The sequence below is a fragment of the Marmota flaviventris genome, chromosome 5 (genome assembly GCF_047511675.1).
Source record: "Marmota flaviventris isolate mMarFla1 chromosome 5, mMarFla1.hap1, whole genome shotgun sequence".
Lineage (NCBI taxonomy): Eukaryota > Metazoa > Chordata > Mammalia > Rodentia > Sciuridae > Marmota > Marmota flaviventris.
Window position 1 is genome coordinate 86,757,299 of NC_092502.1, and position 60,948 is coordinate 86,818,246.

Consider the following 60,948-nt stretch of genomic DNA (forward strand, 5'->3'; position numbering starts at 1 on the left):
CCATTTATCATTATTTAGCCTCTCTCTGAGTTCCAGTTTTCTCATCTATAAAGTGGGTGTTACACTGCTACTGTGGTTTGGATCTGGTTTATCCCCTCTAAAACTCATGTTAAGCAGGAGCCCAGGCTCAGCCCAGATCTGTCCACACCAGCCTGCCCAGGACTCAGGCTCAGAGTATGCCTGGGTCCACCCCTTTACCAGCAGTGCAGATACCTGCTGGAACCCAGCCTTCAGCTCAGGACCACCTCTTCTGACCAGCAGATTACCCCAGGAGCCCAGACCCAGCCCAAATTCACCCACACCAACTTATGTAGGGCCTAGATCTAGGGTAGGTCTGAGATCACCCCCCCCACACACACTGGGAGCCTAAGCCTAACCCACTTCCATCTTAGGACACTGCAGTCATTGGTATAGCCTTCCCCACACAGTAGCCCCTAACTTTTGACAGTAGAAAGGGCCTGGAAGCAGCTGCATCTCAAAGCAGGCATCCCAAGGAGAGAGTAAGGTTCACCCTTTCAGCCCCATCTTTGTAAGACATTTCTTCCATCTTGGGGCACCTTAACTATTATCTCGAGTTACTTCTGCTATTGCTGCCACCATCTTTAGATGCAGTAGCATACACTGAGGAACACCAGCAGGGTCTGGAAGCCTAACATCAAGGTGAGGTTCAGACAATCCATATGGGCACTACAAGAATATAGGGAAGAAACTGTAATATCTTATAGCTACACTGCAAGAAAGGAAGACACATAGACAAAATGAAAAAAACAAGGGAGAAAAGTGCCCCCAAACAAACCAGGACACTATAATAACAGAACCCATGGACAGCGAAGTTGATGAAATATCAGAGAAGGAATTCAGAAGGTTCATAATTAAAATGATCTGTGAATTAAAGAATGACCTAAATGAGCAAATACAGACAAAAATTGATCACTCCTACAAAGAGATGAGAGCAAATATGGGTATAAAAAGATTACTTCAGAGAGATAGAGACTCTGAAAAAAAAACAGTCAGAAATCCTTGAAATGAAGGATACAATAAATAAAATTAAAAACTCAATAGAAAGCATACCCAACAGACTAGATCACTTGGAAGAAAGAATGTCAGATAGTGAAGACAAAGTATACAATCTGGAAAATAAAGTTTATCACACAGTGAAGATAGTAAGAAACCAGGAATAGAACATCCAAAAATTATGGGACAGCATCAAAAGACCAAATATAAGGGTTATTGGGATACAAGAAGGCACAGAGGATACAAGGTTTGTTCAACATACAGAAAGCAATAAATGTAATTCATCATATCAATAGACTTAAAGATAAGAATCATATTATCATCTCAATTGACACAGAAAAAGCATTTGACAAAATACAGCACCCCTTCATGTTCAAAACACTAGAAAAATTAGGAATAACAGAAACATCTCAATATCATAAAGACTAACTATGATAAGCCCCAGGCCAACTTCATTCTAAATGGAAAAAAATTGAAAACATTCCCTCTAAAAACTGGAACAAGACAGAGATGCCCTCTTTCACCGCTTCAAACACTGGCCAGAACAATTAGATGAAAGAAATTAAAGGGATACACATAGGAAAAGAATAACTCAAAATGGCAGTATTTGCTGATGACATGATTCTCTACCTGGAAGACCCTAAAAGTTCCACCAGAAAACTTCTAGAACTAGTAAATGAATTCAGCAAAGTTGCAGGACATAAATCAACACCCATAAATCAAAGGCATTTCTGTATATCAGTGACAAATCCTCTGAAAGGGAAATGAGAAAAACTACCCCACTTACAATAGCCTCAAAAAAATAATAATAAATACTTGGGAATCAACTTAACGAAAGAGGTGAAAGATCTATACAATGAAACTACAGAACCCTAAAGAAAGAAATCAAAGATGACCTTAGAAGATGGAAAGATCTACCTTGCTCTTGGATAGGCAGAATTAATATCATCAAATTTTGACCATACTACCAAAAAAGCACTATACAGATTTAATGCAATTCCAATCAAAATCCCAATGACATTCCTCACAGAAATAAAAAAAAGCAGTCATGAAACTCATCTAGAAAAATAAGAGACCCAGAATAACTAAAGCAATCCTTAGCAGAAAAAGTGAAGCAGGTGGCATCACTATACCAGAACTTAAACTGTACTACAGAGCAATAGTAATAAAAACAGCATGGTATTGGCACCAAAACAGACTGGTAGACCAATGGTACAGAATAGAGGACACAGAGACTAACCTACAATATTACAATTATCTTATATTTGACAAAGGTGCCAAAAACATGCATTGGAGAAAAGATAGCCTCTTCAACAAATTGTGCTGGTAAAACTGGAAATCCATATGCAACAAAATGAAATTAAACCCCTATCTCTCTCCATACACAAAACTCAACTCAAAATGGATCAAGGACCTAGGAATAAAACTAGAGACCCTACATCTAATAGAAGAAAAAGTAGGCCCTAATGTCCATCACATGGGATTAGGCCCTAAATTCCTTAATAAGACTCCTTTGGCACAAGAATTAAAATCAATAATCAATAAATAGAATAGACTCAAACTAAGTTTCTTCTCAGCTAAAAAAAAAAAAAAAACAATCTGTGAGGTGAATAGAGAGCCTACATCTTGAGAGCAAATCTTTACCCCTTACACATCAGATAGATCACTAATATCTAGGGTACATTAAGAACTTAAAAATCTAAGCACCAAAAAACAAAAAAAACAAATAACCCAATCAATAAATGGGCCAAGGACCTGAACATATACTTCTCAGAAGATGATATACAATTAATCAAGAAATATATGAAAAAATGTTTATCATCGCTGGCAATTAAAGAAATGCAAATCAAAACTACTCTAAGAGTTTATCTCACTCCAGTCAGAATGGCAGCTATTATGAAAACAAACAACAATAAGTGTTGGTGAGGATGTGGGGTAAAAGGTACACTCATACACTGCTGGTAGGACTGCAAATTGGTGCAGCCAAAATGGAAAGCAGTATGAAGATTCCTTGGAAACCTTGAAATGGAACCACCATTTGACCCAGCTATCTCTCTCCTCGGACTATACCCAAAGGACTTAAAAACAGCATACTACAAGGACACAGCCACATCAATGTTTATAGCAACACAATTCATAATAGCTAAACTGTGGAACCAACCTAGATGCCCTTCAATAGATGAAAGGATAAAAAAGTGTGCATATATACACAATGGAATATTACTCAGCAATAAAAGAGGATAAAATCATGGCATTTGCAGGTAAATGGATGGAATTAGAGAAGATAATGCTAAGTGAAGTTAGCCAATCCCAAAAAACCAAATGCCAAATGTTTTCTCTGATATAAGGAGGTTGATTCATAGTCAGGTAGGGAAGGGGAGCATGGGAGGAATAGACAAACTCTAGATAGGGCAGAGGGGTGGGAAGGGAAGGGAGGAGTTAGAAATGAAGGTGGAATGTGATGGACATTATTATCCAAAGTACATATATGAAGACAGGAATTGGTGTGAATATACTTTGTATACAATCAGAGATGTAAAAAAATGTGCTCTATATGTGTAATAAGAATTGTAATGCATTCCACTGTCATATATAAAATAAAATAATAATTTAAATAAAAGAAATGAGTAGAGAAACTTCAGGCCAAGGTAAATAGTTAAGAATATTGAAACCAAGCAAGGACTTGCTGCATAGTTGCATAGAAGTGTCATAGACATTGCATAGAAGACAATACTGTGACATCAATTTTTGCAAAAGAAACAGTGATGGACAAGAAGACAAAAGGCAGCTCAAATTTGTCTCCCAGTTGGCCAGGAGTGAAGGGATTTCAGGATCCTGGGGCAAATGGAAATAGAAACTGATGGATTAATCCTGAAAGTGTTGATGGAACATCAAGTCCACACCAGTTTGCTGGTCCAGATGGAGATCATGGAAATAAACTTGTGTACACTTTGTAATCAGTCATTTGCAGTCTCTCTACTATTCTAATCCCTTTGCTACTGTTGATAGCATCCTAACTTTTAATATAGATCTGTGAGGGCCTGTTCTTATTAATCAGGTTCACTTTTCCCAGACTTTTTATTCTACCATGTTCTCAAAATCATTTTAGATCAGGTTCTAGGTTTCTAAGCCTATGGCCTGGAAACCAGATTGAACAATTTCCCTTTTAGTAAAAAGATAAGTTGCCATTTTATGGCCCAGTTTCAAAAGTGTGAATTGGACAATGAAGTCCTGAAACATTGCTAAAAAGAAACAAAATAATAAGAAAGTGATTGGGAAAAAAATAAAACTCTTGTTGAAGCTTGATTCCTGAAGGATGTGGAGTAACAACCCCAGGGAGAAAGAAAGCAAATAATGGACTCTGGGCTCTGGACTTTCATCCCAGTAACAATGGGTTTCAAACTTTTATAACTGTTCAGACTTTGAACCTGCACAACTAGTTTCCTGAGGATCCAACTTCATGCTCTGAGACTTTAATGATTAAGTCATACTAAACATTCTACTATGATTAACTCTCATTTAAAATCTATAAAAAAAATGCACCCCTCTTGTAATCAGTTGCCATTTTCTGCCCTGAAACCGTGCCATTCCACTGCAACTTAATAAAGAAAGCTTGCTGATCTATTGAGGTTTGTTCCCATTTTGGTTATTTTTGCTGGCAGTTCCCAATAAAAATAATGGTGTTGAGAGGTGATAGAACATTTGAAAGTTAATTAGGTCATAGAGCAAAGCCTCATGAATGAATTAATCCTGTCTTGCAGGGTAGAATGAGTTTGTACTCTTGCAGGACTGGATTACTTACTACAAGGCCAAGTTATGTTAAAGCAGGGCCTGTCTCTCTCATTTCTTATGTACATATTTCTCTCATATGCGCCCTTTCTCCTTCTACTTCTCCATCATGTTGAGATACAGGATGAGGCCCTTGCTAGAAGCCAAGTAGATGCCAACACCATGTTCTTGGACCTCAAAAATAATGAGCTAAATAGACCACTTTTCTTCACAAATACCCAGAATCTAGTATTTTGTTATAGCAATACAAAAATGAACTAAGAAACTTGCCAATCTCAATAAAGATAGTGAGAAGACTCAGAAAATAGGTAAGTATGTGATATAGCATTTGATTTAAAAAGGGTAGCTATTATCATTCCAAATAAACAATATTTTTAAAAATAACTAAACCATAAAAATCCATACCAGTGTTTGGGGTTTGTTTGTTTATTTGTTTGTTTGCTCACTAGGTCAAATTTCAAGATCTTTAAGAATTCTTAATTTGAATTCCTGAAAACAACAAAATAATAGCAGAAAGACAATCAGTAAAGAATTAACAGCTTAAATTCAAGACCCTTCTAATGCATGAACTACTGTATACCAGACATCTGCATGACAATCCTATGAAACTACAAAAATTCCTTAAAGATTTTATTGTTTGATGGCGCCAGACAATTAACAAAAAACATAAATGTGTAATATATGGTATGCCATCAATGAACAAGTGTTATCAAAAGATAGAGAATAGACTGTGAGGATTGAGCATACAGGGAGGTTGGGAGGGAGAGTATAATTTCAAATTGGGTAATCATAGTAAGTCTCATTAAGAAAAGGACTTTTAGGGCTGGGGATGTGGCTCAAGCGGTAGCGCGCTCACCTGGCATGCGTGCGGCCCGGGTTTGATCCTCAGCACCACATACAAAACAAGGATGTTGTATCCGCCGATAACTAAAAAATAAATATTAAAATTCTCTCTCTCTCTCCTTTCTCACTCTCTCTTTAAAAAAAAAAAAGAAAAGGACTTTTAGGAAAAGATTTGAAGGAACCAAGGCACTTGGCCATGTGGATATCACTCTAAAAACATGCATAATATTTTTTTTTATTTTGAGAATTAATTCTCTAATTATTTATACTGTTTTTAATCATGAAAAATTCTTTGCAATAACGGATGAAAAACGATGATCAAAAAAATTCAAGCCAGTTATGATGGTCTGTGCCTATAGTCCTAGCTACTCAGGAGGCTCAGATAAGGGGATCATTTGAGGCCAACCTGAATAACATAGCAAGTTCACATCATTTTTTTTAATTTTTATTTTTCCCCATATTTTAACTGGCACATTACAATTGTACATAATGGTGAGATATATTGTTACATATTCACACATGCACATGATATAATGATATCATTTGGCCCATATAATTCCCCGGTATTTCCCTTTGCTTTACTCTCTTCCCTTCCACTGGTATAAGTCCACATCTCTTTAAAAAATCAAATGAAAAACACTGTCAATTAATTAGTGACGCTCAATAAATATTTCAATACACTTTTAATAAATATCTTTTATGGGGCAAATTAAATTAGCATGCTTGAATTTCAGAGATTACCCTTCACCAACTTAAATGTCTTTTTTAAATAATTCATTGGTGGTGTGTCTAAAATCACTTAAGTATGTAACCCATGTTTTTTTAACATAACATACAAATATGATTCTCATTCTTGATAAACTAGCAGATTTGTGGCTCTTGTGGAGCAAGATAACCATATACTATGCATGTTTCTAAAGAATAAAAAGAAATTGGACATAGTGTCACATGCTTGTATTCCTAGGTACTCAGGAGGCTGAAGCAGGAGGATCAAAAGTTCAAGGCAAGCCTTGGCAACTTAGTGACATCCTGCCTCAAAATGAAAACCAAAAGAGGGCTGAGGATGTAGCTCAATGGTAAAGCATCCCTGGGTTCAATCCCCAGTACCAAGGGGGAAAATAAGAGTGAAAAAGAGCTGACAAATATTCTTGGGTATAATTAAACAGATTTTTAAGAACTCATATCTCTGTGTGTGTTCCAAAAAGAATTATACAACCAGATTAAGTAAATAATTTTAAAAATTCAAGACAACAGAAAAAAAACATACAAGATTAGAAATGTTCAACAGAAAAAATGAATTATATAACAGAGCAATGAACTCTCTACCACTTCTGAAAAATGTTCATGCTGAATTGTAAAATAAGTGTAAAAATATATTTTTAATATCCTCCCCAGCACATTTCAGTATTTCCCTGAACCAATTTTCTGTATATGTAATTTATTTTCCTATGTCAAACACCTGCATGTTATAAATATATTAGCACAAAAACCTATTTTGAGAATTTTATTAAATCAGAAGTATGTACCAGTGTGCTTCCATTCAATTGAAGAAGTTAATACAAGACTTGTTGGCTAGTTATGGTACAAAACGGAGCCAGGAAAAACATTCATTTATTTATATACTGCAGCACCTGAAAATGTCTCATTTACCCTGTGCCCAGAACCACAAAATTTATCAAATAAATTTCCAGACTCTCCCATCCAAGTAGAGCTTACATTTCCAAAGACACTGCAAAATTTAGGTTAACTTAAAAATAAAAAATTACCACTACATAATTGTATCTAAAGACACAAAGAAAACAAAATGAAGAAATAATATTTGAAAATTGATAAAAGGAACAATGTACAGAAGATATTATGAAATCAGTATTTTATGAAGTTACTTGAAAAATAATGATCCTAAGAACATCTTATGTGATATACTTATACCAAGGCTTCATATGATAGACCTGAAAAAGCAGGACATCAGTTAATGTTGTTTTAACAAACATATAGTACTTGAATTTTTTTTATTTTTAAATTATTTATTTATAGTACAATCAGCTTTTAATTTAGCATGGATAAACAATGGCATCCAAATGCTCATATCAAGTCTATCCCCATCTACATAGCCAGAACCAAGATAGAAAAATATATATATCATCACCATACTTCAGTGGTTTGCAACTTGTCTTCCCCAGAGAGCATTTGAAAATATCCAGAGAAAGTTTGGGTTCTCACAATTTGGGGTGGAATGGAGCGAGACTGTATAATATGTCATGTATAATATAACGTATAATGTGTATGTATAATATAACATGATTGGCCTGTATAATATGCCAAGATGACAAAGAGCAACCTCTTTTGACCATTAACCAATTGCTTTCATATTTCTGTCCTACTTCCCCAGGACCTCTACTTGACTGGAAATTAATATGTTCCAATTTTATATGTGTCTTTCTTGCTTTCTATTATTGCAATATGCATATATACACAAAACAGAATGAAATGGCCATCATTCAGCTTTAACAAGTATTAACTTGTGTCTTTTTAATTTTCTTCATCTGTGCTTCTGTCAATTTATTGGTTTTGCTGAATTCTACAAGCAAATTCCAAACAACATAGTATTTCACCAATTAATAGTTCAGTTTTACTTTATTTACCCCTGAAGAAAGACAATCAGGAAAAAAATGGGTAAAATCAGCCTGGGATATGGGCAGCAATAGAGATATATTAATTAGATGAAGTGAGGAGATAGAATGAGGGTGGGGGTGGTATACAAGATGAAGGGAGAATAGGGAAGGAAATAGTAGCATCTATACCACAGCATTGTAATTTCTAACCTGAAAGCTGAAGTAATAAAAACTGGTGTAGAAACAAAGCTTCCATGTAAAAGTCATAAGAATCTAGGAGGCAAAATCAAGGAAGTCAACATCATTGAAATGCAAAGCCACATTAAAAGATGGTCTCCTCCTTAGCATCCTACCTGTTCTCTGTTGAATGTGGTAGCCCTATTAGCACAAGTGTTTTCAAATAATACCAAGAAACTAGGGCTGCATGCCTTGTTACACATGTGCTATGACTATGTCAAAATAAAAATAGGAAGCTGAAACTCCACCTGTACTCATGGGAAAAACTTAAACCATTGGTTTAATTTTTAAAAATGTGCAATTCAAATATATAACCCAGAGGAAAGAACATATACCCTCACTTCTCTGTTATACAATCTTCAAATAGCTACATATTCTTTTCAAAATACAAATTTGATTGCATCATATCTTGCTGAAAACCCTTCAATGATTTCTACTTTAATCTGGAATAGAGTAAAAATGCTAATAAGCTGATCTGCCCCTTGTCTATCTGAGTATCTAGAAGATAACTTAGTCATAAGAATACAATTAACTTAGTCATAAGAATACAATAATGCTTCCACTTAATTTTGGTCAAACTTCTGAGTATCTGTAGCTTCTAATGGCATAGAATGCACTTCTTCAACACACTGGTTTTCTCTTCCTTTCCTAGATAAGAATTACTGTGCACTTTATGCTCCAAGTACATTATAAGCCCTTTACATAAACATTCTATTCAATCCCTTCAAAACGTTGTAGGATTGATCCAGCTATTGTTTACACAAGAGAAGCAAACACCTTGCCATGGAAGAGACAAATATGCTGTTTAGTAAAAGGATTTACTACAGGTACTTTAATTACAGCCTTCTGCAATTGAGATTAGCCAAAAATGTAAGAAAGTTGTTTTTAGATCACAAGCAAGCAGTAGTCTCAAATCATTGGGTAATATCCTTTTAATTAACTTAGTTATAAGAATATAATAATGCTTCCACTTAATCTTGGTCAAACTTCTGACAATCTATAGCCTTGAACTAAAAGCTGGTTAAAAATAAAAGGTCTGAAAGCCCTATAAACCCTATCATGAAATTATATGATATGTCAAGTAGAATTTCCAACAAACAGATGGGCCATGTCATCATGATTCTATGTGGACAAAAGAACCAGTGAGAAAGAAGGGCTGGTAGGCAACTTACAAAGATCAGAGCTTTTCTCTTTCTCCTTCTCCTCTCTTTTGTTTCTTTTTCTTTCTACTCCTACTCCTTCTCCTCCTTCTTTCTTCTCCTTCCTCTTCTCTTTTTCTCCTCCTCTTCTTCTTCTTCTCCTCTTCCTCTTTCTCGTTACTTCTATATAATCTGAAATCATTCAATTTGTGATGGAATGATAACCCAAATTTTGATACAGATTTGTTTTTGTTATTTCTAAATGCTATATAATCTCTATAAAAAATCAAAATTTTAATAAATATTTAAGCTCGTTCTTTAATTATATATTATCTCTATAATCTGAGTTAGGTGAGTGGTGTTGTACAATATATTGGTCAGCAATCTAAAAAATAGACAAAGAATCATTTATATGGGAAGTCGACACACTATAAATATGGGCATAAGTCTAATCTCTTAATGGAGACAGATATGAGGTTTGCATCTGTTTAAATGAGTAAGTGTAAAGTAAAACACTAAGCATGAGGAATTAGCAGTTTTATAAGTCTCAGGAAGTGAACAAATCTTGGAAATTATTATAGATTCATTTATTCAGAACAAAATTAATTGACTTTCTTTACTTCGTGCTGTTTCTATTTTTCTTTATTTTTAATAATTCTATTATATATATGTTTTTAATATTTACTGTTTTTCTAATTGTAAAAGTAATGAACATACACTTTGCAAACTTTTGAAAACATAGAAAGGGACAACAAAAAACCTTTAACCCCACAACTGAAAGATAATTACCCCTGTGACAATTGGTATATTTAGTTTTTCTTTCAAAAAACTAAAAACTTTATATTTTAGAAGGTCTTATGCACTTTTTGAATGTAGAAATTGCCTTTTTCAAGTGCTCAAATATTTTTCTAGAAAATGGCTTTTAAATAACTGTGTGTTTGAGTTGTTACCTAACTCAAAAGTTTTTAGAACACTGGTAGAATATAAAATATATATTAACACTATTACCCTAACATCAGTTTAACCTTATTTTTATCATTATAAAAAAGGCAAAATAATCTACATATAGATTAAAATAAATTGAAATAGTGTCTTGAATTTAAATATATGTTCAGATTTTTTATTGGATCAAAAGCTCTGTGACATCCAGATTGTTCAACCAAATAATATGATTTCTGCAATCATGAGAACAAAAGCATGTTGTTATAGGTTTTAAAGCATAATGGTTGGATTGATAAGGATTGTAGACTGCTACTTTCAAATAGGAAAAGCAAATAAATAGCCCACAAAGCAATTATCATTATTTTACATGAATTCTTTTGGAGAGAAGATCAAAATTCACCCAAAAGACATAAAATAATAAATAATGGAACAGAGAAATTATATTAAGTTTAAAATTTTTGGTTTTTGAAATAATTTTAGATTTGTAGGAGTGTTATATGAAGCTTCCCTTAATCTCTCAATCTTAACATTTTGTATAATGATAGTAGACTTATTTAAAATTAAGAAATTAAAAGTCGTACAACACTGTTAATCAAAGTTCAGATTAGATTTTACCAGTTTTTCCAGTAATGACTTTTTTTTGTCTCCAGGATCCAAATCAAGATAACATTTTACACTTGAACTGGACACTATCTCCTTAATCTTCTCCAGTCTCTGAGACTTCATGTTGCTTATGTGTTCTAAAATCTTGTTGAATTCATTTATTAATTTTGACAGTTTTTCTCTCTGTACATTCTTCAGAATTTTCTTTATACAATATCAAATGTCACCTGTGAATAAAGATAATTTTACTTCCTCCTTTCTAGTCTAGGTGCCTTATATTTCTTTTACTTGTTTAATTACTGGAGATTGCGGGGTTTTGTTGTTGTTGTTTTGTTTTGTTTTGTTTTGTTTTTTAAATATTTATATTAGTTGTTGATGAAATTTTTTATTTTATTTATTTATTTGCATGTGGTGCTGAGAATCAAAACCAGTGCCTCACACATGCTAAACAGGTACTCTACCACTGAGCCATAATCCCAGCCCCTCAAATGCTTTCAATCATGAAAAAGTATTGAACTTTTTCTACATCTTTTCAGATGATCATGTGATTTTTATCCTTTACTCTATTAGTATGCTCTAGTTTACCGATTTCTTTTATATTAAGCCAATTTTGCTTTTCTAGGATAAACCCCAGTTGATTATAGTATATAATCCTTTTCATATATCACTGAGTTCAGTTTGCTAATACGCTGATGAGATATTTTAGTTTTATGTTCATAAAGGATATTGGTCTGTAGTTTTCTCTTTTGTGATATTTTTATCTGATTTTAGCATCAGAGTAACACTAGGGTCTTAGAGGAATTTGGGAAGTATTAGTTCTTCTTCTAGCACTTATAAAAACAACCTTTATTAAAAGAAAGGAAGAAAGAAAGCTTTGTAAGATTTTATATAATCATTTAGAACTCAGATTTTAAGTGAAAAGAAATGGGAATTATGGAAAGGATTTGTATTTTTCTTAGAAATAAAAGCAATAAAAATAGCAGAATTTTCATTTCATCTCACTTCCTTTTAACCACCTACCTGAGTGACAGAGATAGCGAAATGCTCAGAGCAGGAACTAAAAAGGAAAAATCCAAAATGCAGATTCAATTTATTCACAAATTGAATAATCAGTTACTCCAGTGACTATAAAATACCATGTGTTAAGTACTAGAACATACTACCACTAATATTTATAGACATAGTGAAAGTTCCCAAAATTGCCAGTCAACAGGTTATTTTTGGCTAAACTACACTGTGCAAGCTTTATTCCATACAGGCTTAACATATGTTAGATATGCTTCAGAACAAAATCATCTCAACATAAATTGGTATTTAGATGGCAACTACAGATCAATTAATGTCAACCTCTGACTTCCTTGACAAGAACACCCTAGGTTAATAAATGAGTTTGGAATATCAGGTAATTGTGACTATGGTAACCACAGTCACTGCTTTCAAGAATAACTTCAATATTTTCCAATGTCTTCTGACTGTGGATGGCAGCTTAATAAAATTGAGAATTCAAAGAAAACAAATAATTTTATCCTTGAGAGACTTGTTTGAAAAGGGACACCTGTATTAATAAAAAGAGAGCCATTTGAACACGTCTTGAGAAGGGGTGGGGGCCCCAAAACTAGCATGAAAGAAGCTTGTATATAAAATTCCCAGTGCATGTTGGGCTTTCAGCAAGCATTCTGAGATATTTATAAATTTACCTATGGACAAGAATTTATAGTATATGGAGACCTGGCATGGTTACTGCCTTTCATTAAACTTAACTAGAACCCATTTTTGCAATTTTGAACTTAAAGAAGAATATATTTTTGGACCATCATATACAGTTACATACAAAATGAAAGTTTTTCCATAGATTATTATTTATAATAAGGTTTCCACTGATAAACACAAGTGATTAAGTGACTACATTTTCATGTTTGTTAGTTTTAAGTCAACAGACATTTTTAAGTACTCTTCAGCTAATTAAACCACCATTCCACCTTTTGAACACCTTATTTTTAATATTCTCTATTTATTTGACCATTTCCTACTGAAAGTTTAATACCACATTTTACAGAAAGACTACTTTCATGAGAACTCCTTTTGAGCGAGTAATGTTTTCATGTTAAACAGCACATTAAGCCACGTAAAAAGGACATAGTACAAATGTTTAACCAAGTTTGGAATTCAGGCAGTAGCTTAGATTTAAAATGCTGTCCAAATGGTGAGAAGTTAAAAATCTCATAGTTTAGAGAATATTATTAAAGCCAAGATTCATTATGCAAAGAAAAAAATCATAAAATTTTGTAAAATTTAATGTGTATATGCATTTAAAATTCTAGCATTTGACAGAATACCTGTAATAATATGCTAAGAATATGTTGAGGGTCAAAAGTTCTGTTACAAAAGAATCTCTTAAAGAGCTATGGAATTATTTTTCAATTCGTATAAATGAAGATATAACAACAACAATAACAAACTCAGGACTAAAACAGGCAAACTCATTCAAGTTAGGAAATAAAATAACAAACAAAAAAAATCTGAAACAAGTCATTTAATTTCTAAATGAAGCCACACAAAAAGAAAACACCTAAAAAGAGGGAAAACATTAAGAAGATTACTTATTACCCAATGCAGAACTCACAGATAGACAAATAGAATCTTAAAGCTCAAAAATGCCTCACAGTTTGTGCCAATATCCAGCTCCTGCCTCTTACCTTCAAACTCAGACTTCTACACTCCACTCACTGATACAAGGGCTAGGATCCAGTAAACTACATTTCTTTGCCCACTAGCTCCATGTCAGACTCTGCCCAAAAGGAGTCCTACAAGGAAGCATCAAGTTGGTCCTTAGGTTGTTTCCACCAAGCTTCCTGTGTATTTGCTGGGTATTTTTAGCATCATTCAACACCTTTTCTCCCCACAGGAGCAGAGTCTTTCCATAGCATCAGATGAATCTAGTTGACAATTTTTCAAAATTGTTGAAAAACGCTTATCCTATCCTCCTGCTCCAGCAATATTTGCACCAGTATGGTAGTGGCCCCTTCTCAAAGGTCTGGGTTTCAGGTCTATGAGGACTCTATTTTAAGCATCTAACTTTAAATAATTTCAATTTCTTATTGTTTGTTCTTCTCATCTGAGTAGTGGTAGCTGTCCTTTACCCTTTTCAGTTATCTAGTTAATTTTATGCCTAATTACAATTCTTAATATTAAATTCTCTATCTAAATAACCAATATATTTTCTAACTTAATTAGACCTAGACGGATCACCTGTCCTGTGATTGCTTAGGTGAGTGATGCTATTGAAATCACCAAGGGTTTGAGGCAAACTTTTTGAAAATGAATAATTTTCAAATAATAGAAAATTAAAAATGTTTTCACAACATATAACTTAACCAAATATTCTTTATTTTTAAGTGAAAATCACAGTTATATACATTTGTGGGTATAATGTGATACACACACATACACACACACAGAGATTGATTAAATCAAGCTAACATCAGTCACCTTGCTTTTATAATTTTTTTTGTGGTAAGATATTTGAAATTCACTGTTAGTTGTTTTGAAATATATAATACATATTATGCATCCTGCTTTGCAATAGACTTCAAAACATATTCCTTCAGTCTATCTGAAACTTTGTATCCTTTGACCAACAATTCCCCTATCTTTCCTTCCCCCTGCCTCTCAGCCTCTAGTAACTATTATTGTATTCTCTTTTTCTATGAGTTCAACTTTTCTATAGTCCACATGTAAATGAGATGTAGTATTTGTCTTTCTGTGCCTGGCTTATTACAATTAGCATAATGCATTCCAGGTTTGTCCACATTGTCACAAATAACAAGATTTGCTTCTGTTTTAAGGATGAATTTTTTTTTACCATGTATGGTATGGTTTCAGTACATCTCCTAAACTCATGTGCTGAAAGCTTGGTTCTCAGCATGATGGTGCTGAGGTGGTACAGCCTTTAAGGGTGTTGGCCACACAGGTCATTGGGGGTCCTGCTCTCAGAAGAGATTATGGTTGTTCTCATGGAATCCATGCTAGTTCCACAAGAATGAATTATTGTAAAATACTAAGCATGACCCCTGATTGTCTCTAGCTTCCTGTTTCTCCATATGACCTCTGCCTGATATGACTGTACCATTGTAATGTCATCTACCATGAGGTCCTCATCAAAGCAGAGCAGAAGCCAATGTCATATTCTTAAGCCTCCAGAACTGTGAGCCAAATCAATCACTTTACTTCACAGAGTATCCAGACTCAGGTATTCTGTTACAGCAATGGGAAAATTATATAAAACATGTTTAAATCCCACATATTCTTTACTCATTCATCTATTGATGGAAACTTAGATTGATTGCATAGACTATTGTTAACAATGTTTCAATAAGCATGGGAGTGTAGATATTTCTTGAACAAATGGATTGCAATTTTTTTGATTATAGACCTAGAAGCAGTTGGATGGATCATAACAACATTCTCTTTTTTATATTTTGAGTAATACTCATTCAGTTTTCCATATTGGCCTTACTAATTTACATTACCATGAACAATACACAGAATTCCCTTTTCTCTGCATCCTCTTGAACACTTGTTACCTTTCATCACTTTTATAAAAGGTTTCCAAAAGATGTGAGGTAATAACATATTGTTAATTTGCATTTTCCTAATGATTAGATATGTTAAGTGCTTGCTCATGTACCTAGTGGCCATCTGTATGTCTTCTTTTGAGAAATGTATGTTCATGTTCTTTGTTCATTTTATTTTCATCAGGTTATTTTTTTCCTTGCTACTGAGTTAAGCTTTTTAAATAGTTTGGATTTTATATCCTCATCAAATATGTGGTTTGAAAATATTTTTTCCTATTCTGTTAAGCATTTCTTTTGTTGTAAAGAAATATTTAGTTTAATGAAATTCAATTTGTCTATGTTTGGCTTTGTTGCATGTGCTTTTGGAGTCATATCCAAAAACAATTGCTGTCCAGACCAATGTCATGGAGCGTTCCATGTTTTCTTCTATTGACCTTATATAGAAGTCCTTAATCCATTTTGAGTTGAAGATTTATACGGTGTGAGATCAGAACCAATTTCGATCCTGTGCATGTGGATAACAAGTTACCCAACATAATTTATTGAAGATACTATCTTTTCCCTGATGCAATTTCTTGATATTTTTATCAAAAATCAACTGACCATAAATGCATGTATTTATTTCTAGATATTCTATCCTGTTCCATTGGTTGATATTTTTTTTGCCAGTACTATGATGCCTTTCTTACAGTCAATTTACATTTTTGAGATCAGGGTGTGTGATACCTCCAAATTTGTTCTTTTTGCTCAAATTGTTTGAGCTACTCAGTTAACCAAAGAAAGAAACACAGAAGAAAATGATCATAACCAGATAGGAATGCAGGTGACTTGAAATGGGGATTTAACAAGAGGTTTAGAAACATCAATTCAGGCCCAATTCCTTCATGACAGAAATAAAGAAACTAATATCTATTAGATCTATAAGCTCCCTGATGAAATTAGTTGATATTTGTCTTAACAAAAAGCATTATTTAGTAAACATTAAAAATGAAAATTTTTATGAATGAAGTAAGTTGAATTTTCCCACAGTCAAAATGTTCGTTAGTGACAGGATTTAAGCCAACTACCTATCTTTCAGTTAGAGGTCTTATCCTGTCCATCCCACTTCCTTGGAAGGGTCCCATTAACACAAGGCTAAGAGTTCAGAAAAAAAAAAAAAAAAAAACACTGGAGATGGTTGATTTCCCCAGAAAGCAGACTTTGTACTGGAGATTAATTAGTGTGTAGGAGTACAAGATGGAGTGCTCTTATTACCAATCCTTGGAGGAGAGCAGGGAAATAAGTAGGACTGAGGAAAAAAAAAAAGAGGTTGAAATGTGATGCAGTACCAAAGGAGGCCTCAGTTGACTCTACAGGGAATTGCAAAGACAGCAGGATCCTTTGAAATTATGCTGCATTGGGACAAATGTGTCCTTGAGATGACCATATCAATCAGTCATTTCATGAATCTGAGTAAGCCCCAAATGGAAGTGTGATCTTAGGTGAGCTGGCTCCTTTCAGCATAGGCAATCAAAGTAAAAACTGTGTGGTACAAGGAACAATCAGTATAATCGGGTACTGTATGACATTTCAGGCAATGATGAACTGCATAAATGACAGTGGTCCCACAGGATTTAAATGAAGCTGAAAAATCCTTTCACCTAGTAAATACATAGCTAAAGAAGATGCAAATGAAAACTGAAGATGAATATAAAGAACCCCCAAGAAAATTCCCAGTAAAGAGTATAGAAGGAGCTTTTACAGACCTCCACAAGCTCCTAATAATTTGAAAACTTAGACAACAACATCAAGACTTTCTATGAGAGCAATATTCAAGGTATGTTATCTGCTTACAAGTAAATCTGCAATGATAAACAGACAAATAAGCAAAACCGCCAAGGACATGTTTGTGAAAAGAGTGACAGCTTCTCACTAACAGCCTGCTTCAGGTTCCTCAGGAAGTATGTCAAAAGACTGTGACCACAGGAGATACTACCTCCATGGTGTTATTCACCTGAAGATCTTCAGTGGGATAAAATGTGGAGTGGAAGACAGTGAAACTTGATCTTGACACTGTGTGTGCAGAGACAATATATGTGTTTGTGTCTTAGTTTTGCTTTGTTTTTTGAGAAAAAGAAAAGAAAAAGGTTTATTGCTTTGCTAGCAAAAAAGAAGCACAGGGGACTCCTGTCCCAAAAGCTATGATTCTACCCATCAGCAGGAACAGAGAACTTTTAAAGAGGTGATTCAAAGGCTACAATCCACAAGTTCTCTGTTGGAATTGTAATTCACGTGTTAATTTTGGAGCTAGTCATTTCTGAGATCTTCTGGTACCATCACCAAAGTCTGGATTACTTTAAAGCATAAAGTGAACCACTGGTAACATTTCCCCACGGTCAATTCTACATTCCTTTTCTATGGAAAAATGGGTGACAACATCGCCAAACTGCTTCCTGATGAAAGAGGGCAAAGTTGGAGAAAGTAACCCAAAGTTCTTATTCTATATTATGTGGGGCATGGACAGCTAAGGGCATTCAGCATCAGAACAGTTCAGAGGTCCACAGTGGCAGATGGCAGGTGACTGGATAAGGCATACATAGGGCAGGGATCATTCTAAGACAACAATAAAGACAGCAAAACCTCAAAACCTATTTTTTTTGTAAATAATTAGCACAAAAACAATTAGTATGTCTTCCAGTCTCTGAAAACCATGAGGATGGTAATTCATAATCTTATCAGTGAAAAGCAGATCACATTCATCAATGTAGGAGGCTAGAAAAATTTGTAGGTTTATGAAATCAGACTCAAATTAACTCAGGACAAATTTGTGACTCTTGTGATCATTATTATTAGTCACTTTCACACAAAAACCCTTCTTTTATAGCCTCTAGCTTTACTTACTTGTGATAGGGCTGACACAGTGTACATCTTAAGTTACATTTTTAAAAAACTTTGTTTTTCCTTTAAATGTCCACATAGGAGTGTGCTTTTACGCTACACTCTACTGCCACAACATGCCACTAAATCAGTCAGGGTCACTCCGGGTGAATTAGGTTGGCATTAAATAATCACACAGAGACAGAGAAAATACCTTTTCCTTGGGGTTCAGAAATGGCTCCTCATCCCCAGCTCCTGCAGGGAAGCAAGAGAGGCAGACAAAACAGAGAGAGGAGAGAGAAACAGATAGACATACCTGAAACCCTATATATTGAGGGGAAGACACTCAAGAAAGTTCCTCCCAAATGAAGCAAGGGATTCGATTTCGGGGAGGGGGGGGGAGAGGTATAGCCCAGTCTCATCGGATTAGATGAGACCCCAGAGCTTCATTCCCCTCCTGAGGGTGGGGTGAGGCCCACCTGCCTTTTTTTTTTTTTTTTTTTTTTTTTTTTTGGTGGTGGTGGTGGTGCTAGGGATTGAACCCAGGGCCTTGTGCATGTGAGGAAAGTACTCTACCAACTAAGCTATATCTCCAGCCACCTGCTTTTGGGTGCAGTGGAAGCCAGTTCCAACCTCTGTCTTTCAAGGCTAAGGATACATCCTCATCTCCTTTGTGGCAGCTCCCAACACTCTATTGCCAGGTGTTAAGACCAAGTTGGTCAAAACCTATCTACTCTTAAGAGTCAGCTAAGATACCTCAGAGATCATTCTTGGGGACATGTGGGAAGCCTCCTGGCTCCTTTTACTTTCATCTACCAGGGTGCCACTTGCCAGGATGGGTCAAGGTATATATATATATATATATATATATATATATATATATATATATATATATATATATAATATATATATATATATAATATATATATATATATAATATATATATATTTATATATATATAATATATATATTTATATATATTATATATATATATTTATATATATATATAAAGTGACAACAGGTCACTTTATCCAGCTATAATACAATCAAATGACATAAATAAATACCAACCAAGTTTGTTATTTCTATACAAATCCAAGACTTTTTTTGCTACACATAATTTTAGTTTTTGAGAACACCTACTTGGCAAAGTGTTCTCCTAAACTTTATATTTAACATTTAAAGTACAATTTAGAATTCAGAGTGTATGGTAACAATAATCACAGTTCTGCATGGGTTAACAAAAATCAAAAGATAGCCTTAAACCTCTTACAAATTTAGGAAACAGTGTTAATGATCAGAAATTGAGTTAGTCAAAGCAAACATATAAGACAGGTCTTCAAATGACAGTGTGGCCCTTCTATGGAAGATACAATGTATAAAAGAAAGCACTTATTGGTTATCTTGCCAGTAAACTTACATAAACTTTCATTTTATAATCTTTTACATAACACTTAGACAAGATTAAGTTCTCAGATGTATATATATATATATATATATATATATATATATATATGTATATATATATATACATATATATATATACATATATATATATATATATATATATATATATATATATACACACATACTAAGTCACATATATTTAGGATGTCAACTATATTGTTATAAACTAAGTGAAAGTTGTTTGTTTAACTAGACACAACGTCCTTAATTCCTTTAAGACTTGGCTTCCACAAGTAATAGAATCTAACATATACCAGAAAATTCTCTTGATAGATAAGACCAGATCAGTGTTTCAGACTTTGTTTCATATCAATACATTAAAGTCCAATAACTTTAACTGACTGTGCTAATGACAGCCAATGTAATCACAAACACAAACTTTTTGAGATTTACCTTTCACAAACCTTCTGCTACCTTGCACACCAGAGGCAGTGGCTTTTGGCACCTTCATATTAGTTCCTGATGGTTCAGACTCCTTATCAAGCAACTGCATAAATGCCTGTACATACAGAATCTCTTTCATATACTTTACCCCTGACAGACCAACTTCAACATAAAGATTGTATAATAATCCAGAAAAACCATTTAAAGATCAGATTGTGTTACAGTAAACTCTATTTCTCTTAGGCATATCCCTATAGGTGGCCCATGTAATCAAAATCTCTCTGTTCAAGAAACTACCAGTAACATCAATTCAGCATGGCCCATGAATTAAAGGACCAGTAACAGACAAAACAAACAACCAAAAACCCAGAAAAGACAGGATCACCAAAGCCAGGCCTGACAGACAGGAACCTTTAAAACACAAAGACCTGCATGTACAAATTTCATTCACTTACTTTACCTTTGACAGACCAGACCAAATCCAATTTTGATACAATAATCCAGAAAATTATTTAAAATCCAGATCATCACAGTAAAACATTATCTTAGACTTATAGGTGGCCCTTTCTTCAACTCACTTCACCTCTGACAGACCAACTCCAATTGCAAGATTGTACAAAAAAGAAACACAGATAGAGAGACAACCAGAGAGGAGCCCATGGCCAAGAGATGAGTACTTTTAAATTGACTAGCAAAGATGTTTCCCAAGAGACTACCTATAGAATCAATGCAGTGCTGACAATGTCTTAAAAGGGTCAGTAGCAGATATAAATAGAACAGACAACCAGAGGGAATTCCCAAGCCCAAGGCCAACATGAGAACCTAGAACAGATCAGAAAGGGAGTACATATCCCTAGGTTCTCAAGTCCTGCTTAACTGTGACTCCTACAGCAATGGCACCACAGATGTCCCCAGAAAGAGGGACCAGATGTTCCCCAGAAAGAAATCAGGTGTGTGGAATCAAGGGTCTTGTTGTGCACCCAGAGGGCTTACAAAACGATCAAGGATGTTGCGACTTTATTGAGTTCAGTTTCCTTTTTCTCAAAGTGGACCACAAAGGAGCAATCTGTACTGTTCAGGGAGAGAAGGCTGGAGTTTCCTGAAGCAAAAGGAGTTTCAGCAGCTGCTGGGATGGTCCCTCAGTCCCTCCCTTTACTCACAGGAACAGCTCCTCTGGTTCAACTGGCAGCAAACTCACCTATTTCCAAACTCCCCTGCAGTTGGCTCTCAACAAGTTTGACAGCACCATGAATCCTCAGCATGGAAGTGTGGTTCCTTAGAGAGCCAGGCCTGTCCAGGAAAAAAAGAGCAGGGGCTACTTTCAGGTAGTTGTCAGTTGGGTTGTCAAATTTGTTGCCGAAATATCAGTCCTTGTCCCCGATGCCAATCCAATAATGAGGACATGGTTTTGAGTAAAAGGGAAAAGAAGGTTTACTGTTTTGCTAGCAAAGGAGAGAAACACAAGTTACTCCTGACCTTGTCTTAATTTTTAACAAGTTTAAAAAGTTTCAAACAAATAGAAAAAAACTTATAGAATAAGAATACAAAGAAAGTATTTTTGTACAACTGTACAATGTATGTTGTAAAATATATTATTATCAGAGTCAAAATTTTTAAAAATTAAAAAGCTTACAAAGTAAAACTGTAAAGTAAACTAAGAGTAATTATTGAAGAAATAAGAAGAGTTTAAAGTAAATTTAGTGTAGCTTAGTGTATTGTGTTTATAAAGTCTACAGCAGTGTGTAGTAACATTCTGGGCCTTTGCCTTCATTCACTCACTGACTTACCCAGAGCAATTTCCATCCCTAAAATCTCCGTTCATGGTAAATACTCTGTACATATGTACCATTTTTTAACTTTTTTTACTGTATCTTTACAGTAACTTTTCTATGTTTAGATACAGAAATACTTACTATTATGTTACAATTGCCTACAGTAATATATTATATGGTTTTGTAGTCTGAGAGCTATACAATATAGCCTAGGTGTGTAATAAGATCTCAGTTTGTGCGAGTACATTCTATGATGTTCACAGAAAGATGAAATTGCCTAATGATGCATTCCTTGGAAATAGCCCCATCATGAAGCAACACCTGACTATATTTTAAAATGGGTCTTTTTTTTATGTTTAGTCCTGGTGCAGACATGGAATACCACTACACAGAGGTGTACAACTATGACAGTGGTTTATTACACTCACACTTTCTAGAACAGAAGGGCACAGAACTGCATGCAGGGAGCAATAAGACAGGAGTGCCAAGGAGTATCCTCAAACATGTTGGTGAGGAACTGAGAGAAAAAGTGAGGAGCCCCAGGTAAACACATTTATTCAGAGTCAAGGAATACACTAGCAAAAGAGTGTTTGGATATCACTAGGTCACAGCCAGGGGAGGAAAAGACAGAGAACTTATAGCAGGGCCAGCGTTGAGCACACTGGTGCATCTAGTCACTGGGTGGGGTACTTACAAGCTGTTTGTGGGGATATTGAGGTAGTAGGAAAATATGAAGTTTTTCATAACACAGGCTATAACACAGGCTGCCAGCTAAGCACTTTCTGTTGGCAGCACTCCCGGTAGTGAGGGGAGCTAAATCTTTCATTCCTGAAAAGGGTTTTCTGGGTTTTATGTCACAGTGTGTACCAGAGTCCAACCTTGTGCTGCTTGGATCCATGCTTTGTTTAAATTCTGCAAGCAACTACTTCAGAATTCCAGTGAGTATCTATCTCTTCCTGGGGGTAATCTTAAAAAAGTAAGGAAAATTAAATGAACCATATCCCCCATCACTATAGCAGGCTTAGCCTAAAATTGATACTAATAATAACTCTTAGATGCTCTCTATTCTAAATTTCTCTCACCCTAAGCTGGTATGCTGCCAATCCCTTTGATTTGTCTAGCAGTATAATCTCAATCTTTATTCCAAAATCTTCTTGCCTTCTCATCTTGAAACAAGATGTCAGCCATAGTTTATTGTTCAACTGAATTCTGGCTATGTCTCTTGGTGGAAATATTCTCATTTGAAAAACAACACTCTAAAACCTCTGAGCCTAGAGTTGCTGAGATCAAAATTCCCCTAGTGGATCATTGAGAATGACAGCAGCTAAAGCCAATACTATGTCTACTCTTGATCTTACTCATATAGTCAGCTTGTTGGGGGACCATATAAAACTAAAAAGTATTACCTTAAACAGGTTTTTCCTTCAACAGCCTGTGGCATCTTCCATCATGCTGCTTCTAGTAGTGTAGTGTGGGATATAAGCAGGGAATCCTATAGTAACGTGTATTCTTCTGTACCTATTTTGATATATAGACACATGCTATTACATGCTGTTAAAGCAAACATTTTATAAGACTTAAAGTACTGACACAACTAAGCCCCTATAGACTGGAATAGTAAACCCATGGCAATATTATTTATACACACACAAAGTCAGTGCTGGTGAGGATTGTCAATGCTGGTGAGGATTGATGACTCAAGAGATGGCATCATACTGGAAACTCAGCATTGGTGTCTACTAAAGGCAGACAGTGTTCAGGAACAGCAGTTGGTACTTTAGCCATGGTAAGTTGGAGCCCATGTAGTCAGGCCTGTGCCTACCAACCTCCATCCTGGCTATAATCACAAATTCACTTGTGTACCCCTTGTACCTTCACTGTGAGGGAAGACCCCAATGACAGAGGATAACTGTTGTTAACTAGACAAGATTTTGATCTATCTAGTTATTTAGTGCCTTTTCTCTGTTAGATGCTTTCTGATGGGTGTTATCCAAAGATCTTCCTATTTCTTGTTCACTCCCATAGACCTCTTATACATCTCTATCTTGGACTTCCTTGTCCCCAATCTACCATTTTTTTCTGTTTAATGTCCCTGGCCAGCTACCCAAGCTATTCACCTTTGATCCAGAGATCACGTATATTTTAAACTTGAGCTATTTCTCTTGCTACACAAGTGGATGACCAGGAACACCTCTGAGAGACCTTCCCCTTAGAAAGATATTCTATGCCTACCGAAAGTAATTCTTCCCATGACCTGGCTCTGCTAAACTCTATAAAACCCGACCTTCATGATGACCCCCTGCCATTCCCCCACCCGCAAAGATGTGCTGAATAAAGCATTGCTGGTCCATGAGGTCTCCCTCCATTTTCGTTTTCTTTTGGTGTTTTCCTTGGTGTGCTTTCAAGCCATGTAGACATGAGCTGAGGGAGAGACCAGTAGTGGCTGCCATGCAGTTTGCTTGAGCTCAATCTTAAATGTACTATCTTCATTTTATGAAGGATAGTTGCTGGACTTGCCTGCCTTTATAACAATGATTGATTTGACAAAATCCAGTGTCTGAAGGATAATTGTAGTCAGTGTTATTTGATACCTCCAGTGCTAAGCACACCATCTGTCCCAAGACTTTGTAGCAAGGCCAGGAGCTGTTTTAAAAAGGTATGTAATTTTCTGTTGCATTGTCTGTCATTCTCCCAAAACTTTACATGTCTGCATTGTGACTCTCTCCTTGGAACTTTCCATAAACTCCACACATCCGTAGATTACATATTGTGTTATTTCTCATTATTGATATATTATGGCACTACCACTCATATGTAGAAAAATCAACTGTAATTTTTCTGAGTTTATGTTATTATAGTATCTTAAACATAAATGTGCAATTTTTATTTTCCTTTTTAATCTCCTTATTCAAACTTTTCCGTAATTAACCTGATTTATGGGAAAGTAGAGGAAGTTAAAAAGCAAACAGAATCATTAAAGATAATAGACTACAGATTAGAGGAGGGAATATTTACTTACTTCTGAGGATGTTATAAAGTGAATAATGACCCCCCCAAAAAAGGTATTCACATTCTAATCCTTAAGCTGATAAATTTACCATATATTAAACAAACAAAAGAATATTTGGGGGCTGGGGTTGTGGTTTAGTGGTAGAGTGCTCGCCTAGCACATGCGAGGCCCTGGGTTCGATCTTCAGCACTACATAAAAATAAAGAAAAAAAAGAAACACCAATTTAAAAAAAGAATATTTTGCAGATGTCATTAAGGGTTTGGATGAGCAGTAAGTGCAGTTATATGTGTTTTTTAGGATAGAGATAGAGGAAAAACAACACATACTCAAAGGTTGAAAAGGCAATCATGTGGCTATAGAGACAGAGACAGAAGTGATACACCACAAGCTAAAGGAATGTCAGCAGTCCCCAAATGCTGGCAGAAGCTGAAAGAGATAAGCAATAGATTCTCCCCTGAGCTTCTGCAGAGAACATGGTCCCACCAACACCTGGATTTTGACCTAGTAAAAATTATTTCATATTTCTAGCCTTTAGAGCTACAACAGAATAAACTTCTATTATTTTCAGCCACCAATGTTGTGGTAATTTGTTACAGGAAATAAATAGAAATAGAAACAATAAAGAAAAGTTTTATGGGGTGTGTAGAGTTTAAAACTAGTAGATAAACTTACCTATATGGTGATTGTAAAAAGAAATAAGGGTAGAGAAGATGAGTATTACAGATTAAGAATAAAGATAGCAGGAAAAAAATTTTAAGGAAGTTATACAAGGGGAAAAAAACACTTCACTTAGATAAGAATCTGCATTACTTCAAAGGTAACAATACAACTTGCTAAAGATCTTGAATGACAGCCTAAGAAATTGAACTTTACTATGTAGACAGTCCTCTGTTGCCTGTAAGGACTGGGTGTGTATGTGTGTGATTACAATGGAGAGATCTGGAAGGAGGAAATAACGTAAGTCCTTTGGGCTTCTGTCACATACTCTGTATTTATTTATTTCCTTCTACCATAGGTGGAAATGATAGTTTCCCCAGAACCTAGCAAAATGTCTGACATACATCTTTGATAAATGGTAAAAAAAAAAAAAGTGAACACTGTGTATTTATTGTTTTAGTCTTACTAAGTATGGTAGTTTGGAGCAGAAAAGAATACCAGACTGAACTTGAATCCCTTTTATTCCTAAATGCCCTGATTATTAAAGTGATTTTACTATAAAAAATTATTGAAAGTTTAATTTGGGATCCAATGTGATTATCCATAGGGTATATTCAAGAACTAGATTGCAATTCTAGCCAAGTCTATTCAATTAGTGGTGGCTGTCTGTAACGATTGTGCCATACAGACTAGCAATGTTTGCTAAAGGGCTGTATTGAAGAGTTCACCCAAATGATTTGTGCTTGCTATTCCATTCTTGCTCCAGAAATTAGTTAACTTGGTTTCTTTAAAAAGTTTTAATTTTTACATATTCTTATGTGAAGTACAGAAAGAGCATTTCCATTTCAATGGAGATGTCTGCTAAGAGCCAAGTATATGATGCATGGCATTTTTGGTTGAAAGGTGACGCCAGCTAGCCATTGAGATGATATGATTATGTTAAGATTTGCATTCATATGGATATTGGACTCCTGCTGTTCACCTAGGCTGGCTACAGGACTCCTGGAGAGTTCCCATTGGTTGGGGAAGTACAGTAGGAGGGAGTTCCGGGGGAGGAGCTCGCTCGGCGTCCGAGAGGAGGCCGCGTGGGTGAAAAAAATCTCCCCGGGCGCGTACCGGACATTGGTGGCAGTTTCAAAAAATAAACTTTGTTCCTGCTTGAGTGGCTCGTGATTTTGTGCCCAGCCAGACTGCGGCAACTGGCGGCCCGCACGGGGAACGCCTGAAGCTTGGAGGTGAGTAAAATTGCTCGCCCCTGAGGGAAGGCAACAAAATGGGTGACCATTTCAAAAAACAATGTGTTCTCGTTTTGATTTATCTTGTTTTTGTTTCAAGCTGCCTATCCCTAGAATTTTCTCAGGCAAACTGGGAAAATTGGTTGGCTCAAGGTTTGAAGTTATTCGGCCCTGAGAAAGAGAAAATTGATACAACTATTCTTTGTTCAGTTTTTGTTTCATTCTGTTTCGGTTTTGTTTTATGCTATCTTATTGGGTTGCGTTACCTTTATAGTAGATTAGAAACTAGTAAAAAACAAACCGAAAGACTGTTAAGTAAATTGTTAGAGGTCCAGACTATGGTAGAAAACATGTTAGGTCAAGCGAAAGAGAAGGTCTCTCAAGCTAGTCAGACAGAGGAAGATTTGAAGAAAGAAAGCTTAGAGGAAAAACAACCATCAGGCGGGGAATTACAACAGGAGGCTGCTACTAACCCCGTTCTATCACCAGAGGGCGTAATTCAACCAACAGCTCCATCTACAGCTGAGCGGCCCTCAACTCCCGTAGTTGATGGACGGAATCCTGAGGCAGGACCCCAAAGATTAGCATGCCCTGTACTTGAGCAGGCAGGAGGGCAACGAATTCACCGTGCTTTAGATTTCAAAACAGTGAAGCAATTAAAGGAGGCTGTAACAACCTACGGGCCGCAAGCACCCTTCACTGTGAGCATGGTCGAATCCATTACCAACTTAGACATGACGCCAGCAGATTGGGCTAACATGTGTCGATCTGTGCTAAATGGAGGACAATATTTGTTATGGAAGGTTGCCAATGAGGAATTTTGCATGGAGACAGCTAGGCGAAATGCAACAGCCGGTTACCCTCAAAGAAATCTAGAGATGTTATTAGGAAAAGGACCTTATGAGGGTCAACGGCAACAAATTGAATATGATCCTGGCGTATACGCACAAATTGCTGCAGACGCAGTTAGGGCATGGAAAACTTTACAGGGGCATGGAGATTTACAAGGACAATTATCTAAGGTAATACAAGGAGCTAATGAACCTTACGCTGAATTTGTAGATAGGCTTATTCAGACAGCATCTAGAGTATTTGGAGATACAGAACAGGCAATGCCATTTATAAAACAACTGGCTTATGACCAAGCAAATCGTTGCTGCAGAGAGGTCATCAGACCATGGAAACATGAAGATTTAAACACATATATTAAATTATGTAGAGACATTAATGAACAAGGGCAAGTCTTAGCAGCAGTACAACAGGCTTTAGATGCCAGGCCAAAAACATGCTATAATTGTGATCAAACAGGACATTTTAAAAGGAGTTGCCCCATAGGAGGAGGGTTTAACAAGGCTAGGTATCAAAGGAATAGAATACCGGGTATTTGCCCACGATGCCGTAGAGGGAAACATTGGGCTAATGAATGCCGTTCTCAAACCACCATAGAAGGTATTCCGTTATCAAAAAACAGACAAGGACCAAGTGTTTACCCACGATATCGTGGAGAAAGACATCAGGCTCCATTGCCAAAAAACGGACTGGAGGGCCCAATGCTCCGGGGCCCAAAACCACAAATATACGGGGCAGTGGAGGAACCCAGCAACACCATCAAGGTAGTGCCCAGGACGCATTATCCATTAAATCCCTCATCAGACAAACTAGAGGGAGCGCAGGGTTGGACATCTGCGCCTCTGCCAGAGCAGTACTAACTCCAGAGATGGGAGTTCAAATCATTCCCACAGGAGTAAAAGGACCTCTTCCCCAAGGAACAGTAGGCTTATTATTGGGACGCAGTTCTTCAACACTAAAAGGACTTATGATAAGTCCTGGGGTAATTGATCCCGATTATGAAGGTGAAATAAAAATTATAGCTAGTTCTCCAAGAGGTATATCAGTAATTTCACCAGGAGATAGAATAGCACAGTTATTAATAATACCCAGCCTACATGATAAATTTTCCAGTTGTACTGTAGAAAGAGGTTCCAGGGGATTAGGCTCCACAGGTGTAGATTGGGCTATGCTGTCTTTAAATCTAGATTCTCGCCCAATGCTAAAACTAAATATTCAAGGACATGACTTTAATGGGCTACTTGATACAGGTGCAGACCTTAGCATAATATCTCGTCAAGAATGGCCAAAACACTGGCCATTACAACAAGCCACTCAAACGCTTCGAGGCCTAGGAGTGGCAACTAATCCCCATAGAAGTGCAATGGTATTAGATTGGAAGGATCCTGAAGGATGTGAAGGAACTATACAGCCCTATGTATTGGATCATCTTCCTATAAATTTATGGGGACGAGATGTCCTAGATCAATTAGGTTTGACATTAACAAATAACATCAATCCTAATGCGCCCACTACTAGGGCTAGACAAGGCTTTAGGAAAGAAGAAAGATTAAGAGAACAAGAACAAGGTATGACAGCACCAATTCAAATAGATCAAAAAACAAATAGACATGGATTGGGTTTTCAGAAAGGGCCACTGAGACAATCAAAATTACTTGGAAATCAGAAAGACCAGTGTGGGTTCCTCAGTGGCCCCTGACTAAAGAAAAGATACAAATAGCCCATGACCTGGTCAAACAACAATTAGCGGAGGGACATATACAACCTTCCGTATCTCCCCATAATACTCCCATTTTTGTCGTTAAAAAGAAATCTGGTAAATGGAGATTATTACAAGATTTAAGAGCCATTAATAATGAGATGGTTATTATGGGACCTGCTCAATCAGGGATTCCCCAATTGTCTGCTTTACCAAAAACCTGGTATGTTTTAGCTATAGATATTAAAGATTGTTTTTTTTTCAATTCCAATTCATCCCGAGGATAGTCCACATTTTGCATTTACTATCCCTGCACTAAATCATGAAGGTCCTGATCAGAGATATGAATGGAAAGTACTCCCTCAAGGGATGGCTAATAGTCCAACTATGTGTCAAATTTATGTTAACAAAGCAATCCAGCCACTTAGAAATCAAAATCCTGAACTACAAATATTTCACTATATGGATGATGTGTTATTGGCACATAAAGATAAAAACACATTGCTAGAATGTTATGCCACACTTACAAATTTATTAAAAAATTATAATCTAGAGATAGCAATAGATAAAGTACAATTAAATCTTCCAATTAATTATTTAGGGGTTTTATTATCCTCAACCATGGTCCGTCCACCCAAAATTCAAATACGAGTAGATCAACTCAAATCACTTAACGACTTTCAAAAGTTATTAGGAGACATAAATTGGATAAGGCCTTATCTAGGCATACCAACAGGAGAGTTGGGACCTTTATTTGATATTCTAAAAGGTCCATCAGATCCAAATTCACCCCGCATGTTGACGCCTGAAGCAAGAAAGGCATTAAAAATCATTGAAACATATATGGAAAATATGCATTTGGATAGAATTGATATAAGTTTGCCTTTATTATTTATTGTACTGCCAACAAAAAATATACCTACAGGAGTATTCTGGCAAGAAGGTCCATTATTGTGGATACATTTATCTTATTCTCCTAATACTATTCTTACTAGGTATCCTGAGGCTGTAGGACAATTAATACTCAAAGGAATAAAAGCAGCCAAGGGAGTGTTTGGGATTTCTCCCAATAAAATTATTACTCCATATACTATAGATCAAATTGATGAGTTAGCTAATGAGTTAAATACTTGGGCAATAATCATGTGTAAATCTAATGTTTCATTTGATAATCACTTACTGTCTAATCCTTTGTTGTCTTTTTGGTCTAAACATCCTGTAGTTTTTTCAAAGATGACAAAAAAAACCCCTATCATGAATGCTCCAAATATATTCACTGATGGGTCAAATAATGGTACAGCAGCAGTAGTTACCCCTGATCAAACTTTTACATTTTTAGTACCCAAACAATCAGCTCAAAAGGTAGAGCTTAATGCAGTATTACAAGCTTTTATGATGTTTAAAAATTCTGTATTTAATTTATTTTCTGATAGTCAGTATGTAGTTAATGCTATAGTATCCCTTGAAGATGCTGGTAGGATTTCCCCTTCTTCTACTGTTTTCTCTTTGTTTTCTACTATATAAAGTCTAATCTGGGACAGAAAAGATCCATTCTTTATAGGACATATCAGGGCACATACAGGATTGCCTGGAGCCCTTAGTTTGGGCAATGAGTTAGCAGATAAAACTACACATGACATACATATTTTCTCCACAATAGAAGAAGCTATAAATTTTCATAAAAGGTTCCATGTCAATGCTAATACTTTACAAAAGCGTTTTAAAATAACTAAAGAACAAGCCCGACATATAATAAAACAATGTCAAAATTGTGTGACATTTTTACCACAAATTAATCTTGGAGTCAATCCTAGAGGACTGATACCTAACCATATTTGGCAGATGGACGTCACACACTTGCCAGAATTTGGAAAATTAAAATATTTACATGTTACAGTTGATACTTCTTCCAGATTTCTGATGGGCTCCCTTCATGCTGGAGAAAAAACTAAAGATGTTATAGCTCATTGCTTACAAAATTTTGCCACTGTGGGCGTTCCAAAACAGTTAAAAACCGATAATGGTCCTGGTTATACGTCCACCTCTTTTAAACAATTTTGCTCATCATTTGGCATTACTCACATAACAGGAATTCCATACAATCCACAAGGACAAGGCATAGTTGAAAGAGCTCATCAAACTTTTAAAATGTACTTATTGAAACAAAAGGAGGGAATTGGAAAGGGGTATATATCCCCCAAAGATAAACTTAAAATAACCCTTTTTACTCTAAACTTTTTAAATTTGGATTCATCAGGGCTTAGTGCTGCGGAAAGACATTTGTATCCAAAAAATGTACATAAGCCTAAGGTACTTTGGAAAGATATTCTAACAGGACAATGGAAAGGTCCTGACCCAGTGATAGTCTGGAGTCGGGGCTCTGTTTGTGTTTTTCCACAGGAAGAACAGCAGCCGATTTGGATTCCAGAAAGACTAACTAAAACAGCTCCTACAGATCAAAAGGAAGATGATTCCACTCAAATCCATAACAGCTGATATCCAGATCTCCAGCTTGGCTATTCTTACATCTGTGACAGTGATTAACCAGGATGTTTTTTTTTCAATATCTATTTTATTATTGCTTTTTCCCACATCATAAAGTTCTATTTTATTTTTGAGCTCATACAGACCTAGGTTAATGTTTTTTCTGATCAGTTTTATATTTTGACTGTGGAGTTTTTGAACATTGCAATGGAGATTTCACCTAGGTAAAGCTACAAGGCCTTTACTATTGTCTTATGTGTTATATGTTATGTGTGCACACTTCTGTTTTGTGTTGTATGTCTGTATGTGCGTATGTCCATATTTCACATATGAGGGGCACTCATGCACATGGATCCAAAAAAAAAAAAAATTTTTATTATTCACGTGATTTTAATAGTTTAATTTAATTTGGGTAAACAGCTGTTGAGGATTGTTCTAATATATGAACAAATAGAAGGTTAACAAATCTGTTTGTTTACTTTCACCTTTCCTTTTCATTATATTTAATAATTCTGTTCAGGATAATGTAAATTGTTCTAAATATTGTTTTCTTAGTACCTGTTGAAATGTTACATATTTTTTTTTTTTAGCATCATTGTCAAAATTCCTATTTTCATCCCAGTGCCGGTGAAGACAAAGATAAAACCAAACTACAACTTCTTTGAGAGTTATCACAACAAACCGTGTAAGCTGATACATCAATGATTTATAACTCAACAAGTAATGTTCAATCAATGAGTCGATTTATTTTGGAAGGATATGGACATATTGATAGATTCCTCTGCTTTGAACTGCTTACAGAACTTGCCTGGACTATGTATCACTTGTATGCTTTATTTTGGGAGGATATGGACATATTGATAGATTCCTCTACTTTGAACTGTTTACAGAACTTGCCTGGACTATGTATCACTTGTATGCTTTATTTTGGGAGGATATGGACATATTGATAGATTCCTCTACTTTGAACTGTTTACAGAACTTGCCTGGACTATGTATCACTTGTATGCTTTGTGATCTATTTGTTGATGCAGAGAATTATGGTAGTGCTAGCGTATCTTTGCTGATGTGTCACCAGTGATGTAATTTTTCCTAGGAGCCGTTAATTGACTTGGTGTCATGACATTTCTGTATCCTCCTCCCTTCTACTAGTGATGGTCTAATTTTGGGGGCCAACAGAGGTGAGGCAAAGAACCTCACCCCCCCACTGGTACATAGGCCTATCCACAAGTATGGCTATATGCTGGACCGGTAGTCAGTGACGGGTATGATCCAATTGCAGTGGTATCAACCTAAGACAGGAGGCTGACGCCTAAAAGTCAGTTTTCCGATGACGGGTAAGAACCATATGTTGAATTGGACAAACCTAACAGGCACGGTCCCTAGCCAGATTGCTTGTTACTTAAACAGAAGGGGGGAGATGCTAAGAGCCAAGTATATGATGCATGGCATTTTTGGTTGAAAGGTGACGCCAGCTAGCCATTGAGATGATATGATTATGTTAAGATTTGCATTCATATGGATATTGGACTCCTGCTGTTCACCTAGGCTGGCTACGGGACTCCTGGAGAGTTCCCATTGGTTGGGGAAGTACAGTAGGAGGGAGTTCCGGGGGAGGAGCTCGCTCGGCGTCCGAGAGGAGGCCGCGTGGGTGAAAAAAATCTCCCCAGGCGCGTACTGGACATTGGCGGCAGTTTCAAAAAATAAACTTTGTTCCTGCTTGAGTGGCTCGTGATTTTGTGCCCAGCCAGACTGCGGCAGATGTCCATTAGTTGAGCAATTAATCAAAGAATGCTACATTCAAGTAAAAAGAAGTCAAAGGTTGAGGCAGAGAAGACAGAAGGCTGATCTTATTTTTCCATTCTATGATTTCATAGTACCGACTATCTTAGCTGGAAAGGCAGGACAGATTATAGTCTGTACCTGTCTCCAAAATCCAGCCCCTGTTTTACGAATGGACCAACTTTTTGTATGGAGCAACATACTCAAAATGGGTCTGAAAGGAAAATCAACACATTGATCTGTGAAAACCTAGAGGAGAAAAATGGAACTTTCGAAATAACTAAATTCGAACGTCTACACTGAAAGTTTTGAGTAAGGACCCAGAAAGAGGTGAAACATCAGTAACTAGAAATGAGGTCAAGGCTGAAGTGGACCACAATCTTGTATGACAATATATAGCACGCACACTTTAGGTACCAAAATATGTGCTTGTTAAATGTTTAAAGTGTAGTTCGTGAAACAAAACACAAATGCAAATAGTATCATACAAGCTTTATTGTTATCCAGTTGCTGCTGTTGTGGCGAAGTAAACATGTAGAGTAAACATTCGCGTGGGTGCAAGATGTTTACAGTCCTAAACCGGATGGTATGGAGAGGAGTTGCAGACCCAGGGTGGGTAGCTCTCCTAAAGACCTTAAATCGCTCCCGGACCTTGAAAGTGCTACCAGCATAGGTCCACCTGGAAACGACTGAATGCATACCACTTTTTTCTGTAAATGGATGCAGAATAACGCAGAGGAGCCACGCCTCCACGTGTCACTTAACCCCGCCCAAACAGTCTCAGTGACTACGAATCCTCTAGCGTCAACTAAAGCCAGATACTGATCAAGTGCCACCGAGCTCTCTTTAACCTTATCTTCACGTGCCTAGAGCAGGCATGGTTAGGAATGGAGGGACTGCGTAACTACTGTCGTTTTTATCGTTATCTACCTTGGATGCCTAGAATCTAGATCAGGGTCTTTCCCCCGGCTTCCACTGTCAAAAGTCATTTTACAAAAAGTAGAAGTTGCAATTTGGGGACAAAAATTGCTCCTCCCTTTAAGTTACCAGACTTACTCTCTGAGCCTGCGCGTCAAGTCTTGACAGATATAAAAAATAAAACGGTATATTTTAGAGAACATTTACAGTCTGACAACTGAGTCACATGACAGAGTCACTTAAAGATAGAACTTTCTATGTTCCATATGTTGGGCTTCATAAGACATAGAAGATGGTTCGTTTTCCCATGCAAGTGAAAAATATCATTTTTATCTAGTAACAGGACCTGCAGTGACGCGGCGCATGCGCACGGCGGTGGCTACAACGCACGCGAGATTACCCAGCAGCTTTGCGCGGTCCGGCTGTCTTGGGAGAGGTTTCTGGGGCTTGCCGCCATGGGGAAGGTGAATGTGGCTAAGTTGCGTTACATGAGCCGGGATGACTTCAGGGTCTTGACCGCGGTAAGAAACGCGTTTCACCTTCTCCCTTGTCTCTCCACAGCATGCGTCCTTCTTCCTGTTCCTTTAGTTTTGTTGGGAACTGAGTGGGCGCCCTCGGGTCCCTGGGACTTAGCAGAGACTGGGTAGGGGGAACAGAGTACCATGGAGTCGGACTTTTAAAAAAACTTTTCTTGGGCTGGGGATCTGGCTAAAGCGGTAACGCACTCGCCTGCTTTTCTTAAGGTGCTTATCTTTCGCTAAGTAGAACAGAAGCCCCCCCCTCTTCTAATTTTTTCTTTCCTGTCCCCTTCTTGAGCTCGAGACACTTGCATTTCTGGCTTGGGAAACTTTTCTGATTGCTGGTGTCAGATCAGGCTGCCTGCCCCGACTGATCTGACATCTGGCATCCGACCCAGCTGAGACAGGTTTAAGTTCTCTCCTGAAAGGATTCGTTAGACTTAGAGCATTGTCTTTCCCACTCACAGACTCAGTCGCAAAGCGTTCCTTATAGTTAATTCAGAAAACATTTGTCAAGTTTTTAGTAGCAATTTTAGGGTACAAAACAGACAAGAACGGAAGGATATACTCTTCATCATCAAGTAAATGAATAAATAAGCAATATAACATCAGATAATAAATACTATGAAGATGACAAAGGATAACAAAATGCAGCTGGTGGAAGCTGGGGGCAAGTACAATCTGAATTGTTTTCAGGAAAGTCAAATTGAATACAAGAATCTGTAACCGACGTCTATAAGGGTTTTTGTTCAAATTCGGCCTTTGGTAGGCATTGAACAGAGTAGTGTGGCAGGAGCCACTGAATGTTTTTTAATCAGAGTGATAAAATGTGATTTTATTGTTAGTCTTATGACACAAAGATCAATACATAGATCTAGGCATTTGCAGAATAAATTAGTGTATTGATTTAGGATCCATTATCTTTTGGTAAGGAATAAGCACCATGATAAGGGTTCTATATTGTTGTAATTATGTATTAGAATGTGATGTGACTCACTGATTCTTGTATTATTTTAAGGCTTCATGTTTTGGGTTTTTGAAATTAGTCTTAAATAAGCAATACTTAAGGATTAGACTATCCAGTGCAAGATCAGTATGAAAGGTGGGAGGCACCTTCCTTTCTCATGTAGATTCTTCAATTCCTCTGGGCTTTCTTTAAATACCTACTGTCATCTCTGAAAGATACCTTCGTTTCTGCTTCTTCAGAACACATACTCATTTCTCAGTGCCTCTGACAGAAACAAGGGAGTCAAAGAAAGAGTGTTGGATGCTAGCAGCAGCAGGGACAAAGCATGGGAAAAGAGTAAAGTTTAAGTATGACTTTTTGTGGGTTACTGAAATTATGCCAGATTTATTTAGGTCTGAAGTATTTAAATTATTTTTTTAATCTCACCAAAGAGACCTAGTCATTAAGGTAACATCTCAGTCTCAGTTGAATCTTATCAGTGTTGTTACCTTTCCTTGACCTCCCCTTCCCCTTAATGTCTTTGGTTCCTTCTGTATCAATTATAATTGTTTAACTCACCTTAACTTTCAGTATAAATTTTCCCCCAAATTCTGTCCCATAGTCCTCCTTTTTTATCCATTTATCTCTTGCTGGTGATTGCATCCACCTCACAGGTTCATTTTTCATCTCTGGCAAATTTAAGTAATATTTCCCTCAATTTAAGACTTCATTCCTAAGAATAGACCCTTAGTTTTCCTTTAAACATCTTCATTTGACTGTTCAAGGCAGTTTCATCAACTGTCTTCCTCCTTTCTTTAACTCCACCAAAAATATATCTAATTTTAAAGCTTTCTCTGTCTTCATCTCCAACTTCGATTCTTCATTCCTTTTACCCTCTCATCCATTTGCCAAGCTATGCCATAATGCCATACTATTTCCTAAAGGTCTTCCATTTCTTCCTTTCATTATCACTGCCATTTAATCTGTTCTGGTTGCTGTTTCCTCTGAGCTGGAAAGCTATCTTAATTCTGCAGTCTATCTCCTCCAGTTTTTGCCCTCTAAATTACTTGCATATTCCTGCTAATTAAGGTCCCCAAAATAACTGTTCATGTATTTCCTGCGCCTAACCATTTTCAAGAGTTTCCTGCTTTCCTCAGTATAAAATATAAAACTCTAGGGTAAAATGTTTTCTCTCATATGAGGAAGCTAGAGACAAAAGAAGGAATGAAAAAAAAGTGGGGGGGGTGGTGGGGAATTTGTGAAAATAGAAGGGAGATAGTAGAGTAGAAAGTGGGGACAGGAAGAGGGAGGAGGGGAGAGAAAAGGAAAGTTAATTATATTATGCTATATGCATGTATGAGTATATCACAATGCATCCCAATTGTTTATGTAACTAGTGCTCTGAAGAATTAATAGAAGACCAATAGAGGAAAGCGAGTGGGGGAGGGAAATAGAATTACTGGGAATTGAATGGAGAAAATTATTATATGCTTTTATGAATATGTCAAAATGAACCCCACTATTATGTGTAATTATAATGCACGTATTACATATATGTTTGTATGCGTATATATGTTCTGTTCTTTTCTCCTCCTCCTCCCCTCCCCCCCACCTCCTTCTCCTCCTCCTCTTCCTCTCTTTTCTTGATCTACATTTCAGGGCCCTCTGTATTTTAGTATTTTCTAGCCTTATTTGCATGAACTCCACAATTCATTGTACAAGCTTTGTTTATTTCTGCTATCCTGCTGTCTGCTTTCTCTTATGCCCTCAAAGTCATTTTCAAGTATTCCTTCCTTAAAAGTGATCCCTCAGCTAGAACTATTCTCAGTCTGCCCCAAGCTACTTCTTTTGAGTCTCCAGGGGTAAATAGTACTTTTATATTCCTTTTATTCTCTATGTTGCCTAATACAATGCCTACATCTTATACTATACTACTACAAGTATTTTGGTATTTGCCATGTGTCATTAACTTTGTCCAGCACTCACAATTCCTGTCCGTAAAGCAAAGTACAGTAAAAGTGAATATCAGTGATTACTGTGTGTGTCAAGTTGTAATTGAAAATATTAAGAAAAGAGAATAATGTAGAATTACAGTTATGTGATACATGACAACATTCAGTCAACCATAGACCACTTGTATGCTATCCCATAAGATTATATCACCTATTGACATCAAAACTGTCTTTGTGAAAGTATGTTCTATCATGTTTGCACAAGGAGAAAATTGCCTAATCAGACATTTCTCAGAATGTATGCTTATTATTAAACTATGTGACACCTAATTGTAGCTGGAGAACTGTGTGGTCAGGAGAATTTCAAGAAGTTAATATCTTAGCAAGGTTTTGATATTCAAGACTTGGTGATGATTATGATTTCATAACATTTCCTTTAATTTCAGGTTGAAATGGGTATGAAGAACCATGAAATAGTTCCCTGCAGTTTGATTGCTTCTATAGCCAGCCTGAAACATGGTGGCTGTAATAAAGTTTTAAGAGAATTAGTGAAACATAAACTCATAGCTTGGGAGCGTACCAAAAGTAAGTATTTTGAGGCAACATTTGTGAATTTTCCAATAATTGGTTCCCCCAGAACAGGTGTTTGAAAGGCAAGAAATGAGAATTGCCAGACAAGTAAAGCACTAGACCAAGAACTGATCATTCTTTTGTGACGTATTCTGTTGGTCAGAAATAGTCACAGAACTGTGCAGATCAAAGGAAGTAGACAAAGGAGTAGCAAAATTATACTGCAGAAGAGCAAGTAGAATAGAGATATTATTGTTACCATTTTTGTAAATTCATTCTGCCACAGGACTCCAGAGCATTAGTTCTCAAACTTTTTGGTGAAGGATTTTTTTTTTTTTTTTTTAACCTGTAATAAGGCAGATAACAGGTGTATACAAAAGTACAAATTATTGGTCAAATCAACATAAAAATTTCTGAGCTTAAAACATTTATCTTTTTATAGATGCTTACAGACTGTTGTCTGTATATGGGGCACACTTTGAGTAACTGCACAGTAGAGAAAAAATGAAAATTACAGAAAAAAATTTAAACTTATAAATCTAGATAGTTTATCTTGTTCCAACTAAAGCTTCCTAACTTTAAGTTATTTCTTAAGACTTGAACTGATGTGACTTATTAATACAATACAACTGAAATATAATCTTTCTCATTTGATTTTTGTCTAGCTGTCCAGGGCTATCGATTGACAAATGCAGGCTATGATTATCTAGCTTTGAAAACACTTTCCTCCAGACAGGTAGTTGAGTCTGTTGGAAACCAGATGGGTGTTGGCAAAGAATCAGGTAAGTGCTAATTGTACTGATAACAGCTTTTTTTTTTTTTTCTTTAGTCTATATATTTGCCCTTGAGAAACATTTCTTTTTCATGTTTCCATATTTTCCAACAAAAGAGTAAATTGTAAAGTTGGTTAGGAGCAGTGCAGATTAGAAACATCCTTAGTTTGGTTTAGTTATTGTTATTTCCATAGGTCTTTCTCTGAAAAGTCATTTGAAGAATTAATTTTTCTCTAATGTCTCAGATCTTTGGCACATATTTTATTTGCTCTTATTTTGTATTTGATAAATTGTACATTTACATCAGTTAAAAATATGTACCACATAGATGTAGTAGAAGACAGTGAACATCTGAAACCATAAACTTATTTTTCCATTGCAAAATTCTGACCATTAAAGGAACGATGAGTATGTGTAAAATGCAGGCAAAAAAAAGCATTCTAAGATAGCATTGAACAAATACTTGTGTGTTTATTTATTTTGTATGTGGAAGACAGGAATAAAAAGATGATTTTTTTTTATAGCATACCCTCTTATTACCATTGTTTTACCCTATGTAGTTTATTCTAGTTCCATTATTTGTCTAAATTGTGGGAGCAGAATTAAACTTGGAGCAAGCCAGATGCAGTGGCACACACTTGTAATCCCAGCCACTTGGGAGGCTGAGGCAGGAGGATCATGAGTTCAAAGCCAGACTCAGCAACATAATGAGGCCTTAAACAACTCAATAAGACCCTCTCTCTAAATAAAATATAAAAAAAGGCTGGAGATGTTGGTTAGTGGTTACGCGCCTCTGGATTCAATCCCTGGTACCAAAATTTAAAGAAAACAAAAATTAGAAGTAAAGGAATTATTAGGAAATCTCCACCAAAGAAGGTTCATATGATTTGTATGTCCTCTCTATATCTAGATTATGGTATATATTTAAAAGTGATATAAGATTACTAAATACAGTCTGTGTGTGTAATATATAAACAGAAGTAATGAAATACTTTGGAGGCTGGGAAATATGGCTCAGTGTTAGAACACTTACCTAGCATGCACAAGGCCCTGGGTTCAATCCCCAGCACCGCAAAAAAATAAATAAATAAATTGATAGATAAACTTTGGGGCAGGCTTCCCATTAACTCTTAAAAAGTGTTCATTTTTTGATTTTTAAGAAATTTATTGCTTGGCAAAATAATGAATGTACAAAAGAGAATACAATCAAAACTAATCTTACTCCTAACTCAAGACTTTGTCTCCTATTGTTACAACCTAAAGCTAACACTCTTAGTTTATTACATAACCCTCTAGAAATGTTCTGTATAAATACTAGTATATTATATGTATTAAAAATAATATGTATATACATTCACATACCAATTTTAATCACAAGTGACAGCAAACGGTATTATTTCACATATTGATTTAAGTTACTTTCATTTTTGTGAGTAGTAATATAATTAACACCCTTATATAAATGCCTCTATGTGTATATACAAATAAATTTGTAAATATATTCTTGAAATTGAATTATCAGGGCATGTATTAGCTTGCTAGGGCTTCTTCTATAGCTAAATACAATAGGTAGCTTAAATGGGAATTTATTTTCTCACAGTTTTAAAGGCTAGAAGTCTAAGATCAGTGTTTGGTTTCTCCTAAAACCTCACGGTAGCTTGCAGATACAAGCCTTCTTGCTGTGTCTTCTCATGGCTTTTTTTTCTGTCCTTTACATCTCTTCCTCTTCTGATACGGTCACCAGTTCTAATAGATGAGGACCTCACTCTTATGACTTCATTTAACTTTAATTATCTCTTTAAATGCCCTATGCCCAGATAGTTACATTGGAGGTTATGATTTCAACAAAGGAATTTTGGAGAGTACACAACTCAGTCCATAACAGGGCAAAAGGCATTGAAAATTAATAGGCATTTAAATTTTGTGTATTATCAAATTTTCCTCCAAAAAGCTTGTACCAATTTATACTCTATTCAACAGTGTATAACAGAGCCTATTTCTTAACAGAAATAAGTTAAATTACCTCATGAATAATTAGAACATGCTCTAAATGTCAACATTGCAAATAGCAAGTTGTTTGATAGTTGATAAAACTATTTATTAGGTCTTTACTTATTATAGGATTGTATTCTCACACAATTGAAGAATTGAAGTTTATATTTTTGAAAGGGAAGATATTAAGTAACTTCTACAAGGGGACATTTAAGGAACAATTAAATGTTTCCCCACAACATTGATTGTTCTGACATAGGGTAGATATGGGCATTGAGCATCTTTGAAAACAATCACCTTTAATACATTGCATCTCTGCTTTCTTTTGTAGTAGATATGAATATATGTTGGCTTGTCATTTTGTATTATATAGTAAAATGGTGAATGCATGGTCATGAAAAGTTTTGTCAAATAAGTTACTACTTAGTGACAAGTGATAGATGTAAATAGATAAGTTACTACTAAGGGGAAAGATGACATACAAATAAAGTCAGGTAAAGTTAGAATTATTTTATCTTATTGCAATAAAAGTAATAAGATATTATTTTTAAATCTGGGTCTAGATATTTACATTGTTGCAAATGAAGAAGGACAGCAGTTTGCATTAAAGCTTCACAGACTAGGAAGAACCTCTTTTCGAAATCTGAAAAACAAGCGGGATTACCATAAACACAGGCATAATGTTTCTTGGCTGTATTTATCTCGTCTCTCTGCCATGAAAGAATTTGCCTACATGAAGGTAATTTCTAAATGATTTTATGTTTTTTAACCAAATAATATAAAGACCTTAATGGTAAGCATTTCATTAACCTCAAACTCCATTTCTATAGAAAGTCACTTCTAACTTTGTTGCTTGTTATTTTTCTAGTGATTTCCTCTTAGTAAAGGTACTTTTAATTGTTGTTAATGCAAATTTGTATGTGTTTAATATATCTGTTCAACATATAGCTATCTATATATTTATCTGTTTTTAATTGAAAACATCAGATAATTACCATTGAAACCAAAACCAAGTTAACTAGTATTTTTTTAACATAAAAAAGGATGTTTACAAAATCTTTAATTTTTAATCTTTCACTTTCAAAAGCTCAGCATATTCATTAAATATCCTTAATAATATTCAAATATCTTCAATAACTAAACAGAAAATGAGATGGGTTTTATTATTTTTTTCAATAGAGTTTGTTATGATTTATCTTTCTGTTTTAAAAAATATTGAATTATTGTTGAGTTTGATCTCCAACAATACAAAAAATTGAATTATTGAAAATTGCTTTAGTGTGCAGTTATTTGGAGATTCAGTTTGTTGTTCTTTGAGTAGGTTGTTTTAATTTATGTGCTTAAGTTTCTAGCAATCATGGGAGAGTTCTTAAGGTAGTGTAAATAAGTGACTGATATCATACATGATAATTTGTATGCTATGATATTCATTCTGTAAGTAAGCAGTTTGGTAGGAATTGAGACATTTTCCCAAAACTGTATTAGTGTTTTTTCAGAGTATTTATTTATTTTATTTTATTTTTTTATTAAAGGTACAGAAGTGGAACCTGTTTGCACATAATATAAATAACACTCCTTAAATGCACTAGTATTTTCCTAAAAGGGAAAGAATAAGACATAAAGATTAAGCTATAGGTTGAGAGTTACACTAAATCACAAGTTCTGTGCAAATATTGATAATCCTTAAGGTTATCATTTCTGTTAAACTGCCAAAGCGTGTTCAAAATGATCTGCATTTGGAAAATAACTTTAAAAACAAGCAGAAGTCTCTAGTGAGTTGGAAGTAATTTAAATCCTGTCTATCAAAGGTGGGAGGTAGAATAGACAATCTTTCAAAATTAAGTACTGGTGTCGGGGTGGGGTAACAGAATGGATACTAAAGGGAATAACTAGTATAGTCTGTGGTGTGTTACAGTTGGTACTGTAACACACACAGAAAATGAAGAACACATTTTTAAAAACAAATCATATGATAAATTTAGAGAAAGTTTGGTAGAATAGAATAATTGATGAAAGTGTTCTCATGAAGTGATTAGGAGTTAGATTCATAAAACTTAGATATGATTTGACTATGAGAAGACAATAGATTAAAGAGTATTTGAAAACCAGAAAAAGGTGTTCAAACTGAAGTCAATATTTATATGTCCATTGAAGATTTTTAAAAATGGAGCATTGATGTAAGCATCTTGGTTTGGTGTTAATTCATAGAATGAGTTAGGTTCGGTGGCAAGAGAGAGAATTCTAGCAGAGTAATCTGGCATAAATGACAAAGATTTGCTTAGAAATGTTCCCTTTTAAATGCCAGAGAGCACAGATGTATTTTGAAAGAAGTAACAGGACTTTGATAGAAGAAATTATGCATAGGGGAAAATAGATGTGTGAATGATTTGAAGGAACATTTGATTCAGATGACTACAGTCTACATGTTTGTTACATATATAAATATATTTTTATTGCATATTGTGCTCTGGAAAAAAAAGTTTAGTGATCTGTAAACCAAGATGCCTGGCCTTTAGAATGCATTATTTCCTAATAAGCTAGATGACAGAGCATGTCCTATATCACAATTTATTTTCATAGAAATATTTTAAGCACATGTTGACAAATAGTAGAGACAAAATAGGGAAATGTCTTAATAGACCATGAGCTTCTTGAGAGCCAAGTTTTTACTATCATTTTTATAACCCTAGCACAGTGCATGATATTTAGTAAACATTGATTTTTAGAGGAAAAGCTAATACAAAAAGAACTCTTCATTAATTTATTTGTTTGCTATGTTTTAGGCATTATATGAGAGGAAATTTCCGGTTCCAAAACCAATTGATTATAATCGCCATGCAGTGGTTATGGAGCTCATAAATGGTTATCCTCTGTAAGTATTCATCATTCTTGAAATCATAGGTCCTAATAAATGAGTTCAAAGTTCAGTTATTTTTTTAATTAGTGAAATATTGCTTTTGGGAAATTAGAAATTGACTTGAAGGAGTAGACTCTAAGACAAGTTGAAAACTCAATTTCATTCTGACATTTTGGTTTTGTAATTTCTGATTCATTCAGTATTTTTTGAGTCTGTTATGTGACAGGTACTTATAACTCAGCCATGAACAAAATAAAATTCCTGCCTTTGTGGAACTTATATTCTGATGGAAGAAGACATACAATAAGTAACTAAACAAGGAAATATATATGGGGCATATCAGTAAACTGTGGATAAAAATAAGAAGGATAAAAGGAATAGAAATACTAAGGTGGGAATAAAGGATTGCTATCTTACATAGGGCCATCAGGAAGAGTCTCATTAATAAGGTGAAACCTGGATGCAGAAACTTGGGGAGGATATCATGCAGTTATCTAAGAATGTTATAGACATGTTTGCAGCCATGCCTGGAGTGAGAACAGGGCAGTGCAGCAGAGGCAAGTAACTAAGAGAGTTGGGAGCATTTTAAGGAGTAACATCAGATAGGTGAGCAAGTGGCTAGTTAACTTAGGATTTGTAGACCCTTGTAAGGGATTTTTAATTTTTATTTAGATAGGATGCCATTGCAGTGTTTTGAGCAGAGAAGAAATGTGATCACTCTGGCTACTCTGTATTAAAAGTATACTTAGCAAAACACAAAAACATATTAGAAAAATAAATTAGAAGATTTATAATCTAGGCAAGAAGTGATAGTAGCTCTGCCTAGTGATTGATAATCATGAAAGTGACTAAAAGTGGTCAGATTCTGTATATGTTTTGCAGGGAGAACCAACGTGACTTGTTTCAGGTTGAATTTGGATGTGAAGGAAGCAAGGAGTCAATGATTACAACAAGTTTTTTGGCCTGAGTACTGATTAATGAGGAAAACCTGAATAACATGGTGCCCCAAGTAAAAAAAAAAAAAAAGTATTTCAAGGAGGAGAAAGAAGTTGACTGATTAGAAATGATGACAACTAAGAACTTGAACTAAGAATTTGGACACTGAAATTTTGATAAGAGCTACTTATTGGAATGAAGTAGATGCTAGTTTGTTTGAAGTGGGTTCATTAGAAAGTGGGAGGAAAGCCGGGGACAGTGGTGCACACCTGTAATCCCAGCAGCTAGGAGGTTGAGGCAGGAGAATCTCAAGTTCAAAGCCAGCCTCAGCAACTTAGCAAGGCCCTAAGCAACTTGGTCAGACCCTGTCTCTAAATAAAAATGTAAAAGAAGGGCTGATGATATGGCTCAGTGGTAAGTGGCCCTGGACACGAAAAAGGAAGGGGGAAAAAAGGAATTGAAAAAGTCTCATGTAAAAAGAATTTGGCTCTAAGGAATGTCCAAAGAAAGGAGGTTGTCATGGAAAGAGCATATGGAATTGAAGTAGGCTGTGGCTTTTTGTTTTAATAGCTGGAACATGTTATACCTGATCTTGGAATGATCAGATAATCTTAAAAACTAGGAAGATAGGGAATGGAAATAATATATATGTACACACACTTTAATAATTAATTTCATTAAAATCATGAATGTATACAAATAACCTGTTATTGTTACTTCAGATGTCAGATACACCATGTTGAAGATCCTGCATCAGTATATGATGAAGCTATGGAATTAATTGTGAAACTTGCAAATCATGGGCTGATTCATGGAGATTTCAATGAATTCAATCTCATATTGGATAAAGATGACCATATTACCATGATTGATTTTCCACAAATGGTATCAACTTCTCATCCAAATGCTGAATGGTATATTCTGAAATTGATTATACAGAGGGATGTGTTTGTGCATGAATGAAATTATTTTTTATGTATAATTTTCCAATTTTGGAACACTATCATTTAAGTCAATAACTGGTTTGAAATGGCTGGTTATATTGATATAAAAAAGACAACAAACATTAGAAAGATAAATAGATTCCTATTTATTGAAGGTTATTCAACTCCTAGAATTTTCCCCATAAGATAATCTCTTTTATTTCTTAGTATTTTGAAGGGGAAAAATGTGCTTTGATCCAGTTTTTAAATCCTATTCTTAAAACTTATGTACATATTGGAAAGCTAAAGAAATTGAGGCTTTTATGTATATAAACTACAATGAAGTAATTTGACGGATATTCAAGTTAGATTTTCTTAGCCATGAAAACTTTTGTTCAAACAGACTTTTTAGGAGCAGTTTTTTAAACATAAAAGACTACTCAGAAGAAATAGAGACATACATGAAGAGGGGAACCCTAGAACCACCACATAATTTTTTTAACTTTCCCCTTTTCTCTCTTCTGTGGTTAGCTTCAATAGAGCTTCACCAAACATAACTCAATAATGTTGGACAGCCCTAAGTAAAAGTTGTAGTTTTGAACTGGACTCAATTACCAGACCAATAATAATTACCTCTTATGTCATTTTTAGCTTTTATTGGAATTCATATAATATTTCTTCCCTGGCACAAGGCAGAATCAATTTAAATGCTGCAATAATCATATTCTTTATATTACCTAACCATCTAAAGCCAGCCAAGTTGTGAAATATGACCTTTTCCTTTATTTACATGTATTTCATGATGCAGTTTAGTGTAATCTAATTAAGGTTAAGTGTGTTTTTTCTCTTCTGTTCCAAGTTTTATGAGAAACATCTTTTTCATAAAGTAATTGCTGGTAACACTTATGTAGTAGGGTATATTCATGTTTTGCAAAGTTTGAGCTTGAAGCAGTTTATCTTAAGTGAAGCTTATCTTCCTCCTGGTTTCCATTAGAAAATGTCTATACATATGCTAGAGGAAGAAGTACCATTTAAAAAATATTTCCAAGAAAACAATACTAGAAGATTAATGGCTTACATTTGGATGGTCAGTACTCTTTGGTTATTAACTAAACCATTTTTATTATATGGAATAGCATATAGTCATACAATAAAGGAACATGTGGGAACCACCATTTAGAGAAGGAATTGATGACTATGTTCTAAGTTTAAGCTGCATTATTTTTTAGGGAGACATTGTGATTTAATTCAAATTTTTATGGAAGAATACTGGGGCAAAGGACTTGTGCTAAGTACTAGAGATTTCAGTATAAATAAGTCCAGTTTCTGCTTTTGAAAAAGTTATTGTCTATTGGGTGAAATGTGAACATGTATAAAATGATAACTTAAAAATTTATTAAGGTTTTACCTAGGATACCCTGACAGCAAGTAATGGTGGCATTGTCTTCCTACTCCGAGACTTCATTGTTCTCAAAATAACTTAGTTAATTCCTAGGTCCTTGATCCACTTTGAGTTTAGTGCATGGTGAGAGAGAGGGGTTTAATTTCATTTTGTTGCATATGGATTTCCAGTTTTCCCAGCACCATTTGTTGGAGAGGCTATCTTTTCTCCAATGCATGTTTTTGGCTCCTTTGTCTAACAGAAGATAATTGTAATGTTGTGGGTTAGTCTCTGTGTCCTCTATTCTGTATCTTTAGTCTACCAGTCTGTTTTGGTGCCAGTACCATGCTGTTTTTGTTACTATTGCTCTGTAGTATAGTTTAAATGTCTGGTATAGTGATGCCACCTGCTTTGCTCTTCCTGCTAAGGATTGCTTTAGCTATTCTGGATCTTTTATTTTTCCAGATGAATTTCATGATTGCTTTCTCTCTTTCTATGAGGAATGCCATTGGGATTTTGATCAGAATGGCATTAAATATGATAGTGCTTTTGGTAGTATGGTCATTTTGATAATATTAATTCTGCCTATCCAAGAGCAAGGTAGATCTTTCCATCTTCTGAGGTCTTTGATTTCTTTAGGGTTCTGTAGTTTTCATTATATAGATCTTTCACCTCTTTCATTGATTCCCAAGTTTTTTTGTTATTGTTGTTTTGGTTTGTTTGTTTGTTTGTTTGTTGAGGCTATTGTAAATTGGGTAGTTTTCCTCGTTTCCCTTTCAGAGGATTTGTCACTGATATACAGAAATGCCTTTGATTTATGGGTGTTGATTTTATATCCTGTTACTTTGCTGAATTCATTTACTAGTTCTAGAAGTTTTCTGGTGGAGCTTTTTGGGTCTTCTAGGTATAGAATCATTTCGTCAGCAAATAGTGCTAATTGAAGTTGTTCTTTTCTTATGTGTATCCCTTTAATTTCTTTCATCTGTCTAATTGCTCTGGCCAGTGTTTCAAGAACTATGTTCAATAGAAGTGGTAAAAGAGGGCATCCCTGGTGTCTAACAGAAGAACGAGTAGGCCCTAATCTTCATCATGTGGGATTAGGCTCCATTTTCCTTAATAAGGCTTCTATAGCACAAGAATTAAAACAAGAATCAATAAATGGGATGGACTCAAACTAAAAAGTTTCTTCTCAGCAAAAGAAACGGTCTATGAGGGGAATTGAGACCCTACATCTTGGGAGCCAATTTTTACCCCTCACACATCAGATAGAGCACTAATCTCTAGGGTATATAAAGAACTCAAAAAGCTAAGCACCGAAAAACCAGATAACCCAGTCAGTAAATGGGCCAAGGACATGAACAGACACTTCTCAGAAGGAGATATACAATCAGTTAACAAATATATGAAAAAATGTTCATCATCTCTCACAATTAGAGAAATGCAAATCAAAACTACTCTAAGATATCATCTCATTCCAGTCAAAATGGCAGCTATTATGAAGACAAACAACAATAAATGTTGGCGAGGATATGGGGGAAAAGGCACACTCATACTCTGCTGGTGGGACTGCAAATTGGTGCAACCAAAATGGAAAGCAGTATGGAAAATCCTTGGAAAATTGGGAATGGAACCACCATTTGACCTCTCCTGGGTCTATACCCAAAGGACTTAAAAACAGCATACTATAGGGACACAGCCACATCATTGTTTATAGCAGCACAATTCACAATAGCTCAACTGTGGAACCAACCTAGATGCCCCTTAGTAGATGAATGGATAAAAAAAAAATGTGGCATATATACACAATGGAATACTACTCAGTAATAAAAGAGAATAAAATCATAGCATTTGCAAGTAAATGGATGGAGTTGGAGAATATAATGCTAAGTGAAATTAGCCAATCCCAAACAAATGCCAAATGTTTTCTCTGATATAAGGCGACTGACCCATAATGGGTACGGAGGGGGAGCATGGAATAGACGAATAGGCAGAGGAGTGGGAGGGAAAAGGAAGGGGTAGGAGGTTAGCAATGATGGTGGAATGTGATAGACATCATTATCCAAAGTACATGTATGAAGACATGAATTGGTATGAACATATCTTATATTACAGAGATATGAAAAATTATGCTTTATATGTGTAATAAGAATGTAATGCATTCCACTGTCATGCATTTAAAAATAAAATCAATTAAAAAATAGTTAAGATCCAAGAAGATGGTCAATTCCATGTCATCCTGTCCTTAATTCTGCATTATCTGGAAATTGTTTAGAGAAGTGAATCAATTTTTGCAGCATACTGGTGACCAAAAAACAACCTAAACTGCTCTCAGTTCAGATTAACATGTCTTCAGATCATTATTTATAAGCTACAGCGTGTTTTATTCCTTTGGGTATTATTATAGTTTAGCTAATGGATAGCAAAGATATATAAACTTAATTCAGTAGTCTCTAAACTTTTCCTTGAATCATTAATCTCTTTTTTTATCTTTAGCTTTCCCAGTTGGCAAGGGATTCTAGTGGGTATTGCTAATGGGTACATTACCAGACAGATGGGGACTAAAGAGGATAAGTGGAAACCTCCCAACCTGTAGACCCATGGTCTTCTTCACTCATTAGTTCATGCTCAATCCCCCACCCCCCAATGTATCTTACTGCATATTAAGTAACAATGTGAGAAAACCCTGATTTTTCTAATCATAGGAGCTGTATTGACAAGCTTATATCTCTAAAGAGTTCCTCCTATTTTCATTTTTTCAAATGTAATGTCACTGATTTATATTTCTTTCATGTAACATTTTTCTCCTTTATGCTTGGAGCACAAATAGCGTAACTAATGTTATTGACATTGGCTAATTAGGAAAATGGCAAGTGATGAGGCAATATAAAAAAGTGATTTTTTGCTTTTGCAGGTATTTCGACAGAGATGTTAAATGCATTAGAGATTTCTTCATGAAACGTTTTGGCTATGAAAGTGAACTTTACCCTGCCTTTAGTGATATCAGGTTTGTCCTCAACATGGCTTAAAATGCAATGCTAGGGCTCACTAAATATCTGATTTATTTAATTCTAAAGGTTAATACTTTAAAAGATGTCAAATAGTAATGTTTGACACTTTGTATTTGCTTTTGAAATTCATTGCCCCACAGTATAACAATGGAACTTAAAAATTTGAAAATACCTGCCTTTGATCTATTAAGGCACTGCTTAAATTTTGAAATGGAATAGATATATAGTTTCTTACAAATTCAAGAACCTTTATTCTATTTTGAAGGCTGTGTGAATAACCTATTCATAAGAAATCTAACAAAATACTTTCTTAAATTTTTGTTTTTTCCTTTATTCAGAGTACAAACTGTCTTTAATTCACTCTTGAAACATAATCATGTACACTCTCTAAGTTTCCTCATTTGTTTTGTGTACTTAAGATATTCTTGATTTGGGATACCTTAAGTTCAAAGAAATCTTTAGCTGTTTTTGAAAGCTAATTTACTAAGTTAAATACCAGCTGAAGTTTTTGGTTTTGTGTTTTTTAAAGAATTGAACTATCCATCCATCCATCCATCCATCTATCTATCTATCTATTTATTTATTATGGTGCAAAGGGTCAAATCCAGTGCCTCACCTGTGCTAGGCAAGCACTCTATCACTGAGCTACAAGAGCAGTCCCCCAACTGAAGTTTTTACAACTTTGTTATTAATATGTGTTGCTTTTCTCTTATTATATTTTATTCTTAAAATGACACCATGTATCTTTTTTGTGTACTTAAGTAATTTAAGTATTATATTTTAGGCAAGGAAAAATATTGTAGACTATTGAACTCACTTGAATCATAGCTTATTTGAGGAGTTGATATTTATCCATCTCATTTTTTTCCCCCTCTTTCAGTGTTTGACACTTTTTTTTTCTTCGTAGGAGAGAGGATTCTCTTGATGTTGAGGTTTCTGCCAGTGGTTACACAAAGGAAATGCAGGCAGATGATGAACTGCTACATCCAGTAGGTCCAGATGATGAAAATACTGAAACTGGGGAGGGATCTGATTTCTCCTTTTCTGATGAAGAAGTATCAGAAAAAGCAGAGGATTGTAGGTCAGAAATTGAAAGGGAACAGAACTTTGAAGATGAATCAGGTGGCTGCTGTTGCAGCTTATCTGGAGAATCTGAACAAATAAAAAAAGACAGTTTGTCAGAGGAGAGTGCTGAGGCACACAAACTTGAAATGACTGAATTCAGTCAAGCTTTGGAAGAAATAAATGGATGGGAATGTGAACACAAGTCAGTAACTGAATTTTCTGAGGAGAAGAACCAAAATTATATCAAGCAAGATGGTCAGACAGATCAAGAAGAAATTCCTGCTGGCTCTGAAGAGTATGAAGATGAATGCCCTCATCTGATTGCTTTGTCATCATTAAACAAAGATTTCATGCCTTTCAGGTATATATTTTTGTTGATTGCTTTTTTTTTTTTTGCTTTAATCTTGAGACCAATGCTTTTTTATTTTTTCTTCTTCTTCTGGTAAATTAATGTTTTTGAAGAGAAACCAAATAGTATGACAGTTGTAGTCTGCTATCATTATGTGTAAAATGAAAGCCAAATAACTTTGTTGTAAAACTTCAAAATACCTTCCTTTTCATTTAGCCTGATTTGAGGCAATCTGTTCACTAAATTTCAAATAATTCTGGCTTAAAGTACAAACTGATGACTTTCAACAAATTAATATAGGTATCTTGATAAATTGGTTGCATTTTAGATGGATGAGTTCTTTTGTTTTCATAGTTACATGTATAATGTGCATGTTTGAGCTAGATAAAAGCATGTAAGTATATGCAATGTGTAGTAAATGTGCTTTCTATATAAAATGACTACAGTGAATTTTCTTGGACTTTGAACCCTTTCTTTTTTATTCATATTAGTTAAAATTATATGATCGTATTGTTTTCCTCTAGATTTGGGAAGCATATTCAGAATCAAACTATAGTTCAATAAATACTGGTTTTGTTTATCTAAAAATAATAATAGAGCAAAATTAAATCAACTCTACACTTACTAAATGATTGGGCTTGCATCTCAAGGCTGCCTTTATCTTTATACTTTTATTTATGAAGCACAACTTGAGAATTTTGTTCCTTTTCCACATAGCTCTGTGTCTTCAGTCTCATGGCTATTGCCATTTAAATAATAAACTTAAAATTTAAAGCATAAGCATTTAAGGAAAAAAGTCCAGCTTATCAGTGGTTCAGAATTTTGAGTGAATGTGTTGGTCTGGGTTCTCCATAGAAAAAACTAATAGATTTATTATAGATGCTCTTCAACTTACTATGGGGGTATATTCTGATAAAACTCATAAGTAGATTATATTGTAAGTCAAAATACATTTAATACACTTAACCTGTTGAACATCATTGCTTCATAACACAGTACACTGTAGAATATGTATTATTTACCCTCATGATTCCTTGGTTGACTAGTAGCTGCAACTTCACTGTCATTGTCCAGTACCTTGAGAAAGTAAAATATTATATCACTAGCCTGAGGAAAGGTCAAAATTAAAAATATTGTTTTTAGTAAATACATACCTCTTTTGCTCGTTGTGAAGTCAAAAAAAAAAAACAAGTAAAATCATAATTGAAAACAGTCTGTATAAGGAATTGACTAATGTGGTAATATAGGCTGAGAAGTCCCAGGATCTGCTGGAGACCCAGGAGATCTAGTGATATAATACTAACCCAAATCTGAAGGCCTAACAACCAGGAGAGTCAATAATGTAGGTTCCAGTCTGAGGTCAAAAAGCAGAAGACTAATGTCCCAGCTCTGAGACAGGCAAAGAAAGCAGTTTCTCTTTATTCTGCCTTTTTGTTCTAACCAAACCTTTAATGGATTGTATGAGGCCTGGCCACATGGGGGAGGTCCATCTCCTTTACTTTGTCTACCAATTCAAAAACAGTCTCACTAGATACACCCTGCATAATGTTCAAACAAATATCTGGCACCCCATGGTGCAGTGAAGTTGTACATAAAATTAACTATCACAGAGAGTAAAAAACAAAACAAAACAAAAAAACCTACATAGCTTTAAGTAGTTTTCTAAGCAGGGAATTGAAGTAATTGTTTTCACTCTGAACACGTGCTGGGCAAAACTTATTATTTGCAATAGAAGCCAAATAGGTGTTGCTGAAAAATATCACCCATTAATATTGTCTGAGTTTTTTATGCAAAGTGAAAAACAAGTTAGACAGTTCCCATGCTTATAGGGTTTTTTTTGTTTTGTTTTGTTTGGGCGGGGGGGGGGGTGTTTGTTTTTTTGGTATTGGGAATTGAACCCAGGAGTGCTTAACCACTGAGCTACATCCCCAGCCATTGTTTATTTTTATGTTGAGACAGGTTCTTGCTGAATTTCTTAGGGCCTCCATAAGTTGCTGACGCTGGCTTTGAACTTGTAATCTTCCTGTTTCAGCTTCCCAATTTGCTTGGGTTTTAAGCATGCATCACCATGCCCAGCTCCATGCTTATAGTTTTTTCTGCCTTAGCAGAGCAGAATCATGCACTACTATCTCTGTTCCCATTCTATCTACTATTGTTTGCTACAAGGAAGGAAAAAAAGTAAAGCAGAGATTTAGATTGTGAGAGGAAGATTTGTATAGTGCAGTGAAAGAGAAGGAAAAGAGACATGAAGAGAAGCAATGAATTTTGATAACTGACAATCTGCCATTTTGGATTTTCAATAGTGACTATGAGAATGTTGAAAAAATGTTAATATTTTGGGCTGAATTTTAGGTAGTTTTACCTTCATAGAAATTCTAACTGTAATTGATCTTGAGGTATTTTATGTCTAAGCTTTATTTTTAGGTAAGAAATAATATAAATTAATCAAGTATGACTAGTTACATTATAAGAATTAACTAAAGAAATTGTGTGGGTTTTTTTTTATTTTAGAGATGAAGAAAATATGACAAATATTAATCAGAAAAGAACAAGAACTCTGAGTGTTACTTCTGCAGGCAGTATTGTTAGCTGTTCAACAATTCCTCCGGTAAGCATTCACATAGCATTTACCAAATGTTGATTTGATCACTACTATGGACAGATTAATGAGCTCAGTTACTGTGAGAATTTCAAGACACCTTTGAACATTTGGACTTAACACATTTTATAAAATTATAGCAGGTATAAATATAGTAATATAAGATATAGTGTTCACTTTAAGTGGAATGTGCAAAGCTTTCCAGAAAAAAAGTGATATAAATTAGCTTGAACTTGAAGGATAAAATCAAAGATATTTTAGGTCAAATATTCACATGTGGTTTAGTTACTTCATTTTAACAATGAGTAAGATTGCGGCCAAGAAAGGTTATGTAACTTTGTTCAGTTATCTAGAGAAACAACTAATAGCAGTGAGAATAAAGCATAAAGATGCATCTCCTTTACTAGCTAGTTTGTTTTTGAATTTTCAAAGAGAAAAATAGGTTAATTTAAAAAATTTGAAATCTCAGATTTTTGTTACATCCTTTGAACATTTAGCAGCAATTATCCAAAGAAATTACAAAAGGGACACTGGACAGGACAATGAACAAAAATATTCTAGCTCCTACTGAGGAATTCTTTTGCTTGCCAGCTTTTTCAGAGCTGATCAGTAGGAAGAGTCAGTTTAGAACTAATTATATCCCACAGAGCAAAGCCATTCTCATTGTCTGTGGAGATAGTGTCTGTCCTACACTCTGACATCAATATTATAAAGCTGTATGTGACTCTTACTTGCCATTTAGGAATTATATGAATTTACTTATATTTACTTATTACTTATAATTATATGAATTTACTTATAATTCTTCTGATAACTGAGATATACTCACTCCTGGTTTTCTATCAAAACCAAGTCTGAATCCTTTGGTAGTCAACAAAAACTAGTGTTTAAGTCTATAGCATACTATGTTATTTCCTAGCCTTCTTTAAAGACTATGCAGTATTTTGAAAATTGTAGTTTGAATGTTCTAAGATTCTTTTGTAACATTAGAAAGTAAAGCAACATACTAATTTGTCAGGTTTTTTTTTTTCATATATGAAAAGTACATAATGGATTTATTGGCTTTTTCCCATTTACGTTAAGTACTATCAAAGCCAGTTTTTAATGATAACTTTTTTTAAATGAGCAAAAGAGTAAAATTAGTTTAGAAACTAAGAAAGGAGGAAATAAAATGAGCAGTTGGAAAGTAAATTTATTAAAAAAAGAAAATAACTTCTTTTTTCTGAACTTATTCCAAGTTCAGAAATATTGTCAATAAATTAAAATACATGTCCTATGAGGAATAATATGGGATATTTGCAGAAGTCAACTAGAGCCATTAAAAACAAGGTAAAAATAACACTACTATTTATAATATAGCACATTTTTAGCTCTGGAACCTTTACTTGATATCAGAAACATCTTATCATTAAAAATGTAAAGTCCTAGTAATCTTATTGGTTCTCTATTCTCTTTTTGATGGTCTGGCAATTTATCTATTTTCTGAACATAAAATTGAAATCTATGAAGCATCTATTATATTCAAAAGTTTTCCTTTTAAATATCATCAACCTACTTTATCAGATATTTCTCATAAGTATTCTGCCAGTCCACTCTTGGCTTTAGTATTTTCTATAATTATTGGGATTTATTTACCCTTCTTTCTTTGATTTCTCAAAATTAAAGCATAATTTTTAATTAGTTATTGAATATGAAAAAAAAAGATTCTTAATTTATACTACATCTTTAAATTCTAACTTATGCTTTCTTTCATATGGAAAGATGATGGCACTGACATTGTGAGAAGCCAGGTTAAAATTGTGTTTGCGTGTTTTAAGCGTTATTTTTACTGCTCTGATATTCTTATACCATCTCTCTTACTAGCCGGCATAATGAACATTTAGAATGGAGTTTAGAGTGGAGTCAGGCCTATAACTGTTACATCTTGAGTTTTATGAGTTACATTATGAAAAACAAATTTGCTTTCTCAGGAGGGGATAAAATATCTCTTCTACCTAGCTTGATCAATAAAGGTTTCTTCTAATCATTTGAAACAAACTTATTATCTTAATTCTACATTTTCTTAAAATTTTTGTCACACACTTTTCTTTGGGGGTAACATTTCATTTTGTTAAAGGACCAGGAGAAAACAAACTTTGTTACCTCCATTAACTTGATATTTGTTGTTTTGTTACCTGCACAAAGGTAAAAGGTTTTGTGTGTGTGACTTAACATTTAATTATAAAATCTGTTTTCTTCCTTAAAATAGTTTTATGATTTCTATTTCTTGGCCAATTATAAACCCTATTCTTAATAATATATAGCAAAATTAAATTATAATTAAACAGTAAGGGAAATTGCTTTGTAATAAATACATGTATAGCTACCACCAAGTAGAACAATATTTTTGCTTTAACAACAATAAAGGGAGATGGTTTTTCATTAGTTTTTTTATACTCCCTAATATAACACACAAGTATTTTTACACAGTTTTTAAGTGGAGTTTTCTTAACATCAAGAAAAAATAACTTTGTATCATCTGTAAGTTATTCTGAATTTGAGAGGAGACACATGGAAATCTCTTCAAAATAAATAAGGGAAAATTCAAACAGAATAATTAGAAACAAAGGTGTTTTTTTCCCCCACTTGGAAATATTATGTAGGCCTCTGTCTGGTTTTCGAATTTAAACACAGCACATAATCTACTAACTTCCTGTGACTTTCTATCTTCTCTCTGCTGGATGCTTTCTTTTCTAGTCCCATTTTTTTCTTTAGTTTCTATTTGGCAATATAGGTACCAGTGATTTTTTGAATGATATTTTCTGGGTCTATTATTACTAAGACTATTTTTATTTTGTTATCAAACATGATTAGAAATTTGGTTACCTGTTAGCCTGTGATTAGGAAATAATTTTCCTTCAGGATTCTGAAATTATTGTTTCTGTCTTCAAGCTTACAGTATTAGTATTGTAGTTAGGAATATGCAGAAGAGCTTCAGATTCTGTTCTCCAGTTGGGAAAGAGTGGTATTCATAGTTTCTGGGGTAAGGGAATACGCCTGAAACTTAGCTAATTCTGCTTTTAGTCTTGAAACTTCTGGAATGGCAGGTTATTTTGTCTCCCACCTTCCTGGGTTTAAGAGGCTGCATCATTTGGAGCCATCAGACTCTGTAGAAACCTCTTTTTTTTTTTTTTTAGGCTTTGATTCTTCCTGTCTTTTTTCTCTTTCTTGTCTCGTACCTTTCCTTCTATGAAGAATCATTAAACAACAACAAAAGGATAGCTTTAAAGCTTGTTGTTAATTGACTGTAACTAAACTGCATTTAACTTATCTGGTTTACAGTTTATTATACCTATATGACTGAAGAAACAGTCCAGTAAGCCAACTAGTTCATGTAGCCTCAGTTTACCTGTCTAATCCATTGTTATTTAACTTTTTAACTTAGCAGATTTTTTTTCTTTTTAATAAATGCTACTTGTTAAGGTATATGACCCTTGCTTCTATCTTTGCAATTTTTTCTTCTGTTTTAGGAGACAAGTTGAATGATGCAAGGTTATATACTAGTAAACAGCAGGGTCTGCTGCTGCAGAAAAAGAAAAAGTCATTGTGGACTAAGTATTTCAGATTTCTTTTTCATTTTTTACGTCATGGAACATGCAGCCTATCTTAATAAGCAATTTTGGATTTTTAATCATTTACTATGAGAAAACATTCTAACAACTATAGAGAAACTTTTCTATGAGTAGCTGCTGCCATATGTCATTCCAACAACTGAAATTGTGAAGGCATTCTTGGATATATTGTCAACAGTTAATGCTTCCAAAAATAATTTCCCAACCATTTCTAGCCGGTGTGTTGGCACTCGCCTGTGATCCCAGCAACTCGGGAGACTGAAGCAGGAGGATCACCAATTCAAAGCCAGCCTTAGCAACTTAGCAAAACCCTGTCTCAATAAAACAAAAAAAATGGGGGCTAGGAATGTGGATCAGTAGTAAGCACCTGTGGGTTCAATCTCTAATACCAGAAAAACAAAACAAAACCATGTCTACTTTTACGTAGAAAGCAAGATAGTTTTCTCATTTATTGGTGGTACCGTAGTGACTTGTATTTAAATAATTGTTGCTGCTGGTATATATAATAATAAGTTTTAGGTATATAATCTATATTTCTGTTAGGAATTTGATTTTTCATTTTTGTTTTTGGCACTGGGAATTGAACCCAGGGACTCTTTACTACTGAGCTACAGTCATTTAAATCTTTATTTTTTATTTAGAGACACGGTCTCATTAAATTTCTGAGGGTTTTACTAAGTTGTGGAGGCTGGCCTCAAACTGCTTTAGCCTCATGAGTCACTGGGATTATAAACATGTGCCACCATGTCGAACAGGAATTTAGTTTTTTTAATCTTTGTAACAGTTTCTACTATTTTATTGTTGGTTATATAGTACTGTGGAATTTTAAAAACTCATGCTCTTAAAAGATATAAATTTATAAGATATTAGCAATGTACATCTTTATATTACTGAATTTGTGCTCCTTATCAAAATGGTTATCAATAATACTAATATGTGAAATCTTTCCAGGAATTGGTGAAACAGAAGGTTAAACGTCAGTTGACAAAACAGCAAAAATCAGCTGTCAGACGTCGATTACAGAAAGGAGAAGCAAATATTTTTACCAAGCAGCGGAGAGAAAACATGCAAAATATTAAATCAAGTTTGGAAGCAGCTGGCTTTTGGGGAGAATAATAAAAACGATGGATATTTTTAACGTATATTTTTAAGTTATCATAACCCTATTTACAGCTACTTGTACTCTTTATTGGACCAAAGCCAATAAATAAATAGATAAATAAATCCTCTTTCATCTATCAGTTGGACTCATTCTCAATATGTCTTCCAAAGAAAAAGTAATCTGCTAAAACAACCATTTTTTTCAAGTAATTTATACGACTTTGGTATACTAAATAAAGTTTTCAAAATAACTTTGTTAGAGGCATTTGCATATTTTTAAAAGTCTCAATATCATCGTTTTTGTTTTATTTTGTTTGGTCTCTACCAAGAACAGTTAGATTACTTGGTTACAAATCCCAGCCTTTTCACTTAATAACAAACAATTTAAAGCAAGTCATATTTCTTTCTCTTGTCCTGACTTTTCTTACTTTTAAAATTGGATTTATACCTATTTTGTACAGTTGTTTTGAGGAATACATGAGACAATGTGCATAAGGCATTTAGAATAATGCCTGACACATTATAAACATTTAATAAAGCATAGCTGTTAGAATTATGCTGACATTCATCTTAAATTTTGCTGACAAACTGGTTGCCTTTTATTTAGCCATTGGGAGACTTCACTGCCTTTTACTCTTTCGGATAAGCTAGTAATACATATTAATTTGTTAAAAAGTTAACTCATTATTGGTGTTATTTACATTGGCATGTGATCATGGGAACAAAACCTTGAGACAAGTTCTACAAAGATTTTTACAGTTGGCAACTTTTATGAAGGACCAAAGAGTGGAAAAGTAGGGGATGAGAGGAGACAGAAAGAATGAGCGATTTTTTTTTTTTTTTTTTAATTTTTCATTTTCTTACATAGGTGAGTGAGTCCAGAACATGTTCTTACTTCAATGTTAACAAGTAGTTATCTCAGGAAATAAATATATAATCCATAGTTCCTTCCTCAAGAACTTCATAATTCAGTGAGATATGAACGTGGGGTGCAGTGCATAAGGTGGGTATATGTTCCTGCTGTGATCAAGTCTCCAGCAGCCCCAAGTAGTCTGGGAGAGGAAGAGCACCTGCAGTGGAAATGGCCACTAGATGGCAGTGTCACCCCACAGTCGCCAACAGGATGTCTCCATGCATCTTGATTATGATCTACTGGAGGGAATATAGTAGTAGTAAATTGCTTTTCAGTATTGATAGACATCACATTCTCTTTTACCTTTGTAAAATTAATGTTGCCTATGTTCAACATCCTTTATTATTTCATAAATTTGTTTCAATATACAGGCACAAGAAAATGTCAAATTCCATTTCTTCAAAATTGAAATTTGGATGTGTTTACATAGTCTTGCTTTAAATTTGAGGTATGTCTTAAGTTCAAATGTTCATTTTTTTGTATTCTGTCTAAAGCATTTTTATACCAGTGTTGAAGACAGCTCAATAGAGCCACAGAATATTTATTTTGGAATACATTTTCTTTCAGAGTGTAGAAAGCAAATTAGG

At 35.0% G+C, this 60,948-nt stretch overlaps 1 protein-coding gene across 1 annotated transcript; it reads left to right on the forward strand.

Annotated features, from left to right (window-relative positions):
* The first annotated feature begins 35,283 nt into the window (after positions 1–35,283).
* Riok2 (RIO kinase 2) lies at positions 35,284–59,699 on the forward strand. The gene is made up of 10 exons (XM_027927910.2): positions 35,284–35,388; positions 38,730–38,868; positions 39,519–39,635; positions 42,182–42,357; positions 44,402–44,490; positions 46,134–46,325; positions 50,627–50,719; positions 51,631–52,149; positions 54,649–54,745; positions 59,299–59,699. Exons 1-10 carry the CDS (start codon positions 35,323–35,325, stop codon positions 59,461–59,463), a joined length of 1,653 nt encoding a protein of 550 aa, XP_027783711.2. The 5' UTR covers positions 35,284–35,322; the 3' UTR covers positions 59,464–59,699.
* Positions 59,700–60,948: the final 1,249 nt, after the last annotated feature.

What these genes read in the sequence shown, in the direction of transcription:
- Riok2 (XM_027927910.2), top strand. Translation starts at nt 35,323, where the DNA reads ATGGGGAAGGTGAATGTGGCTAAGTTGCGTTACATGAGCCGGGATGAC. An exon ending in ACTTCAGGGTCTTGACCGCG is followed by an intron (nt 35,389 to 38,729) that starts GTAAGAAACGCG and finishes CTTTAATTTCAG; the next exon opens with GTTGAAATGGGTATGAAGAA. An exon ending in AAGAATTTGCCTACATGAAG is followed by an intron (nt 42,358 to 44,401) that starts GTAATTTCTAAA and finishes GCTATGTTTTAG; the next exon opens with GCATTATATGAGAGGAAATT.